The sequence below is a fragment of the Phascolarctos cinereus genome, unplaced genomic scaffold, assembly GCF_003287225.1.
Source record: "Phascolarctos cinereus isolate Bilbo 61053 unplaced genomic scaffold, phaCin_HiC Scaffold_726;HRSCAF=1367, whole genome shotgun sequence".
NCBI lineage: Eukaryota > Metazoa > Chordata > Mammalia > Diprotodontia > Phascolarctidae > Phascolarctos > Phascolarctos cinereus.
This window is the reverse complement of record NW_027556098.1, coordinates 418,366,725-418,437,789: the sequence shown is the minus strand read 5'-3', so window position 1 is coordinate 418,437,789 and position 71,065 is coordinate 418,366,725. Positions and strand designations below refer to the sequence as shown.

The window sequence follows — 71,065 nt, the reverse complement described above, 5'->3', positions numbered from 1 at the left end:
TGTTTAAAGAGCAACTGCAACCAGCAAAGTTTCTCCATTTCATTAATAACTGGTGTCTAATGAACTAGATTACAGTCTTGAGATAATTAACGAGAAATTTATTAATAAGTAATAGTCATAGCATATCCCTAGATTACAGAACTCAACAGGATAAAATTAAATATACAGCAGAGTCAAGTAGCAAGCCGAGGCCGGCTGACTCCAGACCCCATTGACTTTGATGCACACACGTTCTTCATACCAGTTACATTTATTTTCTACAGTATAGAAAGCATTTGTAGATGTCATCAGAATACTAATATGTAAACTGGGAATACAGCTAATCATTACAAGGAGGAAATTGGTTAATTTTAGATACAACACTATAACACTAATAAACTGGCAACATTCAGGAAACTAACATCTAGACACTCATTTGTGAACCATTAGAGAAGAAAGTATGGATCCCTAACACCCAACATGGATCCAGTAAGAAAACATTCACAATAAACACATCATTTCTTTTAGTGGTGAGGTTCTAGAGTTAAGGATGGGAAAATACTGTAAGGAATCGGAAAGCCAACTACTGCTTTGCAGATTTAAAGTGATACCAAATTTCAAAATAGTATCTTTCTAGAATTGGAGAAATTATGAACAAAATTCATTTGGAGGAACCAAAGTGAAGAATCTCAAGGTGAAGAATAAAAAGAATGAAGGTTTAGGTTTACCAGATTTGAAATTATACTAAAAAAGATTTCTTTTTTTTTTTTTTAAAGAAGTTTGGTATCAGTTAAAATCAACAGAACAAACCTAGTGATAAAAACACAGCAGGCACACAAAAATTGGTGGTTTTCTACTAACCTGAGAATTGGTTATTGAGATTAGAGGTAAAAGAAACTTAGTCAATAAGAGCTTCTGGAAAAGCTAAAAAGCAATTTGGCAAGAATGAAGCTTGGATTTTGTGCAATATACCCAAAGTAGATATGTGACATAAAGGTTACATCATTAAAAAAGGTCACCTTTCATGATGATAGGTAAATGACTTTCAAAGAATAGAGGCGATTATAAAAGCTAAAGTGGGCAAATTAAATTAATATGAAGTTGATACAAATACGTAAGAACAAAAGCTATTCTCAAATACTTAAGCGGTTAGAGGAAATGAACACTCTTCAAAATAGGAACTGCAAACTTATCAACTATATGAAAATATTCCCAATTACTAATAAATGAAGAAATCCATATTAAAACACTCCAGTTTCATTTCATACCATCACTTGTACAAAGCTGAGGATGACATAACCAGATCACATTATGACAATGACTATTTTGACAGCAGTTTGACATACATAGAGAAGGGGAGAGGAGAATTACAAAGAGATCTAAGGTGAGCAGACAGACAAGGAGGCCACTGCACTCTTTTAGATCAGGTAGGTAACACGGGCCTGAACTGGGGTGAGTTCAAGAGACCAAGGAAGATACAAAAGCTATACAAGAGATGCTATGGAGATACAATCTAGGGGATCTGCCAACTGATTCTCTTTACCCATTGTATCCAAAAAAGTTATGAATGCACTAAGTGGAGATGCCACAGACAAAAATAACACAGTTTTTATAAAGAGCCCTTTCGGGGAAGATGGAGTTTGATTTTAGACACGCTAAATCTGGATTGCTCAGGGACCCCTGAAGAGGGAGGTCTCCAAGACAGTTGGGGATGGGGTTCTGGATCAAGAATGGTAACACTGTAGAAATACACTTGAGAACCAGATGCACAGGACTGGTCACTACAGAAGCTGTCTATAGGAGATAAATGAAACTGTCCAAAGAAGAAATACAGATAGAAATGGTGAGGGCCCAGGAAATGCCCTTGGGGAAGCCCCATTTTGAAAAGTGTGTGAAAGAATGAGGCACCATCAAAGAAAGAGCAACTAAAGAGATGAGAACAGAATTAGAATACTGTGGCATGTTTTATGTTAAAAAGACAGAAGGGGCTGAAAACGTATAGAGCCAAAAATAATCATGTATAAGCCATTTCTCCCCTAACGTCTGGGTCCCCCTATGTCTCCCAGGTCTCAATAATGAGGGCACAGCTTTGGCCGCCCCATTTTTTCCAACCTGGTCCTGGCAGCCTGGGGGAACCTCCACTCCTAGGAGTTCACTGTACAGGTGCCAGACTTAGTGTGTAGATATGCATAACTTGCATTAGCCCTCACTACAGAAGCTCCTATTAACTCCCAGGGTCATGGCATCCACCAGGAATCCACACCACCATGCCTTCATAGACCACTTTTTCAATTAGTTTAGCAGCCCATGGTGGGGACAACTGGGGTATTTCGGTAGACCCTCTAGAAGACTTTTCAGGACTGGCAAAATCTGAATATATCTGCAGGCAGGTAAGAGTAAGCTTTGTGTTTCAGAGTGAGAGAAAGACGGGAAATACAAGAATATTACTGTTGTAAGTATAAATATGACAAAAACAGAAGCACAGACATTTATGGAAAGCAATGTAAAACGAAGCAGAACTAAGAAAACAATACATGTAGTAATTACAACAAAGCAAATAGGAAGCACAAAAGATACCGAAAGTGAATACTGCAAAATCATAATGGCTAAGTTTGTCCCAAAGAAGAGATCTAAGAAGACACTTCTGGGCAGGGGGAAGAATTAAAAGTTTGGAAAAGTGCATATAATGGTGGGCTTTTTTTGATGCACTGTAAGTTCTGTCAAACTATTTTTCTTCCTCTTTTCTTTTTTTATTGAAAGTTTTTTTGAAACAGATAATGTGAAAATATTTTAAAGAAGATAAAGAAAACTGTTGCTATTGTCCCGGATGATGGGAAGACACCTTTACTGAAGTCTTATCGTGACACATCATCGTGGTACCCAGGGAAGCCTGGGCTCTCCAAGGTCACGTTAGTGGGAGGCGAGCTGTGAGCCAATCCTACCATACTTGAAAGGGTTTCTGTACAAGGATGTCTTTCATATGAGATCCAGCCTAGCAAAATCTGGAGACTCATCATTCCCAAGTTGGCTAAAAGATGATGTAAAATGTCAAATGATGATCAGATACATAATCAAATGAGAGAATGTGTGCCAAGTGCTTTGGAAACCTTAACACACCACATAACTGCTAGCTATGGTGAAGCATTCAGCTGCAGCAAATCACAAAAACGATGCACTGCAAAAGAAGTCACAATTGTTTCCAGAGGGAGTACTCACATTGAAGAAATCACACATCCTCTGAGTATTAAAGAAAGTGGGAACGAAAATCAGACTGCTATCATTTTCAGAAAGAAAATGAAACAGAGATAATCCAGAGGACACATTTGTCAAGAAAGACAGTAAGATAACCTCAAAGGTAGGCAAAACCAAAAACATCATAAGTTTGTGTTTTTTTCTTTTAACATAGGCAGAAAAGCCTAAGAGAAAAAAAAAGGTATCTTTAAAGAGGTAGATACAGGGCAGCTAGGTGACGCATCTGATTGAGAAGCGGTGCTGGAGTCAGGAGGACCTAAGTTCAAATTTGGCCTCAGACACTTGACACTTACTAGTTCTATGACCCTGGGCAAGTCACTTAACCCCACTGCCTAGGGAAAAAAAAGAAAAAGAGAAAGATACATAAAGGACTAAAGAGGAGAAAATAAACACGGAGGGGTGAGGAGGGGAGGAAGGCTGAGATCCACAGTCCAGAAGGGTGAACATCAGATAAAAAGAATAAAAGGAAGACAAGAGGAGAAGTGTTACATATTTGTTCAAGCTCAAGAGGGCCTATAGGAGATCCCAGGGACAACAAATAATCAGTAATCAGACCAAATTCAACTGCCTCCTGGTGCTGGGGCCTTTGAGGAAGGTTCCCCGCCTACCATTTCAAAGGGACTCCAACGTTACTAACTTCTTGTTGGCAAGGACTGCCATCGGCCTGGTTTCACTCACTCACTCACTCACCCACCTTGACAAATGCCTCCCAGGGCTTCTCTCTCTGTTATCCATGGTGCTTCTCCTCTCTCCAACTGGGAAATCACATGAGGTTTGGGGGCTGGCAGTCCTCCTGGTAGGGAAAGAAATAGCAAAGTGCTGAGAACAGAAATCCATCTCAAAATTCACTGCAGCCCCTTTGTCTTTAACAAAAATGGGGCAGGCAGAGATTAACACCAAGGGTGCTCTTAGGCAATATGGAGGTCAGATCACCGAGTCCATGGGATCAGAGATTTCCAGCTGCAGGGGCCCATAGGAGGGGCCTGTAAGGGCCATGTGGTCTCACCCCTTCATTGTAGAAGCAAAAAAATCAGTTTATTTTGATCCTGCCAAGAGGAAGGGAAATCTTTCAAGCGTGCAGGGATCTGCACTGGGATTTCAGGAGAAAATATCTGCCCTGAGGGAACCCAACACAGGAAGTAACCCAAAGCTGGGATTTCTGCTTGCATAAATCTAAAACTGTTCCTTGGGGCCAGGAAAGAGCAACAATGAGATCCCCCATTACTAGAGGGGCAAAGAGGCAGCATGGTGCCACGGCCATCATGCCGCTCTTGGAACATAAGCTCCTCCAAGGCAGGAACTCTTTCACTGGTGAGTCTGTATTCTCAGCACCGAGCACAATGCCTTACATCTCAGACGTACTTAATCCATGCTTGGGAAAGTCGGGGAAGACCTGTATTCAAACAGTTGCTCAGACACTCCTAAAGTATGGGGCCAATGGAAAGACATCTAGTGTCTGTCTCTCATGCTTGGCACATGGAAGCCCTTTTATAAAGGACTGCTGATCTGCAGACTCGCTGGAACTGAGGTTTCCTCCTCTGGATGACTGCAGGGGATGATTACAGTACTGACCTCACAGGTTTGGGGTAGGATCAAATAAGGAACCAGAACTTAACCCCTGAAGTACAATACAAATGTCAGCCATGGTCCCCATTACCATCATCATTCACGACTATCCCTGAACACTAAGGTAAAACCCAGCTTGGCACTTCAGCCAGGCCACAAGGCTAGCCCAACAGACAGATGCCAGCTCACAGGGGCAAGCTGTCCTTACCAAGGGAGACAAAGTTCTGATAGTTCTCCAGCATCACCTCCCTGTACAGGTCCTTCTGGGCCGGCTCCAAGCGCCCCCACTCCTCCTGGGTGAAGTCCACAGCCACATCCTGGAACGTCACCGATTCCTGAAAGAGCCAACATTTCTGCTCACTCAGGAGCCATCCATGAGGCGGAACACGAGGGTGACAGGAAGCAGGCTGGTTCTAGGAGTTGTGCATGTGCCATCTCTAGAGTTTCTAGAGGCCTCATCTTGTGCAAAACTCTACTGTCACAGAGTCAGCAGTAACAGCAGCAGTCACTATCAAAACCCCTTTCTAAACAGACACACATGTTAAGCAAGGCCCACTCCCAACTGACACATTTTAGGCAGAATAAAGAGGATGGCCACAAAGAATGCATGAAGGTGTAAGCTCTTGTCAGCACTAATTAACAACAGCTCATTCTTTCTCTCATAAGGCATCATCCTCCTGGTCAAAAATGGTAAATTTATTTGGTAAAAATAAAAAAAGAATTATTTGGTAATTATTTGGTAAAAATAAAAAAAAATGGCAAACTAGGGGTGGGATGTGGGTGAGTCAGTGGTTGCCACAATGACTGGATTTTGGGGTGAAATGTCCAGTGACAAGGATGGGATTGGGCATAGCATGCTAACACATGGAAAACAGCAAGAGCCAAGCTATGGAGGGCAGCAATTCCAACCTGATGATCTCAGGACCCCTTTCTACTTTTAAAAACCACTGAAGATAACAGCACCCTAAAGGCTTTTGTTTATGTGGCTTAGATCTATCAACATTTGCCTTATCAAAGATTCAAATATGTTAATGTTTTCATGAAAGCAATTTTGACTTCAGGGACCCCAGACCACACTTTAAAGCCTGCCAACACTGAGCAGCAGTAATGTGTACACCAGGTTCACTGTGATTGTGTCCTGGGGCTCTTTGTCAGCATCTGGTAAAGCCTAGGCGACCCTTCTCAGAAGGTTTTTAAGTGCACAAAATAGAACACATAAGATTAGAAAGGAAGCTATATTAAAATAGTTATAAGATAGTAAAACAAGTGCATGAGCTCCCCTAAAACCTATCCGGGGAACCCCTGAGGGCCTATGAACCCTCATACCATATGTGGCTCCTGTGAAGAAACTGGGAATACTTGGCGTAGATAACAGAGATACCATAGCTGGCTTCAAATATCTGAACACCTGTCATGTGGAAGATAAGATGTCTCCCTGGGCTATAAAGGGCAGAGCCAGCATGATGGGTGGAACATGCAGTGGGAGATTTAGGTTTAAGACAGGGAAAAAACTTTCTATCAATCAAAGTAATCTCAAAGTGGAGCAGACACCTTTAGGAAGCAGTGAGCTTGTCTTTATGGCAGGCCATCAAAAAGAAGCAGATGACCACATCTGGTCTGTTAAGAGTGGGATTCCTTTTGGGGTGAAACAGGCTCTAAGTCCCTTCCAACTTAGATTTTGTGACCTCAAATTTAGAACAGCAACAACCACATTTACAGACAATCACAAACTGAAATTGTTAGCATACTCTACCTCCTTTTCCTTTTCATTCTGCCACACTCTGCAGGAGGAAAGGGGGGCTGCTATACAAGGATGAAAACCTTACTTCTGTCTTGGGTCCTAATAGGTAGAGGTTAAATACGACAGAAAAACAAATATGGAGAGAAATGGGAGAACCAAGAAATATGTACTTTTAAAGTACACAAGAACCTTTCACAACAGAAGCCCTTGGTAAACTGGAAAAAGGCAGAAATTATGAAAACTCTCTTTTCAAACCACAAAGTAGTAATCTAGAAATAAATCACGCTGACTGGTCCTTTACTGAACTCCTAAAATTTCCTCTCTTGACATCTTTGGATGGATGACTTGGATATGGGTACAGTGCTGGATTTGGAAAACAGGAAGAACTCAGGGCAAGAGTAGCCTCTTACACACATCAGCGGAGTGACCACAGGTAAGTCACTGACTTATCTGAGCTTCAGGAAATTCCCAGAGATGTATTTATTAATCAAGTGTTAAGCTGGTTGGGAGTCTCCACGGTGCCGAGCAAGGTGCCAAAACCAACCAGATCACAGCTCCTAAGGCACTTGGTCGTGTTTCCTTATGATTAAAAATAGATCTAACTTTCCATCTGTAATAACACAAGTATTTACTCTTTTCTGCAGTTTATTTCACAGCACTTGGAAAAGAACATTATAGAACTGGTTCAATGAACAAGCAAAAGTTCTCCAGGACAGAACAGAACTAAGAAAACGGGGAACGGTCCTGATGTACTGCGGCCTAATGGAAAGAACACACAGGCAGCTAAATGGCTCAATGAATAGAGCGCTGGGCCTCTAGTAAGGAAGACTCGGTTCAAATCTGGCCTCAGACACTTATGAGCTGTGTGACCCTGGGTAAGTCACTTAACCTATTTGCCTTAATCCACTGGAGATGGAAATGGCAAACCACTCCAGTTAGCTCTCCCAAGAAAACCCCATAACAGGGTCATGAAGAGTCAGACAAGACTGAATGGCTAAATAATGATAATAACAATGGAAACAACACATGGCAGAGAGTCCTGAGACCTCAGATCTTGTACTCTCTGCAACAGGTGACTTTAGTGGATGACAGCTTGAGAGAAACCTGAGAAGACCCGTACAAACATCCGTACAAACAGATGCAGAGGGCGATGAGCAGAACAAGGAGAATTTTTATAACAACAATGTTGTAAAAACAAACAACTGTGAAAGACTTGGGAACTCTGGTCAACAACGATCCCACTATAATTCCAGAGGATCCATACTGAAATGTTACCCCTCTCCTAATAGATAGTGATGGATTGAGACACATGTTTTTTGGACATGGCCAATTTGGGAACTTGTTTTCTGTGACAACATATGTTTGTAACAGGAGTTTTGTTTTTCTTGCCTTTTTCTCAACTGGAGGGAAAAGAATGAGAAGGAGAGTGAAAGAAAGAAAATGGATCTTCATATGAAAAGAAAAATTTAATTAAAAAAAAAAGATGATCTTGAATGAGACCCTCTACTTTCCTGAGCCTCACCTTATCATGCCAGATAAAGAGGGTTGGTCTATCTAATCTCTTCCAGCTCCAATGATCTATGAACTCTATAAAGTCTGAGTAGCCAGTCATCAGAGGGAGAATATTCAAGGCTCGGGTCATCCCTGGATGGGACTTCATAGAGTGGAGAGGCTGGAGCACGAGGGAAAGAAATATATCCACATATTTCAGGAGAAAGAAACCATAACTCACCATTGACCCGGCTGTCAGAAGCCCAGAAGTCATTCTTTATTCCTCTTGTCTGAGGAAAGGCGAAATCTGGAAAACCTAGCCTGAAGGCAAAAAAAGAATTCAGGAGGGAAACAAAATTGACCTAGTAAAACAACACACTCTAGCCTAGGTGTGTGAGGCCCAAGACCCTTGAAGAGTAAGATCAAAAGGGGACCCACCTCCTTCTACAATCATAAGGAAGGGCCATGGACATCAGTCCCAGTGACCCCTTTGCCCATTGAACATGTTCCAAGGAACAAAACTGGCTATAGAACTGGGACACAGAGGTTGAATTTCAGTACTTCACCAGTGTCCAGCACTGAGAATTCAAGTTAGCTCTTCTGTGCCTCTGTTGCCTCCTTAATGAAAAACTGTCCAATATTTTCCACAAAGGACACAATGTGTGGCAAAAGGATTTGCTGAATTCCTTGGAGAAAACTACGGTACCTATGAGCAGATGTCTGGACCACAGAAACAGCAAGCATATGCCTGATAAAAAATAAAACTTTGGGGGTCAGCTAGACGGTGAGGTGTATAGAGTCAAGAGGACTTCAGTTCAAATCCAGCCTCAGACATTTACTAGCTGTGTGACCCCGGGCAAGTCACTTAACCCCCACTGCCTCAAAAAAAAAAATAAAAGAACTCATTCTACTTGATTCTGGGAGCACTGATGGTCATAAAAGTCATCTTTAAGATTCCCAATCACTTTGAGCAGGAGAGTAAACTAAATAAATCACAAATTGCTAGGGGGCACAGTAGATAAGAGTGCTGGGCCTGAGTCAGGAAGACTGGAGTTCAAATTGTGCCTTGGACACCTGGTAGCTGTGTGACATTAGACAAGTCTTCACCACTTTGCCTCAGTTCCCTCATCTGTAAAATGAGACCCTACCCCCCCCAGGGTCGTGAGATACGTATTGAGTGCTAAGGAGAGCACTTGGCACGTAGTAGGAGCCTCGTAACAGACCGGGGCTCTCCGCACTGAAGCAGGCTCTCGGGAGCTGGCTGGACCTTCTTCCCTAAGTACACCCTTCGCTAACTACGAGACCCAGGCGATCTGACAGCCCCCGCCGTGGGCTTGGGGGGTGGGAGGGGAGGGTCAACGAGATGCTATCTGCAAAGCCCCTCGCGGTGCCCCACGGGGCTCTTGCAGGCTCGCGCCCGCATCTCCCGGGAGCCACGAGCTCCGCCCCCCCCAGCCAGCTTCGGGCCCATTAGCCTCCGGGGGGGCGGGGCACAAACTGACCAATTTTGCGGATGGCCCAAGGGGAGGCTCAGCCCCCGATATCTTCAGAACGGACGCGGTGCCCCAAGCCTCACCCGCGGACGGAGGCGGGGCCAGCCCCGCACGCCACCGAAGCAGGAGGGCGGGGGTCGCGGCCCGGGGCGCTCGGCTACTCCCGCCCCTCCCCCGCGGGGGTCACATGACCCTCCTCCCCGCCCCCACCTCCCGGGCCTTACCCGCTCCTCGCGCCTCAGGCTCGGCTCCTCTGCAGTCCCGAACGCGCCTCGACCGAGGCCGCTCCCCCCGCACCTGCCCCAGCCACTGGCCCACCTCCTGCCCGACCGCAGCAGCCTCCGGATCCGCCCGACTCCGGCCACCGCGACGCCGAGTCGCCGGGGCCGCGCACGCACGCGAGCACGCACGCGCTCACGCAGCAGCACGCGTGCGCGTGCACGCAACGTGACTGGAGCTAAGCCTGGGATGGGCTGGGCGGACCCCGCCTTCCCCGTCCTCCTTACCCTTCTGCACGCACTCACGCGCTCCGCTCGCACGGAGGAATGGGCTCTGGGGCGGCTCCTCCCTCCCTGCCCGAGTATGTGGAGCCAGGACCCAGCCGCGTTGGGAAGAGCAGCGCCGCAGAAGACGGCGGGTTCGTGACCCTACGTGTCCTCACAGAGGCATCCTGGGAAATGAAGTCAGCCCTCAAAAGGAAGGAAGGAGCTGGAGGGGGCGGGGGAAGAGGGCCGTAAGGAGTCTGGGAAATGTAGGCGCGAGGCTCCTTCTGCGCAGACGCAGTGCAGTCTGCCACGTGGCGACTTCAAGACTGCCTCCGGTCCCTCCTCCCTTACCGTGGCAGCGCGGGACCGCTCCTGCTCCTGCAGCTCACCGCCACTGCCCCAACAAATACTCCTTAGTCTAGTTGGGTGGGACCCCCGCCCTCCTTCCAGAGTGGTCCTGGGTGCTGGTCGTATGTATCAGGAAGGAGGATTCGGTTACCCTCTAATGCCCATGGTGCACAGGACCCTGATCCAGTCACTGGAGTCCGTTAAGATACATTTCTGGCACACACCCACCTAACACACTCACGCACGTGGATAGGATGCCCAGAGGGGTGGCTGCTCCCTCACATTATAGAGGGTAACCCAGCAGCTCCTACAAGTAGTTTAGGGTCCATTTGTTGAGTTTTAGAGTTGGGAGAGCTGACTGGGGTGTCAAAGAATTCCGTTAGACCTTCACTGTGGCCACTAGTGATGGTGGACCCCAACAATGTTGGGGTGCTGCCTGAAATGATGAGGAATAGACCTGCGGGTCTTAGTATCCCAAAATAATTTACTCAGTTTCTGGTGCTGTTTAGGGGCTCGGGGTCCTGGGACCCCCAAATCATGTGCCTGAAAGAATTCGACCCAAGCCTTCTTTCAGCCAAAGACAGGGTTTATTAGAACATCCGACATATTGGGCAAACTTAAGAGTTTGAACACTAGTAAACTATTGGCTAGAGTATAAGAATCCCAGCAACTTAATGGAGACAAGATGGACCTTATATACAGAAAGAGTGTGGGAGGGATCTAGGAGTGGCTCTGAATGGGAGTGGTCAGTAAGCTGTGGTGAACAGAACTCCCGGAACCTGGACAATGGAGCCTACCTAGGATTAAGTGTGGGAAATGGTGGGGGCCATTGGGAGGTAAGACAAAGGAGGGGAGATTGGGTGTAGTAGCAGTGAAAGGCCAGTTGTTGGGATTATAGCCTAAGGTGAATGCCAGAGATTTGGCCAAGTGGGAAAGTCCAGGGTTTTTCCTTTCTGGGGTCTCAATCCCAACCCCAACAGTCTCCAAGTTAAAGAAAGGCATTTATTGGGGTGATGCACCCAAGCCGGGCCTGCTTCCTATAAGGCGGAGCCCCCATGGGCTTTACTCCACAGGGGAGGCAGAGCGTAAGCTGAAGGCCCCTGCTTCCTGTAGAAGGCAAAGGCAGTTAGCCAGGTCGAAGGTATGGTTTAAATACAATTTTATGGAATAGGGGGAAGGGGAGGAGAGAAGGGGAGGAGCAAGCATGGCTCCAAAATGCCTGGGATATCAGGTAGTAGGGGGTGGGGACTCGATAAGCAAAGGACAGGAAAGGGAGAGGAAGAGTTGCTCTGGAATTGGGGTGTTTGTGAAAGCACACAGTTAAGTCCCTGGTAGGGGCTTCAGTGCCTAATCTTTGGTCACTTTTCTGGCTGTTCCTGCATCTTATCTCCTCACTAGCTCCATCTGCCTCAAGCACTCTTTTCTCCCTCATCACATGGACAATCATTCTGAAGAATTAAGTAACTGTTTGTAAAAGCATTTGCTAATATGGTAAAAATAAGAACAAAAGTTATAAAACTCCAACCTCCCCCCCCAAAAAAAAAACCCGGGACTCACTACAAATATCAACATCCAAGAGAAAGTGGATCTGACTGGTTAGGGTTAGACAGGAATGGCAGATAGGCACACACTCCGTTGGGTTTACTTGATTGACATACTGACTGAGAAAGTATACTACTTATAACCACTTCTACCATAGAACATAGGGGATCCTTCCTCTTGTTTCCTGAGAGACCTTAGGTTTTTCTGATAATACTCACTCCTGCTTCTACTTGTCTAACTGTACTTCTGTCTCCTTTGTCAAGATTTTCTACTGGGTCATGCCCACCAACCCATCAGTGCTTCCCAAAGCTCTGTCCTGGGACCTCTTCTCTTACACTATCCCACTGAGGTTTGGAACTTACTGTCTAGCCTAGGATATCATATAGGTGCTGCAAGGATGACTGACACACACAGTGATACATTGATGCATTAGAGAGGGGACCAAAAAAATGTGCTGTGTGACATTTAAGAGAAGACTCAAGACGTGAGAGTTGTGTTGAAATATTTCGAATAGAGGAGGGATTTATGTGTCCTCTTGGGCAGAATCAGGAGTAATCTGAGGGGGCGGGGCAATGCATGTTACAAAAAAGCAAACTGGGCTGGATGTCAGAGTCGATCTAATGATTGGAGCTGTCTCCAGATGGAATGAGCTGCCGCAGGAGTCAGTGGGTTCCCCCCTCATTGGAGGTCTTCAAGCAGAGAGGCCAGATGACAACTTGTTATAGAGGACATGAAAGGCCATGCTTTTTCAAGGCATCCTGGCGGAGGTTTTGACATGAGGTCAAGCTAGCCCATGAGTAAATCAAACTCTGCCTACTCTCCATCTCTCATAGCTTTCTACTCATTATCTGCCCTAGTTATGGTTCCAGATGCAGGCACAAGACACCTGGGAACAGAAGCTTCGTTGGATGTTCCCATCATTGTTTGATCCAGAAAGAGAAACATTTAACACAGAGCAATAATTAAGCCGACATAAAGAAGGAAAAGATGACGTGTACCAAATTCATTATTTCTGGGCTTTGTGGGGTGGGCTGTCCTTTCTGAGCTTTGAAGAAGGGAGCGTTATACTAGAATTGATACTGGGGGGAAAGATTTCCGTGCTGTTGGCAATTCAGCAAATTGGCCGTTTCCCCAAGAACCATAAGCTAGGCCTTCTTTGGATGGGCTAAGTTCTTCCCTAGCCTCAGGTTAGAGGGGAAAGCAGGGTTGAGTTGGACAGTAGAAAAGCAGTCCTAGCTTGACATCAGGGACCATGAGTGGGATAAGACTTGAACTAGGGTGTAGCCCAGTGGTGGGGAACCTGCAGCCTCGAGGCCACATGTAGCATTGCAGCCCTTTGACTGGAGCCAAACTTCCTAGAACAAATCCCCTTAATAAAATCATTTGTTAATAAAATCCCCTTAATAAAAGGAGATTTGGTGCTTTCTCCAGAGTCAGGTTATACCCACCGGTTGCTTTGGGGTCATGGTTACCATTCCATCTGTGTTGTTTGGGCTGTGTTCACTCTCCCAAACTCTCACCCCACTTAGCAGGTAGAATCTCCAGAATGCAGAGTGAGAGAAGAAACCCTGCAGGTTTGAGGTTCTCTAATACTATCTCTCCCCATACCTCATCTGGTGCATTTTCCCCATTGGCAATTAATCCAGTTACCGTGTCCTTACTGTCATCCAGCCAGTGCTAAATGTCCCAATAAAGTTTTACACAGTTGGACTCTCCTCAGTATTAATTAACTGATAAAAGATGAATTACCTTTGCAAAGGGATATTTACTGAGAAGATATAACAAGAACAGAAGCCTCAAAAAAGCAAGAACCCATTCACCTTCACTTCCCTGGTCTCTGGGGAGAGTAAATGCAATGTAGTGACTGAAAACATTCACTCCATATTTACTTCTGAGTTCTGTGGAGCTGTTGAACAACTTGCTCCCTTACTTATAAAACATGGTGTCTCTGCTTACGGGTCAATCCACAGCTAAAGATGGGCCAAGTAAATCATTCCTAAGACCCATCTCCTCATCAGACTCAGCTGTGTGGCTACCAGCCCACACTGTCAGGGTCCAGTTGCTGGATCTCTGGTGGCTCTTCAAGATATGTCAAAACTCACAAGGGTATAACCTAGTCTGTTCCATCTTCGGGGTCTAAAAATTGTCCAATCTGCAATAAAAGATACTGAGGCAGAGCTCCAAGCTAGTAACCATTTATTAAAGGAACCAGACCCTCTTCACTGAATGGGACCTCAGATCTTCTTCCCAATCTGAGATGTCCCCTTACTTCAGGGCCTTAGTTTTATACTGCTTAATAGCCACAAAATACGAAAGAAGCAAAGTAAAATTGACTCTCATTGGTTGATAGACCTTGATTTTGACCCTCCAGGAGAGCAAGAGATGATGCATCAGCATGGGTGGTCACAAGATAGACAAGGCAAGGGTCATCTCCACTGTCTAAGTGGTCATAATATGGGGTGCCTCTTCACATTGGACAAGAGAGGGTGGTCTGGAGGTACAAAAAGAAGTTGGAAGACCTATATCATTAGGTCTTCTCTGCCACATAGGTCTTGGTCACAATGATTAGGCAAAAAGGGTGGGGGTCCAAGGTCCTTTCACCCACACTGGCCTTGGTCACTTACTCATCAGGCCTAAAGGGTAGAGGTCCTCCAGTCAGCATTTTGTAGTTAGGCACTGTAGTTTAAAGTTTGGGGCCTAATATAAGAAAGAATCTCTCTAACCATATCTAATTATCCCTAAATATAAGATACATAAAATATATATTAATATTACTTGGTTAAACTGTATATTAATAGGTAAGACAGAGATAACTATTACCCTTATGAAATCACACTAAACTGAATAATACTGATTGGAAATAAACCAGGGACAAATAAATACAGGTCTAAATTAATCATCTATTGTTGCGCTGTAAGAGATTGTGACCCCTCAAAGACTAAAGTACATGATGGCTCATCTGGAATGAATTCACAGACTCAAGCATTCTTTAAGTCAAGGTGGCAAAAAGCTTATTCTTATGCTTTTCAGCGGGCAAGGATTCTTAAGGATCCTGGAGTCTTAGAGTGGTACAGTTAAAGTTTACATAGGATAAAATACAATGAAACAAGTGCCAAATATGCTAACTAGGTAATTGAGGGTGGGATTAGGGAGTAGTTAAGGAGTGGTCCATTCTTAAAAGAACATGCACTTCTTGTACCTACTGCAAAGGCGTTTTACCCAGAGTTCACTGGGAAAAGCCCACAAGGGGGGCCACATGGAGGTGTGGTTTTAGGCCTGCTATGTCACTAAGTTAACTAGAGTTCAGGGTAACTGAGAGTTGTCCAGTCTGCCACCAATCAATGTCTTGTTTGACAAGGTAGATGTAGGTAGTATACATGTGTCTTTAAGTCTAGAATATAAATAATGTGGAGTCCAGGATGTAGATAATGAGGTATGGTGGTAGTATAGATGGTCCAGTGGATAAGAATATCTTTATGACCCAGTGCAAAGCCAGTTTAATAATTTCTTCAGGTGCTGTTTGTAACTGCACCAAGGAGAGAGATAAGGGTCTTGCTGGGGCCCACTCATGAGTAATTGCTAGGCATAGTGTCCTTGAGCTGGGGAGAAACTGTCAGGCATAGTGTTTCTGAGGCTAGGGACAAATTGGGGTCCAAGTACAAGCACCCAAGCACCCCATCACTATCACACATCTCTGATACTCATTCACCTAAGATCAGGAAAGTATAAACACTTCAGAGACAAGACACATTTGCCCCACTCACCCACCTTCCTCTCAGATTGTCACTACAGCAGTAGGGTCACTTGCTCCAGAAATCTTCTTCTATAATAGTGTGCTATACTTTACAAACAAGTTGTCAGTGATTTAATTTCCTAAGTCTCCAGCATCAAGTAGGACTTGTATCATTTGGTTTGTCTCATCCAACCACACACACACTGCCACAATGGCTCAAGAAAATGCAATGGGTATCTCCCCCATTCAAATGTGAACTTTTTGTGGGCAGGAATTATCTTACCTTTCTATTTGTATCCCCAGTACTTAGGATAGTGTTTTGCACATAGTGCCTAATAAATGCTTCATTCATTCATTCATTCATTTATTCATTCATGTGTTTATGTATTTTCTATTCTGCTGCTTTACTTATCCATATCCATAAGCTATTTCCACTGGGCCAATGGGCTTTGAAAACCTTAAAGGGCTATATGTGTCAGTTATCATCATCATTCTTATTTCATCTTCTTATCTTTCTGTTGAGGTTCAGATAGAAATAGTCTGAGGACAAGTCACTATCCTGCTGCTATGATTTCATACTTAATGTTCTGTAGGACATTCTGTGGGACACCTGTAATCCAGGTGGATGAAATGGCTTTTTGTAATTGAGTAAGCTCCCTTGAACAGCCTTAGTCTGACTATGCAAGCTGCTTCTGCTAGCTGAGGTGCTCTACCAATGCTAAAGCACACTATAAAATGCCACCTATTATTATCACTGTTATATAATTGTGCTGAAAGGAGCGCCCTTGATTCACACAAATCAAGTCTGAGGGAAAGGTAGTTACTGAAGAAGTGAACAAGAAGGTGTGTGTGGAGGGAACAAGAGGGATAATAAAGGGGCCCAGAGAAGCTAAGACTGGCAAGCTGAAATGGTCAGATAGGGATATGGGTATTGGATAAGGAAGAGAAATAGAGAAGAGTTTAAAAGCAAAGAGAATATGGCAAGGAAAATGGTGGATAGTCACAAGGATGGGGATATTACTTTGCAGGCAGACAGAGAAACATGGTTAGCCAAAATTGGTGAGGACAATCTACTACAGGCATGGATGAGGGGCTATATAAAGAATAAGGTTATAGGAAAGACGGTTGAAAGAATGGCTCTGAAGGAGCTATGCCTCTCCCAAGTTGGTTAGAACATGTTAAGTAAAGCTGGCTGAGGTATGTCATAAAGAAATAGGGTTATAGGTCAACACCACACTTGGTTTCACAGGCCTACAGTTAAGTCATGAAAACTGCTGAAGGTCAATAATAAACTTCTGAACATGTCTACCAATTACATACCAAATACATCCTCTACCAATTTGAAAAAATGGATCAGCCACAAGGGATAACTACCTGGTACCTTAATAAAAGTACCATTTTAGGTTAGCACTTCCTATGGGTTAGTTCCTCTTATATTACAGGGTAGACCAAAGGGATGAGCATCTCTCTTCCTATAAGCCTCATTGTCAATCAATCAATCAATCAACATTTATTTAGCACCTACTACAGGCACTGTGCTAAGTGCTGGGGGTTCAAAAACAGACAAAAGACTGTCCCTGCCCTTGAGGAGCTTACAATCTAATGGTGGAGACAACATGCAAACAAATATGTAGAAACCAAATTATATACAGGATAGACAGGAAATAATTAGCAGAGGGAAGGCTAGAATTAAGAGGGGTTGGGGAAGGCTTCCAGTAAAGGATGGGATTTTAGTTGGGACCTAAAGGAAGCTAAGGAGGTCAGTAGGTGGAGTTGAGGAGGGAGAGTGCTCTAGGCATGGGGGGAAGCCAGAGAGAATGCCCAGAGCCAAGAGATGGGGTGCCTTATTTGTGGAACAGCCAGGAGGCCAGTGTTATTGGATTAAAGGGTACATGTTGGGGAGTAAAGGGTAAGAAGACTGGAAAGGTAGGAGGGGGCAGGTTATAAAGGGCTTTGAATGCCAAACAGAGCATTTTGTATTTGATTCTGGAAGTGACAGGGAAGTACTAGAGTCTGACTAGTTGGGTGACGCGATCAGACCTTTAGGAAAATCATGTCAGTGGCTGAATGGATGGTTTGGAGAGGAGAAGAGACCATGAGGTGATGAGGGTCTGTGGTAGGGTGGGGGCAGTGTCAGAGGAGAAAAGGGGCCTTATTTGAGAGATATTACAAAGGTGAAATCAACAGGCTTGGCCACAGATTGGATGCAGGGAGTGAGAGAGGAATCCAGGAGGACTCCTAGGTTGTGGTATTAGAAGGATTACTGCCCTCAGCAGTAATAAAGGAAGGAGGTAGACATAGGACTGGAAGAGAGCTTCAGAACTACTGTTGATGATGAAGCAATTTGAAAATAATATATCAAGACTCACAACTAGGCCCTAAGGACCTAGAGTACTGTCATAGAATCTTAGGGCATGGAAGGATCTCAGGGGCTATCTAGGGTAAGCCATGCCTGAACAAGAATGCCTTCTACAACCTTCTGAACATCTCTATCTGTTCAAATGTTCATCCAACCTTATCTTACCCCATGCATCTGGCTTGCTGGCATGTAGGTTGCTTACCCAATGGGAAGACTATAATAGCAGGCTGGACCAATCACAGTTTGATTACGGCTTTAATGGATACCTATTGCTATTGCTTGGGTTGGGCAATAACAAGAAAATGCAAATTGGATCAAAAGGCTTATTTGGGTATGAATACTAAATAAGAGAAGACTTTTTGGTGTGTTATAGGACAGAATAAAATGTGTAGGTGTGAACAGCATAAATGAGCCAAGGCAGGGACTTGATAAGAAAATGAAGAAAGGACAAGTGGGTTACATAAGGCTTGACTTGAGCTTCTTGTACATGTTTCTGTTGGGGACTTGTAAGCAGAATAATACTGATTGCTGGGACCAAGAAAGCTGTGAGCCCACAGCTCTTTATTCTTCAATTAATTGTTAGGATGTTCTCAACAATGCTGTCAATCAATGGTCATTTATCACCTTTTATTTCTTTCTTCAGCAGTTAAGGTGTAACCATTATTTAGTAGTACAATAATTCTCTGGAATTTCTGTATAGGTACTATTAAAGATCCTATACTTCTGCAACTCTATTGCTACTTGACAGCAGCCAATATGTATTCCAGGGAAAGGGGACATCAAAGATGATCTTGACATTTTTCTCTCTCAAAGCACCAAATAATATAATAGATCATGAAAAAAAATCAGACATCTGGACTCAGTGTTTAACAAATGACAAGATTATATGAAGCACTGTCCATACTATTACATCCCCAAAGTTAATGTTCTGTATAAAGTCTCTGAGGGATAAAATACACACCCTATAGTTGTTTCACAGTAACCTCATAGGTTTTCTTCAGCGTGAATTCTCTGGTGCCTCCAATAAGCTGGTGCTGAAGGCTTTCCTACATTTGTTGTACCTTTGGAGAATCTCACTGGTATTAATTTCTGATGTTTGTTCTATAAGGTGCAATTTCCAGTTGAAGCTTTCTCATATAATTTATGTTTAAAGGATTTCTCTCTTGTGTGAATTTTCTTATGTGCATTATAAGTTTGCTTCTGCCTAAAGGCTCTTCCACATTCATTACATTTAAAGGGTTTCTCTCCGGTATGAATTCTTTCATGTTCAGTAAGGTAGTCTCTCTGAGTGAAAGCTTTGCCACATTCATTACATGCAAAGGGTTTCTCTCCAGTATGAGTTCTCAGATGTCTACTGTGGGATGTATTGTAACTGAAAGCTTTCCCACATATATTACATTTATAGGGCTTCTCTCCAGTGTGAATTCTCTGATGAATAATATAGGAGGCCCTTAGGCTGAAGTCCTTCCCACATTCTTTGCATTGATAGCATTTCTCTTGAGTATGAGTTCTCTGATGAATACTAAAATATCCCTTGTATCTGAAGGTTTTCCCACATTCATCACATTTATAAAGTTTCTCTTCGGCATGCTTTTCTTGATGTGCACTAAGGCTTCCCCTCTCTCGGAATGCTTTTCCACATTCACTGCATTCAAAGGGTTTCTCTCCTGTATGAATTCTCTTATGTACACTAAGGCTTCCCCTCTCTCGGAAGGCTTTTCCACATTCATTACATTCAAAAGGCTTCTCTCCAGTATGAATCATTTTATGTTTTTTAAGGTTTGCTTTTTGGCTAAAAGTTTTTCCACATTCAATACATTCATAAAGTTTCTCTCCAGTATGAATTCTCAGATGATAAATAAAGGATGCTTTGTCAGTGAACTCTTTTCCACATTCATTACATTTATAAGGTATCTCTCCAGTATGAATTCTCTTGTGTTTTTTAAGGTATGTCCCTCGACTGAAGGCTTTTCCACAGTCATTACATACATATGGCTTTTCACCTGTATGAATTCTTTCATGTTGAATAAGGAGGTAATTATTGTTAAAAGCTTTCCCACACTGGTTACATTTATATGGTTTTTCTCCAGTATGAACTCTCTGATGCTGATTAAGGTTTCCCAACTGCCTAAAAACTTTTCCACATTCATTACATTCAAAGGGTTTTTCTTCAGTGTGGGTTCTTTGATGTTGATTGAGGTGACCCCATTGACTAAAGGCTTTCCCACACTCATGACATTTATAGGGTTTTTCTCCAGTATGAATTCTCTGGTGTTGATTAAGGTTTCCCAATTGCCTGAAAGCTTTTCCACAATCATTACATTTATAGGGTTTCTCTCCAGTGTGAATTCTCTGGTGTTTGATAAGGTATGAGTCAACACTGAAGGCTTTTCCACATTCATAACATTTATAAGGTTTCTCTCCAGTATGAATTCTCTGATGTTGAATAAGATGTGCTCTACGCCTGAAGGCTCTTCCACATTCAGTACAGTCAAAGGGCTTCTCTCCAGTATGAATTTTTAAATGCACAGTAAGGCATGAGTTGTTGCTGAAGGTTTTCCCACATTCATCACATTTATGAGTTTTCTCTCCACTATGTATCTTACGGTATTGAAAAAGGTCTGAGTGGTAACTGAAGGGTTTCTTACATTTGTTATACTTATAACACTTCTTCCCTGAAGGGGTTCTATTATGTCTAAATATATGTGACAAATATTTAAAGTTCTTTCCAAGAGAATCATATTTATGGAGACATTTTCCCATGGTAGCTTTCTGTTTGGGAGTAAGAAGTGATCCCAGCTTGAACTTTCTCCCCAAAGTAACACATTCACGAAGACTCAATTCATCTGAAGTTGTTCTTTGACTGATTATAACTTGCCTGGCCCATCTCTTCTGATTGCCCTTCTGTCTCTTCAACCTTGCATCCAAATCCCAGGATTCCTTTAACTCAGAATTCCAGGAGCCATTCTTTGAGAGTCTCCTCTTAGATAAATTTCTCACAGAAGTACTCTTATTTGTAGCTGACTCCTTGGTTTTACATCTTGTCTTCTGAATAAAGAAATCTAGAAGAAACAAAAAGTATACAAATATTCATTTTTCTCAGTGTTGAGAAAGAGAAAATTACTTTATGGTATGTTTTAGATTTTCTTACATCAAGAAGCATGATTAAGCAGGAAAAGGCAGAACAGTTGTTTCTGTTTATTTCTTTTTTAATGTTTTATTAATACTCTTTTTTTTACATTTACTGTAACTTCCAAATACCTTCTCTGTCCCCAAAAAAGCATTCCCTTGTAAGAAATATAGTCAAGCAAAACAAATCAGCTAACATCCCACCTTCTACAAGAAGCTTTTCTCAGTTCTCCTTAATCTTAATGCTTTCCCTCTGACACTACACCCAATTTATCCTATATGTAGCTTATTTGTATACAGTTGGTTGTGAGTTGTTTCCTTACTAGACTGTGATCTCCTTGAAAGTGGAGACTGGGCTGGACACACAGTGCCCGGCACATATAAGCACTTAATGAAGGTTTACAGGCTGATTACCTGGTTTTTTTTTTAGCCAGTGATAGATTTGATAATTATTGTTTTCAATATAATCTGACATTTAGTAATGCCGTCCTCCCTTCTTTTCTCCTTTTTTCTTTGCTTTATATTTTTGGTCTTTTTTCTCAATACTGTTGTCTAATTCTAGAAAGTATCTCCTTCACGTTTTTAATGGTATACCATTAAATCTGTAGACAGGAGCAGAAATGCCATCTTTATTATCGTTATCAATTACATTTAGATATGAACGTTGAACACCTCCAAAATTATTTAGATCTTTTTTTTATTTCTGTAAAAATTACACTTCCTGAGGATGATTTAATTATGGAGAATTCAATGAAACAGGGATAGACTGGTATGAAGTGATGGAGACTAAAGAAAGCCGATCCAAAAGACCAATACACAAGTGAATTACACACTAGATACAGAGATGTAAATGATGGCATTATGGGGCAACAGAATTGTATAAAAACAATGGACGATACTGACATTACCTTGCAAAGCGCATGGCCTTCTTTCCTTAAAGGAATTAATAAGTTAGGAAAGGGCACAATAGGCAATCAAGATTTTTGCTAGTTTCATTAACCGTTTTTGGAGAATACGCGCTGGTTTGTATTCCTGTCTATATTGATCTCATGTGTTAAAGCTACATTTGTCATCTTTAAAAATGTATAAGGAAAATAATGAAAGGAGAATGGGTGATGGGATAGCCATGTGTATTCATTAGCAGTCAAATAACATGGCCACTAGTGCTCCTGAATAATAAATTATTATTTATCTGGAGGAAATTCTCGAGTGCTATACCAAAGCGCTCAGTGCTTTGGCCCTCATTTGTACAAAATTTTTTATCAATGACATTTGTGAAAATGTAGAGCCCCCTGCTAATCAGTTTTGTTTTGAATTTTCTGAGTTTTGCATTGCATTATCTTTACATTTTTAAACGTCACATTTTCCTTTGATACATTACACACACCCTGAGGATACTCGTAACAGTGTACAATTCCCCCAGACAGTTAAGTAAAACAACATAAAAGTGATTGCAACTGATCACAGATGCAACTTCATACTTTAGCAGTTTCCCATTGTTAAAAGAAACTGCTTTTATACAGCAGTATGACTGTTCTTAATGGTTTTATGTGAATTTTGCTGCCCTTTAAAGGTGACTCTTAATTTTTTTTTTAATGTATTAGGCCAGACTGACAATTTCATTGGTATAAGGGAACTCTCAGTGAGGAAATCCTCTCTACTAATGCAAGTCAGCACCTATTCTTGGAGTCTGGAAGAGTTGAATGGATCACTGGGAGGTTAATTGGACTTGCTGAGGGTCCCACAGGCACTCTGGGTCAGAGGCAGAATCTGGACAATGACTACAGCAATGGTGACAGAAGAACAATCATGTAAAATTTCCCCCTGTGTAATTGTAATGACCAATCTCTTCCCCAAAGGAGAAATGAAGAAATGGAGTTATTCCCAACCTGTTACTGGGGGGATGTGGGACTCTGAGTATGAAATGTTATATGGCTCATCAGATGCAGTTGATGCGTGGCTTAATTTTGCTTAAATGATTCTTTTTGTCTTTATTACAAGAGAAAGCTCCCTAGGTAGGACAAGAGAAAAGATTATATTCAGAAATTACTGTAATATATTTAAAACTTACAATAAAAGAGTTTGGAAGAACTTCTGTGGGAAAGGAAGGGTGTGGCTAAGGTTATGTACCATAAATTTGTATAGAGTAAAATGGGCTTCATTTTGTAACTTTTATCTTATGTTCATCAGCTCTGAAGTCAGAGGAGCAAAATCACATGGTAGAGTTAAGCAGTGATGGAGATTCAGTAGTAGAGAGTGGTAGGAGGTCAGTGGGACCTGAGGTTCTACTGATTAAAAAGCATTTTTGTTAAGTGCCTCCTATGAGCCTAGCACTGTGCTAGGCACTGGGGATACAAACTCCAAGAATGAAACCAATTCTATTCTCAAAGAGTGGACATTCTATTGGGGGAGACAAAAGATGTGGCTGTAGGTGGGGAGACATTAAAATGGCAAACCGTGGGGTTGGCCTGGCTAGTTATGGAGGCAAGCAAAGCCAGAGGGGGAGAGCTGGATTGGGATACTATGAAAGTTAACATTGAAGGTTGGTAGACTGAAGATGATCAGAGCTAAAGTGGGGCCTAGTAGGACTGAGAGAGAGAGGAGAGGAAAATGTGATTGAGGGTGGAAGTACAGCTGAGGAAGTGGAAAGACCAAGAGTGGAATTAACAAGAGGAGTCATCAACATAAATACGGACCCCAAGGAAGATGCCAAAGTGGATGGGAAGACTTTGAACCAGCTACTAACTCCTCTAACTTTACTAATTCCTAGAAAAAGTCTGCAGACTATCTGCAGGCTGGTAAATGAGGGAGACAAGGATGAGGAGACTGAACAGGAGGAGATAAACAGACTGAATGGACCTCACAAGAAAAAAAATGTCACTGAGAGCTGAGAGTAGAAGGGAAGAAGTTGGTAAAATCTGCATGACTGGGAGTCTGTGGCAAATAGGGTGATGGATCCAAAAGGCATGATGGGATGGACAAAGTGGTCATTAAACAACACTGGACTGGAGCTGGGGAGGAGACGGACAAAGAAAACACTTATCAAGCCCTTACTATGTGCCACTTGCTGGACAAAAACCCAGTGGACACAAATGTAAGCAAACAGGTACCGTTCCTACCCTTGAAGAGCTTTGCTGCCTATTTCAGGAAGGAGACTGATGACCAGGAGATGGGGGGCCAGGCCAGTGAAGGGCTTGATGATCGGCCCTCACAGGCAGAAGCTAAATAAAACAGGCATGTTAAGTGTGGGGAAAAGAACAGAGCTATGACACATGACGGTTCTCGTCATATTTTCAAAAGTCTGGCCCATAGGAGAAGGATTACACATGCTGGACTTGGCCCCAGAAGGAAAGCCTTGGGGCAGTGGATGAAAGCAAAGGGACAAATTTTAGTTTGTTGTTAGGGGGGACACCCCAAATATTAGAGCTACCCCCAAAGTGAAATGGGCTTAGGAAGCAATGGCTTGCCCTTCACTAACCAGCTTTAAGCCCATTCTTCAATATGCCACGGAGGAGATTCTTGTTGAGGTAGAGATTAGATTAGGTGGCCTCAAGGATCCCTTTTAACTCTGGGCTTCAAGGAAAGACAAAGAAATGTAGCCATTTTAGAAGGAAGAGGAGAAACCAGAGCATGAAGTAAAGCTAGAAAGCACTTTCACAAAGGGCTGGGAAACGCCATCTGATGCTACCAATAGAGCGAGTCCCTAAAGACTGAGATTGGAGAAAAACTCCATGGAATTAGGTAGAAGGAAGAGAGGGTGGTATAGAGGGGAACGTGTTGTGCTGGAGGGAGAAAATCTGGGTGTGAGACCCTGATTTATAAAGTCACATGACCATGCACAGCGGGACCAGGCTAACTAAAGGCATAGCATGATGCTTCATTGTGGCAGGGCAGTCTCCAAGTTTATGCTATTGTACGCTAAGTGTAAGCTGGGGTTGATTCTACCAAGCTAGAAGGACTTCAGTTTGGGGGGAGCAAGTGTTTATTAAGCACCTACTGTGAGCCAGGTGCCATGCTGAACACTTTCCAGATATCTCATACGATGCCCACAACTCTAGCACATAAGTGCTATTATCATCCCCGTTTTATTACAGCTGAGGAAACTGAGGCAGACAGAGGTGAAATGATTTGCTCAGTGTCACATGGCTAGAAAGTGTCTGAGGCCAGATCTGAACCAACTCCAGGCCCGAACTCTGTGCTTTAGGGTGCCATGTAGCTGCAATGGACAATATGTCTTTCACCTAAGGTCTAGCCCAGCTAACTTTGGAGACCCAGCCTCAGGTTGGCTAGAGGGTGATGATGACTTGAGTTCACCCACTATGACAGAGGCTGAAATCTACATTAGCACAGGGAGTCCTCACACCGTGAAAATTATAGATCCCTGAAGGATCTTCTGCATGAAGCGTTTCCTGATCACCCCAAGGACTCAAGCTCTCCCTTCTAAATGACCTCATATTTATCTCCTTTCCATGCATTTGTATTCTTTCATTTTATATGTATGTTATTCATATTTATTTATGTATCTGTTCTCTCTCTCACTTGATTGCAAACTCACTGCAAGGACAGACTGTTTCTGTCTTTGTACTTGTATCCCCAAGGCCCAGCCCAGTTCCTGGCACACAGCAAGGCACATAATATAAGCTTTTTGGATGGTTGGTTGTTTAAAGTACTGAAGGAAGGGCATAATTTTCAGAAAGGATGGGGACCAGAGGCAAATCATGATGGGGAAAGATAAGTTTACTGGGAATGGCTGTGAAAGGAATGAGACAACAGGAATGTACATAAAATAGGAGAGAGGCCAACGTTTTACAACACTTGTAAAAACATTGGTCACACCTGTGTTATATCTGAAAAGAGAAAGGAAAGTGATATACCGAATGCCAGAAGAAGAGAGAACAATTATGGGAGAGAGCAGCAAAGGATGGATGGAGGCCAGAGAATAAGGAAAAGACAGGAGGATCAGGAAAGGGAGAGAGAACCAGTCCCTAAATGGGGAAGCTCATCCTAGACCACCTCATACCTTCTCCATAGTCTTGGGGGCTGGTGGGGAGCGTTCCCACCCAACAGAGCAAAGCTATTAATTAATTCCATGCTTGCATGCTGACCAGCTGAACTGTAGCTGGCACTGCCTGCCATTGGCTCACCTTGACAAGAAACTCTTGGGACATCTCTCTCTGTTATCCATGGTGCTTCTCCTCTCTCCAACTGGGAGATCACATGTGGTTTGGAAAATGGAAGCCCTGCTCATAGAGAAAAATGGAAAGTGCTCAGAACAGAAATCTATCTCATAATTCAATTCTAGCCCCTTTCATTCTCATTTTAATTTTTATTGATTTCCTTTGTCTTTACATGATATTCATTTCCAAATGTGCTCTTCCACTCTCCCCAATTTAAGCAAAGAGTCACTAATAACAAAGACTAAAAAGGAAAAAAAAAACTTCCATAAAACCAACCAAAATGCTAACCATGTTTGAGAATATATACAAGATCTCTCACCCAGAGTCCCTCTTGTCTTCAATAAAGGGAGGCAGAGTACATTTCCTCAGTACCTGGCCAGGTTAAGCTTTGACATTTTGATTTCAACTTTCAGTTTGGCTTAGCTGTTCTTTATATAAAGAGATGACCCTGGTCTGGGACACAGGTTTGCTTCTGAGTGAGGCAGGCCATGAATTAAGTCTACCTTGACACGTTCCATTCTTGGGGGCTCGGATATGCCTCACAGAAGCAGTTTATTAAGTAAGTCTGACTCAGAGTTCTGAGATGACACTTGCTCATTTGCACAGCTGTAGAACACTGGAGCAAACTGGAGAAAACAGCTGGCTTCAGTGATAGGCTGGAGAAATATGGACAGCACAACTGTCCTTGGTTTATGGGCCAGACGTTGATTTACCTCATGTATAGACAGAAAGTGAGAATTTAGTTACTAACCCTAGGCTAAGAGGATATTCTTTACAGAGAGACTCAGCTGCTGAATTAAGATGGCTTAGAAGGAGAGAAGAGGAGAGAGAGGCAAGAACAGATTTCAGAACTGGGTCAAAGACAAACCAGAACTCTCTAGCTGAACTATCACTTGTTGCCAGGCAGAGTAGTCAGCCAATGAGAGTCTGGAGTGCTCTCTACTGCCACTGCTACTGAGAAGAATAAGAAGCAAAGAAGAGATTATATCCTGCTCCCATGGGTGAGTTCTACCCAGAACTTCCATTTTGGGGGAGGGCCCGGAGCAGCCACCCCTCCTTCTTGATGCTTAGCCGCCATGTCCCTGTGCAAGTAGCTCCCCCACCCTCTGCTTTTCACCTCCCCTTTTTTGTGTTATCTTCTCCTGTTAGAATGTAAGCCCCTTGAGGGTGAGAACTGTCTTCTTGCTTGTTTTCTTATCCCCCTGGTTAGCACAGTGCCTGGTATACAGTAAGAGCTTACTAAATGCTTGTTGGCCAATTGCTTACCATTATGACTGGTCACCAAAATATTTAAGACTAGTCCAAGCCAAACTGTGTCCTGCTTTATTTTCACAAAGTCATGGTAATTCGAGCAGGACGTGGGCTACCCTGGGCAACCTTATACAACTTTCAAACTCTGCTACTCCATGGACTTCCAAAACATAAAAGTCACTATAAACCCAAGGAGGAGTCTTCGTTTCATACTTTAAACAAGGAAAGTTTAGAGTGAAGGGTGGCCGTTTTCACATTGTGCTTCTGTTGCTCGACTTTTCACAAGTCTATAGAAGGAATATACTATACTATCATTTATGACTTATTACTAACAAGAGAGGACAGAAAAATATTTTTCTACACTGCCTCCTGTTGTTTCTGAGACACAGAGAAGAAGAAGAATCCTTCAAAGAAGCAGAGTTGGAGAGGCTTTTGCAACATTGGGATAAATATTGTTGTTGGGTTTTTTTTAAAAGCCCGACACAATTTCAGCAGAAATCATCAGCTAAGCCTGTAGCTTGAAGTGATGGACACTACGGTTGCCATTAAGGAATAATCCTGGCTGCACAGAAGAACAGCTTAGTATCAGAGAAGTAGCCTGGTGGCTCAACTAGTCATGTCCAGTGAGTTCAAGTGCAGTGTGGATCAGCTTAGCTTAGCACTGGAAACTTCTTTTCAACAAAGATGGTACGCTCATCAGGGAACTTTTATGGACAGTTCTGGAGATAGAGAATAGAATACCGAAGTCTGTGTCTCCAGAGCTGCATTGCCCCAGCTCCGTGTTTTCCCTACATGTATGCCTTATCACCTGGGACTTTAAGCGTATGCTTATTCTCTCCACAGACATTATGGGCATTGGTAGGAGTATGATTAAGGTTTATGGGTGGAATATTGTATAAATATTATGTCTTTGCTTGTATTTTTAGTAAATGTTTTGGTTAAGGTGAATTGAGTATTAGTGGCTCATTTACTAATGGGAGAAAAGCACCAATGGGAGCCCATGAGGTATAATGTTGGTAGGGATAATGACCGAAAAGGTTACCCCCAGGATCCCGAGAGCATGGAGCAGCAGTAGCATGGGTGCTCTTTTTTTTTAAATTTATTTTATTTTTTAAAATTTTTTAATTTTTTGCTTTTTTTAGGCAATTGGGGTTAAGTGACTTGCCCAGGGTCACACAGCTAGTAAGTGTCAAGTGTTTGGACTGAGGCTGGATTTGAACTCAGGTCCTCCTGACTTCAGGGCCGGTGCTCTATTCACTGCGCCACCTAGCTGCCCCCATGGGTGCCCTTCTAAGGAACCACTGTGACTTGCTAAAGTGAGTTCAGGTAGGGTGGATGAATCAACCCCAGATCAGGGAGAGAGAACCTAGGGAGAATTGGGGTGTGCCATGCCCAGGATACCTAACATTTCCACTGAAGCATTATGAGGCCACAGAGTTTGGTGACTGGAGAGCAGGCCTAGAAGCCAGGAAGATCTCAGTTTAAGCCCCACCATTAACACACATAGGCTGTGTGACCTTGGGCAAGTAACCAAGCCTCTCAGCCCTCTAGGCTGCACTCTAAAATTACAAGGTGTGGAAGATGCTGGCCAGCATGGGTCTAGGGAGATGTCTCATCTGGCAGCTCTCTTCACTAACAAAATCATAGGTTGGTCCCTGTCCTCTGCTTGTATCATCACAGACACTTGGAATGCATCGCATGGCTGATTGTACTGACTTCACTCAGCATTGGTTCGTGTACATCTTCCTACTTTTCTCTGAATTTTTCAAATCTGCTATTCTTTTGTTGCTCAGTCATTTTTCAGTCATGTCTGACTGTTTGTGACCCCATTTGGGGTTTTCTTGGCAAAGATACTGGAGGGGGTTGCCATTTCCTTCTCCAGCTCATTTTATAGACGAGGAAGCTGAAGCAAATGGGGTTAAGTGACTTGCCCAGGGTCACACAGCTGGTAAGTGTCTGAGACTGGATTTAAACCCATGAAGAGTCTTCCTGACTCCAGGCCTGGAATTTGATGCACTATGGCACCACCTACCTGACCAAAAACTATTCTTTACAATCTAGCAATATTCCTCTATTCAGGTACCACAATTCATTTAACTCTTCCTCAAATGACGGCACCAGTTTTGTTTCAATTTATTTACTACCACAAAAGGTAATGCTATGAATATTTTGGAACACATGGGGCTTTTCTGACTTTCACCTCCTTGGAATGTATGCCTACCTATGGGAGCCCTGGGTGAGAAGGTCTGGATATTTCAGTCCCTTGATTAGGATAATTCCAAATTGCTTTCCAGAATGGTTGGACCAAGGATATATTAGTGAGGTTCTATTCCCACAGCCCTTCTACCATTCCCTATTTTCAGCTTTGGTCATCTTTCCCGGTTTTCTGGCCGTGGTGTAAAACTTCAGAGCTGTTTTTATTCCCATTTCTGTTTTAATTAGTGATCTGGTGTGATCTTTCACATGGTTCTTAATAGTCTGAAGTCTTATTTTGAAAATTGTTGGCTCGTATCCTTTGATGTATCCCTTCTCTAGGGAAAAGAGAGTATGCAGAGGGCAGTAAGAAAAAAAAAAGACCTCTGAGAGATGTATTATGTGGTGTTTCCAAGAAACGTGAGGGAAAGATCATAGAATTGACATACGATCAAAGAAAATTAGCTTGTTTTAATCCTGCCAAGAGGAAAGGAACATTTCACATATTTAGGCATCTGTACTGAGATTTTAATGGAGAATTTGTGGTCTGGATCAATGGTTATTTAATTTTTTGGTCTCAAGGACCCCCTACACTCTTAAATTTATCAAGGACCACAAAGTAATTTTGTTTGTATGGCTTATCTACTGATAATAGAGATTAAAATGTATACAATTTAAAAATATTTATTAATATAAAATAGCAATAAACCCATTACACTTGAACACAACAGTTTTTATGGAAAATAACTTTTTTAAACAAAAAATTTAGTCAGAAAAGTGGCACTGGTTTACATTTTTGAAAATCTATTTAATGTCTGGCTTCATGGAAGACAGCTGGATTCTCATATCTGCTTCTGGGGCTCACACAGATATGTAGCTGGAAAAAAGAGTATTTTAATAGGCAAGTTATGTTTTGACCTGATGGACTCCCTGAAAGGATTTTGGGCACCCCAAGGGCCACTGGAGCAATTTTGGGAACCACTGATCTGAACAAATAGATGATAGGGAAGTTAAATCCTTAGGGAGCACCGCAATATAAAGGTATAAAAGACAAAGACTTTTCACTTGGGAACAGGAATCAACATTTTGAAAGCTTTTCATTGTATGTAACTTGATTGTCAATATTTGGTATGGCCAAATCTACTGAAAACATTATTTTGAAACTTATATGGATCAATGTTATATCCTGACGATTACAGGCAACAGCTCTAGTAGTTTAATGATTAATATCAAGAACATTTTGACATTATTATCATTATTATTCATCTCTTTTTTTTATTCTGTGAGTTCTCTATAATTAATTAGGCAGTACGTATAATTATGAAATGCACTAACCAAAACTTCTGTCTTCATTTTGGCTAATTTTGTGACATTTGGCTTACTGTCACCCGTGACCAACAGAATGATAGCTACACTAACTAGCCCGGCCCCATTGCAAGCCAGTTCACCTACTTCATGTGGTCAAAGGGTATATAGCTTGGGAAGGAATTTTCACAGGCCCTAAGAGTAAGGAACATAAAGTACAAATGGTCTCTCCAATTTGCTGTCTAATGTAGCAATTTACAGCTGCCTCACTGAGCTAATCTGTGTTCCAGTGTACCTATAAGCATTTCTCATTTGAAAAGCAATCACTGATATTTCTGTCATTTCCTCTTTTTCATGAGGTTCCAAGAGAAACAGCCGAAGGACAAGTCGCTATCCTGTTTTATATTGTTATTTTATATATTATTAACATTACTTTTATTTTAAACTTATTTTAATTTATAAATTAATGCATTTAATAATAAATTAATATTATCATATTTTGTATCTGTAGACTATTGTGCAGGTGGATAGAAGGACCTTTTTTGTAGCTGACTAAAAGTAAAGCTCATCCCCTGCAGACTTTCTGAAAGAACCTGAGGGCAAGTCCAGGAGCAGAGAGGAGGACGGGGATACAGACCACATCCTGTTCTCACACGATTTTCACTTCTGCCAAGTCAATATGTTGAAAGTTCTTCGTTCTGTGTGGTTTGGCAATTCGGAATCTTCATCACAACAACACCCACTATGAAAGTCTCACATCTTTATGGCTCCACATTGTGCCCAGACAGTTGTGGGTGACAGTTCTGGCTGAAATAGATGCTCTACTTCCAGTCCATTTATTTGCTGAATTCTTATGGACAGTTAAGGATTTGTGTTTATCTCATGGAGATCTGTTACCTGTTTGTTTATGAAGGATGGAAAGCTTCTAGTGTATTATTCCAGGCACCTGGTCATGTCTTTCTAGGCTTTTATGGCACACAACTTCCAGATTACATAATCGGCATCTTTAGTAAGTCTAGCTTGCCTAAAGACATCTTTTCTGTATGGTGGCGATGACCTGGTCCTGAACTGTTGCTACTGTTGTTGTTATTATTATTATCGTTATTATATGCATTTCAGAATAGCTCTGCATATCAAGTAAAAATTCAGCTTAGCACTATATTAATAACCATATCAATTTTAATAATAGCTGACGTATCTATAGCACCTATTGAGTGCCAAGCACTGTGCTAAGCACGTTCCAAATATTATCTCATTTGATCCTCACAACTTCCCTGGGAGGCAGATGCTATTATTATCATCCCCGTTTTACAGATGAGGAAAATGAGGCAAACAGGTTAAGGAACTTGCCCAGGGTCACACAATTACCATGTGTCTCAGGCCAAATTTGAACTCGGATCTTCCTGACTCCAGACCTGGGGCACTCTATCCATTGGACCACCTAGCTGCCTCCATTTTAGGCATACCACAGCCTTCAAGGAAGAAAAATGATAAGATAGCCCCATGGTCAGATGCCATCTCATTGAAGAAAGTTGTCCTTACCAAGGGAGACAAAGTTCTGGTAGTTCTCCAGCATCACCTCCCTGTACAGGTCCTTCTGGGCCGGCTCCAAATGCCCCCACTCCTCCTGGGTGAAGTTCACAGCCACATCCTGGAACGTCACTGATTCCTGAGATAGCAAACACATTTTGACATTTTGTTCAACATGTAACATGAAGGAGACACGAAGTTAACAGGTGTTCAGTGCATTATAAGTTTATTAGCTTCCATTTCAAATACTTTTTAAAAATTATATATATTTTAAAACTGAAATTTGCATCTCTCCTTCCCACCTTTCCATCCCTTTCCACTGGAAAGTAAGGAGGAAAAAAACAGCCTGTTACAAACATATATAGTCATGCAAAACGAATCTCTGCACTGGCCATGTTCAAAAACCAAATACTTTTCATTCTACACTGAATTCTTCCCCTTTCTATCAGGAGGTGGGTAGCATGTTCCATCATTGCTCTTCTGGAATCATAGTTTGTTATTACACTGATCAGAGTTCCTAATTCTTTCAAAGTTGTTTGTCTTTACCATATTTTGTCACTGTATACACTGTTTTCCTTGTTCTGTTCACTTCACTCTGCATCAGTTCATGTAAGTCTTCCCAGGTTTCTCTGAAATCATCTCCATTTTCTTATAGTACAATAGGATCTCATCATATTCATATGCCATTACTTGTTCATCCATTCTCCAATTTATGGGCACTCCATATTCCCATTCTTTGCCACCCCAAAGAGCTAAAAAATATTTTTATATCCCTAGTTGGAGTTTGGTTTGCTTAGGACTATTCTCTTCCCTAATATCTAACCCTAAGGGCAGCTAAGTGGAGCAGTGGATAGAATTTGGAGCCTAACATCAAGAAAATTCATCTTCCTGAGTTCAAATTTGACCGCAGACCCTTAATAGCTGTGTGACCCTGGGCAAGTCACCTTACCCTGTTTGCCTCAGTTTCCTCATCTATAAAATGGGGTGGAGGAGGAAATGGCAAACCTCTCCATGATCTCTGCCAAGAAAACTCCAAATGGGGTCACAAAGAGTCGGACATGATTGAAACAACACAACATCTACCCTTTTTCTCCAGTTGTCCCTTCCTTCCTGTTTCCCTGTTGAGTGACATGTATTTCGGCCCCCAGCTCTGCGTGGGCATAAGCATTCTCCCCTCCATCTACCAGTTCAGAGGACAGCATCTCAGTCTTCAGGATCTTCCTTCCTACTGCACTCCATAAACGATTGTGTGGTCACACAGGCCATCTTGTTTACTGCTCAAACTCAGTCACACAAATCAAAGAATGACGCATGGCCAACTGACGTCTTAGGCTTAGGTAATAATGGGGAGGCATCAAGACGGGGCACTGGTTAAGAGTGCAGGTCTTGTGCTCAGGAAGACCTGAGTTCAAGTGCTGCCTCAGACACTCATTTAGCAGTGTGAACCCCCCTCAGCTTCAGTGCCCTTATCTGTAAATGGGGAATAATGGCAGCTAGCAACAGGTGAAGGCTAAACAATGTAGCTTAAAGCACTGTATAAATGCTAGGAATGACAACAACAACTGATATTTATATAGCTCTTTAAGGTTCAAAAAGCACTTTACAAATTGTCGTCACAACAGCTCTGGGAGGTACGTGCTAGTATTATTCCCATTTCACAGGAGAGAAAATTGAGGCTCAAAGAGAATAAATTAATTTTTTTTAATTTTTAATTAATTTATTTTGAATTATCAACAATCACTTCCATAAGCTTTTGAGTTTTAAATTTTTCTCCCCCTCCCTCCCAAGAGAATAAATTATTTTTCGAGGATCACACAGCTAATAGGTGTCTGAGGTAGGATTTGAACTCAGGTCTTTTTGACTCCAAGGCTGGTGCTCTTAACCCCTGTGCTACATAGAGCTGGGGATCCTAATCTTTTGGTAGTCTGGTGAAGTTTATGGACCCCTTCTCAGGATAATGTGTAAACACATCAGATTACAAAGGAAGCCAGTTATACTGAAATACTGTTACAAAGTTATTTTGGGGAGAAAAAACCCAAGTTAACAGAGCTGGTTCAGAACCTCTGCAGTGGTGGGTCACCCTCTCTCGCAAGATCAGCAGTCACATAACAAATACTCAAATGGGTCTGTTACCTGGCCAATCTGGAAGCTCCCTTCAGCAACACAGACCACAAACCATCTGTTCATCCTGTTTCCTATGTCCTTCCATGAATGCATCACAGAGAGTCCAAAGAAGGCACTGGAGGCCTTCTTTGACTTCTCCAGACTTCATGAGAGTAGCTATGGAGCCCCCGTCAGCCCTCGTCCTCACCACACAACCAGCCCAACACTTTTCCTTTCATATTTCCTTGGTGACTTCATTTAATCTTACTGTTCTTCCTCTGAGTTCTTCATGGGTTGCATGCAATAGCCATCTTACACCTATCATGTGCCTCCCTATGACCTTTGGGGGAGGGGATGTCCATTTAAATTCTTTATTGTATTTTTTTTTTGAGGCAACTGGGTTTAAGTGATTTGCGCAGGGTCATACAGCTAGTAAGTGTATGAAACCGAATTTGAACTCAGATGCTCCTGACTTCAGGGCCAGTGCTCTATCCACTTTGCTACCTAGCTGCTCCATATTCTTCATTGTATCACACATCTCACAGCAAATACTTCTAAATAGACATCACTTGTTATAAAATGACACGTTAGGCAGAATGACAGAAAAGCAAGGTTACACATGGGTATATTAAAGTGTGAGTTCTCCATTAAATATAAGTAGCTCTAGCTACTGATGAATGTGACCCTATTCTTACTTCCAAAACACTGCTTCCTTGACTCTAGCTATGCAAAATACAAAATCTTCTCTTGAGCCTAGAAGGTCTAGAAGAATCAAGTTTCCAGGAGATGGTATTTGTGCTAAACCTTGAAAGACAAGGAGTTTTCAAGAGAAGCTGGAAGCAGGAAGAGCATTATAGGTCTAGGGAAGACCATGAGCAAAGACACGGAAGAACATCAGAGTGGGTGCTTTTCAGCAGATGGTATGAAGTCTGCTTTGGTGTGCAGGCTGACCAGATAAGAAAGGTCACGCCAGGTCATGGGGTGAATATCAGGCTTAGTATGAACTTGATTAGGCAGGCAACATGGTGCCATTGAAGGACTTTGGGCAGAAGACTACACACTCAGATCACCACATTGGGAAGATGCTGTTAGCAGCTCTATGAAGGATGGGTTGGCCAGCAAAAGAAAGGAGAAAAGGCGAATGCCTAGTACACCTAGGCTATATCCTTTTTACTTGTCAATACCTGAATACAGTTCTTATTTACCCACTAAATCTCCTCCTCTTTAGGCTACTTGGTTCACCCAGTCTTAATGTGTCTCCGTAGGCACACATCTGCCTACAGGGCCGAAGGTCTTGGTCTTTATAGCTCCAGAAAAATGCTGTATTTGGGCTGTCCATCTGTGACCCCTCACTCTTGTGACCAGCCCACCTCCTTTCCTGATTATATCTGTGATATCGCTCCTTGAATCCAGACCACTGTTAGAAACAAGACGAATGGTGGGCAGCAGGGAGCTGCATCTCTCCCATTGGGTTCTGCAACTCTGATCGTCCAGAGATTGGGGGGACGCAAGATTCACGTTCACGCACCACGCCAAGCGAGCCCTTGTGTTAAAAGGGGGTTTCACATTAGGAAGCAGCTGGAGGATGTTAAAAGGGCTAAATAATTTCCTAAATGCAATTTGTTCTGTTCTTTTCTTACTATTCAGTTCTGTGCTGAGCTCACTGCCTATTTGTTGTGCCTGTCTTGGGTATGTGAACACGTCCCAATTCCGTGGAATAGACAGCTAGCTGCATGTATACCACAGTCTGAATTTACACTATGCATTTTTCATCCATTTGGTATTTTGTTATGGATTACATTTAGATTATGTAATCATGGGAGCTCCTTGTTATGATTCTAGGGCTTAATACAGTCAGCATGATGTTGGCCCCAAAGAGGAGAAACCAGAGGAGGCTGCCCACTGGCTTCCCTCTCCACCCATTTCTTTCCTACAATGACTAGTTCTCCAGGCAGCCAGGAGCAGGGTCCCTGCATTACTAGGAGAGCTGCTACTCCTCCTTCCACTTTGACTTGCTATCAGAGGGACCTGCCTGAAATGCTGAACTGTATATCACTGACATGAAAACATACTTAATAGGAAAAGAAGCACACTTAACCCCAATTGCCTTGCCAAAAAAAAAGAAAAGAAAAGAAGAAATAAACAAAGACTAAATTTAAGAGAATAGTTTTAAAATTTTTTTTCCTGAAACTGCAAGTTTCATAAAAGTAGAAGTAACACTACTAACATTGAATTTGAACAAAAAATATAAAAAAGGACAACAAAAATATCACATAATGGGGAAGGAATATAAACTGGCTTTTTATTTATAGACACCAAAATAGTTGGCAGCTACTCATTTTTTAAAAAGTTAACAGACCCCAGCAAGGCTAACTCTGAATGAAAAAAAAAAAAGGACTTTTAGTGAACTGTCAGACTTTCAGGACTTTGTTAAAAAAAAAAAAAAAAAACCTGAACTTAATAGAAGATTTGACACACAAGAGCCAAGAGAATATAAGATATATACCAAAGACTAATTACAAGAGACTCACTAAGGACAGACTGTTTACCTTTTATGTACATAAAATGTAAAACATACGTCTAAGAGTGTTCTTAGTATTTGGGTAGTTTGTAAGAAAGATTGGGGTAGACCTGAGTATGATATGATTTTAAAAAGTAAAACCATTCAAGAACAGCTAAAGGAGTAAGTATCTTATACAAATGAAGTGTGAGAAGAAGAACTGACCCAGAGGAATTAGATGGAGGAGGAGGGCTGGTAGTTTTGGAAACCTGTGCTCATTGGGAATGGGTTCAAGAGGGAACAATACACATATATCTAGAAGAGTATAAAAGTCTTCTAAATTCTGAAAGGAATAAAACGCTAAAAGGATAGGGAGTGGGGAGAAGATAAGGGAGAGATCTTTAGAGGGAGGGTGAGGGAATAGGTTAAAGGGGGATGTAGAAGGGGGCTTAAATGAATGGGAATGGGAGGATAAGCGAGGGATTCTTAGAGGGGAAGTAGGTTAAGTACTAGGAGGATGAGTTAGAGGGTAGAAGGAAAGTAGAGGAGTCAGGAGGGATAAAATAAGAGATATACACAAACATAAAAACAAAGACCATAAGTAGAATCTGTTAGGGAAAGTATATGTCTATATCTGTATGTATGTATGGATATACATATATGTATATCTATATATCTATACATAAATATATTCATGCTTAATTATAGCCTTTTGGGGGTGGGGAGGGAGAAAGAGGGAAAAAAGAAGGAAGTAAAAAGTTCACAGCAGAGAACAAAAGAAAACTTACAAGGAAGTAAAAAAAGATGGACAGCTCTCAACACAACATGTAGTATTTATTACACAGGCTTTCTTGAAATGGAAATTTATTGCTATATATTTTGAATCCTCTCTTATGTTGTGCTGTGCACATGACATGCTTTTTTTTTCTTTTTTATTTAAGCCTACAATGTATTTAAGTTTCAGTAATAAAAAAAGAAAAAAAAGATACACTCAAAAAAAGTTAACAGAAATATGAGGAATAGTCAACATATAAAAACAGGGATGACTACAGAACTGTATGATGAGAACAGGTCAAATCTAGTAAAAATGCAGGGTGTCCCAAAAGGCTTAGTGCAGTCTTAAAATCTGATCACTTAAAAATGCACCAAGACTTTTGGGAAAAGCGGTCAGTCCCCATAAAGAATCCAGATAAGGCCTATTTATTGAACATTCTGAGAAATCTGTGGCCTTGGCATTTCATTCCGCAAGGCCCTTGTCCACGTCTTCCCTTGAATCCCATATAGGCAGTCCCCTAACATATGTAATGTCTTCCTCTACACCTCTTTACATTGCCTGGACAGCAGGGGAGACTCAGGCTGTCCCTCAGTTATCCTTCCTTCCCACCACATGACCAGCCCCTCTCCTTGACTGGCCATGCATTTCTCTAAGGCCTTTTATTAGGTCCCGTCTCCCAGGCAATTTCTGTTATGATTTTACAAACACCTTTCGACCCCTTTAAACTAACGTTAGCCATCACTCTCTAGTTAGCATGGAGACCCCCATCTGTTGGCTGAAGCCCTTTTGGTCTCTTCTGGCTGGATGTGATTTCCATCAGTTAAACTTACTTAAGAAGCAATGAGAGTCTGACTTCTGATTAGTTTGAGCTTTCCCATTTCTCTACAGTAACAGCTTTTAAAAACAGAACACATTGGAGTCACCTTAATTTCATGTTGTATCTTCTCATTTTTCTTCATTTAATTTAGTACAGATTCTGAACTTTGCTCTAACAAGCCAATGGTCTGACTCATCAGAAAGGCAATTCTGAAGTAACCCCCCAAATCCATAACCAGCTGTTTCCTATTTATGGATATTAATCTTTCCATCTGTCACAGTGTTATTTGGCACAAGCCATGTCTGGAGCCTCCCGATGCTCTGCTTAAAGAAAACAGTCACAAAGCAAAGGCCTGAGGCCTCTGTGGTCTATAAGCTTTTGGCCTTTCTAGTTTATTGCTGTAGAATGGGGGTGAGGAACCTGTAGCCTCCAGGCCACAGTGGCCTTCTAGGTCCTCAAATGTGGCCTTCTGACTGAATCCAAACTTCACAGAACAAATCCCCTTCATAAAAGGATTTGTTCTGTAAAACTTGGACTCAGTCAAAAGGAAGCACCCGAGGACCTAGAGGGCTACATAGGGCCTAGAGGCTACAGGTTCCCCGCCCCTGTTCTAGAAATCCACTTTACAACATATTTCTTCAACATCTTCTCCCATGCCCACTTTGGCACTGAGCATTAAAATACACATCAATTTAATTTGGAGGGTCGCACTGAATTTTTCCTACAGAGAATCAAGACCAAGTACACTGTTGCCCTGACATGCAGGTTTTCGGTTCTGATCGTGAACTTTCGTAAAGAGCACTTCACGGAACTCATTAGTCACCAGAGCCGCACCTCTGCACACAGTGCTGCACAGTGGACAGAGCGATGGACTCAGAAAACCCAGTTCTACCGTGCTGCCTCTGACACATATTAACCGTGGCCGCAGGCAAATCTCTGGCTCCTCCAGCCCCAGGAATCTGACACCTCCTCTAAGCTAGGACAGATGGATTTACAGTCAGCTTGCGAAGGGAGGTCTTACAGCAACAAATCATGTTATCTGATATCCTGACCCTTCCACTTGGCATTTAATCATGTATTTCTCATGCTCCCTAACTACCTAGAACGATGGCATTTTTAAGGCATGCCTCCTCTCCTGGATCATTCTCCTGACCCCCTTCCTACAGGACCCTGGACTCTGCCCAGGGACTGGGGGTGGATGGGTGAGATTTTGCCTTGTTCACTCAGACCAGACTTCCACTCCACTTCCTGGCTGCCTCTAACTCCTCGTGTCATGCTAATACTGCCCTCTTCCCCATTCAAGCCCCATTCTATATGGGTCCTTCCCCTTCCCCATTTGATTCATTCTCGTAATAATAAATCTCTCAGGAATAGATATTTTGCCTCCCCAGTAGGACGATTTCCGGATGGAGATTACTTCATTCAATACATGTAAGATTTAGTCTTCTACTTCTGAAGAAATATTTGTGAAAGTGCTTAGCCTGGGGCAGCTAGGTGGTACCGTGAGTAGAGCACCAGCCCTGAAGTCAGGAGGACCTGAGTTCAAATCCAACCTCAGACCAAACACTTGATATTTACTAGCTGTGTGACCCTGGGCAAGTCACTTAATCCCAACTGCCTAAAAAAAAAAAAGAAAATGCTTCACCTGGTGCCTGGCACATAGTATGCATTTAATAAATGTTTATTCCATTCCTCTTTCCCCCTTCCTTCCACATGACTTGTCTTATATTATTTGGCTCAGTACAGCCTAATGTTGTTTAAAAAAATCAATGAACCCTGAATGTAGCATAGTGGATTGGAGGGAGAGAAGGTCACCTAGGGATGGCACAAAGCCAATGGGGAATAGTCATGATGGAAAGAGCACTGGGTTGAGCAGGAGGAAACCTAGGATCTCATGTCTCTAAGCCTGGGTAAGGCTTTTTAGCTGGTCTTCAGTTACTGCAGAGGCTTCACCAAGGGCTTGGAGTACAGGACTCCTGGCTCTCATAATCTCCACGAGAACAGCCAGTTTTCTGAGGGAGTTCATTTAAGGCTCAGGTCCCTGGACAAGACAATGGAGAGGAAAGATGGCGGACAAAGGGAAGGAATGTGCCCACAGCTTGAAAAATGAGATGATATTTCAGGAGACAGAAGAAAACAACTCACCAGGGACCTGGCTCTAAGGAGATCAGAAGTGATTCCATCCTTCTGCTTTACCCTCTTTTCTTGGGAAAGGACAGAATCTTGAGAAGCCCTTGCTGAGGGAAGAAAAAGACATTTATGAGGAAAGCAATACTTACCTTATGGCACCACAGTTCACCAGGGGAATGAGACCCATGATCCCTAGAGATTAAGAGGTCAGAGGGAGCCCAGGAGCAGCTTGACTTCTTTCTTGAATTAGAGGTTACAACCATGGCCCCCAACTCTGTCCATGTGCCCACACAGAAGGTTATAAGCATGAGAACCCTGGTCAGGAAATATGGACACGTAGCTTGAATTCTGGGCAGGTAGGTGGTGCAGTAGATAGAGCACTGAGCTTGGAATCAGGAAGACTCCTCTTCATGAGTTCAGATCTGGCCTCACAGACTACTTACCAGGTACGTGCCCTGGACAAGTCACTTAACCCCATTTGCCTCAATTTCTTCATCTATAAAATGAGCTGGAGAAGGAAATAGCAAAATACTTCAGTATCTTTGCCAAGAGAACCCCAGTGGGGTCGTGAAGAAGAGTCAGACACGACTATATGACAGTCTGAATTCTCAGCACATTCTCTATGTTCTGAAAGACAACGGTGTACCTGGTGCCCTTTTTATGTTTCCCTTGTCTGTTCTGAATTATCATTTTACCCTAGGGCCCAAGGCAAGGATAATGTGAGAAAAGAGAAAGAGAATGGACTGATGATAAAACCTGTCAAGTGGTATACTGGCAACTAGGTGGGGCACTGGATGGAGTGCTGGACCTGAAATCAGGCAGACCTGAGTTCAAATCCTGCCTAGGACATATTTAGTTATGGTCATGACCATGGGAAAGTCATCATTCTCCCTCTGCCTCAGTTTTCTTTTCTGTAAAATGGGAATAATAATAGCACCAAAGTCCCAAGGTGACCATGAAGGTCAAATGAGATGTACACAAAGTGCTTGGCTAACTGTCAAGCACTATATAAATGCTAATTTTTATGACTGGATGCTTCTTTCTTCCTGGTGCCTTGAGATTCAGACTTAGTGGCTGCTGGAGGAAGCCGAGGATAATTGGTCGCTACACAAGTCAGCAGCATGCGACGCTGGGGACTGGTGGATCGGAAGGCAGTGACCACTGTAGTCTCAGCCTAAGACACATTGCCTGCCAGCCAACGTTCCTCAGGGTGCACTGGGCCAAGGGCATCTCGGAGAGAAACTGATCTGAGGTCAGAACAGAGAACAGACAGACACAAGACCTCTCCCCGCCCCGCCACTGGAACTGCCAGGGCTACCACCTACACCTTCTCCTGTTTCTCCCTGGCTTGCAGAATCATCTTGTGCTTTGATCTTGGGGGTGGGGATGGGGGTGGGATAAGTGCTTCAGAATTGTTCCTCTTCCTGCCCCTCCTGGAGACATAATGCCAGGAATAGCTTGGGAGGGTAGGGATTTGGGGCAATGATTGGGCAAAGTTCTCTAAGGAGGGGGTATGAGATTTCTGTGCCATTTTGTAACATTTAATAAACTACAGAAAGTTGATCACAAGTGTGATACAGGTACAGAGGTTCTGCCTCTGGTGGGGGGATGGAGGCTGTAAAGCAAACACCCAAACCCCTTATCTGTGTCCTGGAGCCCTTGGATGTCTGGGGAAGCTGATGGATCCCTTCTTGGAACAATGTGCTTAAATTCACAAAATAAAATGTGTAAAATTACAAAGGAAATAAGTTATATTGCAATGGTTATCAAATACTCTTAAAAACAAGTTCATAGACCCCAAACTAGGACCCCCTGCTTGTAAAGCTCCAGATTGTAGGGTTTTTTAAATCCCAAGCATTAATTCTGTACCAGCCCCAATCTGGAGTTCAGAACTTGATTCCAAAGATTTTTTTTCCCTTGCTACCCTTTTTGGCAGGCAGGCGGATGCCTGAATCTAGAAAGAATCTTCTGTGCATGTGTCAGAAAGACCTTAACGGGACCCTATATGGGAGGGCAGGAGGAGAGCAGCTTTTAGAGGACAAATTATTACCCTACATTGCTGGCTAATGAACTTTACAGCGAAGCCCCTCTTTCTTGGGAGTTAAAGGAGGGCAGGACACAGAAAGGGCAGAGCTGGGTGGGGCTGCACCACCTGGAATGTCCCAGAAGAAACCAACAAAGAGCTGTCAGGCAACCTGCAACACCATTCCCCCGAGCATGAAGCCAGCTCCCATGTGCTCATTTACCGCTTCATTGAATGGGGGCTGAAATATCCATTCTGATCAGGTTGCAAGTATGGAAGGGTTCAATCTGCTGAATTCTTTGGAGAAAGCTATGAGCTTACAAACACGTCCAGCCCACTGAGCTGGGATGCACAGTTCACAGAAAATCACATGAACAAAGGAGGAATTTGCCAAACAACAAGACCAGAACGTTTGGGGTTTCTGGCCCAGCAATGATCAGAAAGAGGATGGGGAGGTTCAGAGCCCTGAAAACTGAAAAGATTACACTATGAATCTATGGAGAACACATGACAAAAAAGTCTCAGGTCTAGAAAGTGAAATGAGAATAATTAGCTTGAGTATTTCGGAAACGGCTAGGTATAAGGGTTAGAGAGCCCGTCTCCAAGTCAGGACGACCTGGGTTCAAGGTCCTCCTCTGACAGATCCTGGCTGTGACCCCAAGGGAGTCCTGGAAGCTCCCAGTGCCCGCGGGCTAGGCTGCTCCCCAAGGCATTCAGCTGGGGACAAGGGGCTGGCCTGCACTGGGAAAGGGCATTTCCTCATTGGCTCTTTACTCTCCCCATGAAATCACAAGTCTAATTCCAGACCCAGGAACCTTCCTATGTCACAGGGCTATGAGAACCCCGGAAAGAAGCTTCCCCAACTTTATGGCTCAATAGAGATATCAGCTGTCATTCTGCTCTGTGGCCCGGGATGGATGTGTGACTACGTAACAACACTTCATGCCGAGTAGCTGCTGGAGCTAAGGCCGCTTTTCATGAGCAATCCTTTGCATGCTTGTCTGAGAGCTAAAACTCCCCTGCAACAGCAGGGAATATTTTTAATTCTGTGTGCTTCCTAAATCACTCCCTCCTTTTTGAAGGAAGGTGCCAGAAAGGACAAGTGGGTGGGGAGCAAGCCCAGAGGATACCCTGCAGCCAAGCCCAGCCCTCCCAAGTTCTGGAGGCTGGTGTGAGACCTCATACAGGAAGGAGGCATCGGCCCATGAGAGGAGCTCCACTCAGGGCTGCTCAAGGTCACCCAAGCAGGGCTGGAGATGACCCTGAGGAGAAGGGCCAGGTTTGCTTACCTGTTTCAGAGGGGGATGGCACGGCAACTTGGGCAGGGTGGTGGAAGAGGGATGAGGACAGCAGAGGAGACAAAGAAGGCAGAATTATTCAGCTTTGCTTTGGATTGCTTGCCGCCAATAAGCGAGCAACCAGCTGCCCTCAAAGGGGTCAAGATGACAGGTCAAGATGCTGGGTGTCACGAGGCACCTTGGGTCCTGGGGCCCCCTCAGGACCTCCCGTGGGACAAAGCAGAGCCACAGGCTGAGGCAAGAGGCTAAGGAGGCTCCTCAGGGAGCAGCTGAAGGTCTGGGACGCTCAGCCTGCAAACGCAGGTGCCCCGGGGGTTGGGAGGACACACCACGGGAGCCACCAGTCCTCAGAGACTCCAAAGGCTGTGCCAGGGAGGAGAGGCTGGTCTGCTGGCCCCAGAAGGCAGAAGGAAAACAACACCCACCTGGAAGGGGCACAGAGGCCAAAGTGGACTCCATGTCCAGAACAAGAGGTGGCCCTCAGAGACACCACAACTGAAATAGGGTGGACTCATCACTTCTCAGCAGTATCCTGGAAGGGATCACCATCTAAAGAGGGGGTCAGGCTGGCTTCCTTCTAACCCTGAGATGGGGCTGTCAGGCCAGAGTAACTTTTACTCCCTTTCTATGGGATTACTCAACAGATAGAGAAGGGTAACGCTGCAAACACAGAACTGTCTCACAGTAAGGCACCTGACAAAATCTCTCCAGTTCACCAGCGTGGACATCACGTGGGCCTGACAATACAGTCTGACAAATTCAGAACTGGGTGAATGAGCAGGCACCAAGCGTGGAGCTGAATGGATCAACGTCAGCCAGACCAGGGCTTCCCGACCCTTTGTGTGTCACAGATCAGGTCCCCAACCCCCTCGTCGGGGGAGGTTTACAGACCCCTTCTCAGAAAAGTGTTCTCAAGAACAAAGGATGGCAAAGGAAAGTAGTGATGTCATCAAAGGATGGGGGTGCCGCTGATGACACGTCCACAGAGCACTTTCAGGTCTGCAAAGTGCTTTACAGATCCACTGAGGCAGATGGGGTTGAAGAGACTGGCCCAGAAGGGGCCACATAGCCACTAAGTGTCTGAGGCCAGATGGGAGCTCAGGTCTGACCCAGGTCAGACCTCTAGCCATGGACCACCTATATATGATACCGAGATCCAGTTATGAAATAATTTCCAAAAGACAAGTTCGCTGACCCCAGGCTGAGAACCCCAGTCCCAGAGGGAGGTCTCTAGTGCAGCACCCCAGGCTCAAGAGCTTCCGGCACAGCCGTCATGCATACAGGCCTTGATGCTCAGCAACTCTTTGGGAGACCCAAAGCTGGGAGAGGACAAACCTTGGCACAAGAGGACCCAGACTGACCAAAGCTTCAGCAGCCCAGCACAACAGGCCAGAGCAAGTCAGATGAAAGTAAATCAGAAGAAACGTAAAGTTGTAAAACCAAAGCTGGTTTGCTGCTTTCGTTGTCGTTGTTTGAAGGACCACTTGAGGGAGAGCAGCAACTCGTGAAAAAAGGCTGGGGGTGTCAGTGGACCACAAGCCCAACACTGGCTCATGACAGCCAGAAAAAAGCTGTTCTGCCCATCCATTCTTGGGTTTCAGCCGGTGTTCTGTTTGCTCTGAGTTTCCTAGAAAAGTTATTCTAGAAGAACTAACTTTGTGTGGAGCACATCATGGCACGTGAGGCTGGCAGGGGCCTCAGGGGTCATCTGGTCCATCCCACCCATGAAAAGGATCCCTCCTCTAACATTCCCAGCAAGGCACCATCAGACCCTCCCTGAGGACCCAGAAGGGAGGGAGAAGCCGTCCCCCTGAAGCCAGCTCCTGCCCCTTTGGAGCAGTCCCCATTTTTAGGAAGTGTTGCCTAACAAGGAAGCCTCAGCTGGCCTCTCTGCAGCGCTCCCCCTCTCCATGGCCTTCCTAAAGTATGGTGCCCAAAACACAACCCAAGATAGGGTTTGCCAAGGGCAGAGGACAGTGACAGGCACCTCCTTATTCCTAGAAGCTCTGCACCTCTGAATTTAAAGGGTGCCTCTGGGGGTGGGTAGCGAAGAGATCCATGGATCCCTAGAGATCACCAGACCCACCTGACTCTGAAGGAGGACCCCCACCCCAACTTCCATGGCCAGTGGTCATCCAGCCTCTATATAAAGGTCTTACAGGAGGGGGACCCAATCAGAAGGCCTGTAGGTCAGGGAAGTGCATGCACGTGATGGGGGCTGAGGCACAGAGGAGATCAGGGTCAAGATGGACTGCTGACCTGCTGGACCATGGCCCCTCCCACCAGCCTACCCCTGAGCCCTCAGGGCCTGCTGCCCTGGGCAGCTCCCAGCCCTAACCCTCTGTCCTCCTCACCTCTCTCCTCCAGCATGAGGTCCAAGGCCTCCATGGTCCCCTGGGCTCAGGGCTTCCTTGCTGATGTCCTGGCTTCCCTGTCCAGTGGGCTTGGCATCACTGGAGCATCAGCATCCCCAGACTTCCTGCTTCTCATCCCCCCGGGCCCTGGAGCTGCAGGGGAAAGTGTCAGGGCAGGTCAGTGCACCAGGGGCAGGGCATCCATGCAGGACAGGGGCACGTGACATTGGGGCAACTCCCCCAGCGGCGTCCCAGCTTCAGCTTGCAAAGAGGAGGGGCCGTGGCTGGAGATTAGTGGGTCTGGGGACAGGGCATGCCTGGGGCACTGCGTGGGGTGACCCACAAGAGGGGGTGCAGGAGGTTGGAGGGCAGGATGGGGATTCAGCCAGCACACACACACACACACACACACACACACACACACACACACACACACACACACACACACACACCCTGACCTCTCAGCGCGCCCCACCCCAACCCCTTGCCTCTCACTCGCGTGAGCAAACACACGGACACACAACAATACACACAAATAAAAATGCACACATGCGTGCGTGCAGTCCAATGCAGGGGGCTCCCCGATTTTTCTTTCTCCCACCCTCACGCGCGCGCGCGCACGCATGGGTCCCCCCAGTCTGTTCTGTCAGGCCATAACCTGCGCGTGTTCGTGGCTGTAGTAGGTTCTTTCTTCCCCGCCCCTCCCCCACGCGTACTCCCCCATTCACCAGCCTCGCCCCCCCTCCCCCGCTCCACAATCAATTAAGGACCGAAAAGTCCTGGGCTCCACGGAGAACTGCGCCTGCGCACAGGGTGCCCGAACTACAGTTCCCACAGTCCTTCGGGCCCCCAAAACAGGAAGAGCTTGGCGAACCACGTGATCTGGTAACCGTGTGTGTGTGTGTGTGTGTGTGTGTGTGTGTGTGTGTGTGTGTGTGTGTGTGTGTGTGTGTGTGTGTGTGTGTGTGTGTGTGTGTGTCTTCCCTTGCATGGCATTCTGGGAAATGGAGTCCCTGGGGTGTTCGGAGTCTCTCCTCTCACCTCCTCCCAGAGTGTTTCCCTGGCAGCTGTGGGGCAGCGGCCGGACGCCTCGGGCTCCGCTGGGGCTCTCCTGCGCTCTGCTCCTCCAGCGCTGTCCGGCCCAGACTCGGTTTCCAGGGCCGTGCTCCCGGACGACCGGCACCTCCGGCCTTGTGTGCCCCGGGGCATCCCGCCCAGGCCCTGCAGAGAAGGGCAGCGGCGTCCCCTGGAGCCGACTCTCGGTCGGGATGCCTGCTTTGCTTTGGGTGGCTCGAAGGGAAAACACCTTCAGTCTGCGCGCTGTTTTTAGGTACAGGCCTTCCCCCTGGCATTTCATGTAAGCATCAATAGCAGAGACCTTTCTGCTTTACCACGTCCTAACCGACCGTGTCCCCGCGCCCCCGGACTTCTTTCTCTACCCCAAATTAAAGTAACATTTATAGGAATCTTGAACAGGGGAAAGATCCCAATATGTTAAATATGAGTGGAGGTTGTCATTCCAATACAACACTTCCTACGCAGTCCCTTCCTCGACCACTCTTCTCAAGTTTTCTCCTGCCCTAAAGGCAGGGGACTTCTTCCTACTAGAACCAAGACGTTTATCCTTTCTTAATTCAGAACGGAGACCCTTCTGAGGATGAACGAAGAGGACACTACTTTTGATGGGTCAATATCACAACCACTTACAAGAATGATGATTTAAAGACAAGAGAACAAGAACTAAGAATTCTCGGTTGTAAATTTTACTTACTAATCTCGATCCATTTCTCTATAAAAGGCCTTTTGTCTTTCAACAAACCCACCTTCCTACAAGAAAGTCTGGAAAGTGTTTATAGATCAGAAAAAAATAGTGTTTATTAACGTTTTCAGTTTTACTAAAAAAAAATTTAAAATATGCTTCCACACTAATATAAAATTCCCAGATACACCTTGCTACTGTCAACATTTCAGACGTATCTTCATAGTCAAAATTTCCAGGTAGGACTAGAAAAACTTCCCCAGTTTTCTCATCTGCCTGAACATTAGCAGGCTCAGGACTCTGTGTAACTTGGTTTCACTTAAAGCCAATTCACTCTCCAAGCCAGACATCTCCAGTGGTGTCCTTGGTCCTCTTGGAAAAGGAAGGAAGAACTACAACTGCCTTAATTATACATACTCCCATGCTTTTCACACATGTTTAATTTCCTTTAATGTCCTTATTCTTAAGGTCTAGATCTATTCCTATTAGGAGGGCTCTGTTCATAATAACAGGACTCAAGTGCTGTAGTTCCCATCTTTTTAACATTGAACCACATGTGACAGCAATCAACAATCAATGTCAATGCTGTGCACCACTACAGTCAACAAGGCTGCATTTAATTAACATACCCTACCTGATAGATGGCAGCTATGTATAGCACTTTAAAGCTAATGCCTTTCTTCTTTCGATCACCTCTAATTTATCCTGTTTATATGATTTTTGCACGTCTTCTCCGTTAGACTGGGAGCTCCCCCAGAGTCGGGAATGTTTTTGCCCTTTCTTTTCCCAGCACTTAGCACAGTGCCTGCAACAGGGTAAATGCTTAATAGACACTTTATTTCTTTTACTGACTGGCATGTGATCTCATTTATCCTTACAACATCCCTGGCAGATAGATGCTATTATCCTCCTTTTACAATTGGGGAAATTGAGGCAAGCACAGGTTAAGGGACTTTCCAAGGTTCACATAGCTACTGTATGAGGTCACATTTAAACTTAGGTCTTCCTGACTTCAGGTTCACTGCGCTACCTAGTTGTCTGGTTACAACCATTTTTTAAAAATGGCTAATTTCAGAATAAAGACGGCTTCCCAGGAATTTTCCCTAGAAAAACTGTCATTTGCAAAACAAATAAAAGGACCAGGGTCTCAGATTAAAGTTAAAAATGGGCAAGCCAGAGAGCCAATCAGGAGCGAGCGTCCCCGTACGTGGCAGGAAGGTCCAAAGGCAACCCAGCCAATCAGGAGCCATCGAGAGGAGGCGGGGGTCGGGGTGAGGTGGGTTGTGTGTGTGTGTGTGTGTGTGTGTGTGTGTGGCTCTCCCGTGCTGGGCTGTGCTTCAGAGGAGAAGGCGACAGTGATAGCGTAAAAACGTCTCCCTGGCGGGGACAGCAAGCAGGCAGGCCCACGCCTCCTCCGTTAGCCGGCCTGCAACCATCGACCATCGGCCCCAAGGCCGCGCTGAAAACATTGGGATGAGGTGAGGCTAGTGACTCGTCACGCCCCAGGGACTCCATTTCCCAGAATCCCTCCCGAAGGCCAGCCCATTGTTCCTTCGTCACGTAGTGCGTGTAGACCTTCCTGCCCCTGAGTAGGTGGGGGAGGGGGGGAGCTGTAATTCCCCCAGAAGCCTTGTGCGCAGGCGCAGTTCCTCAGTGAACCACGGCTTTTTTGGTCCCCGATTGCTTCTGCAGCCTGGGGAAGCAGGACTGGGTGAGTGCGGGAGTGGGAGAGCCTCTTACAGCCACCGGCATGCATGGGATACAGCCTGACACAACGGAGTGCGGGGAGTCACGTGCGCGCGTGGGGGTGGGAAAAAGAAAAGGCGGGGAGCGCCCCGAACTGAATATCACGCACGCACACATGCGTGCGTTTTTGTGTGTATTGTTGTGGGTCCCTGTGTTTGCTCACGCGAGTGAGAGGCAAGAGGTTGGGGTGGGGCGCGCTGAGAGGTCGGGAGTGTGTGTGTGTGTGTGTGTGTGTGTGTGTGTGCTGGCTGAATCCCCATCCTGCCCTCCAACCTCCTGCACCCCCTCTTGTGGGTCACCCCACGCAGTGCCCCAGGCATGCCCTGTCCCCAGACCCACTAATCTCCAGCCACGGCCCCTCCTCTTTGCAAGCTGAAGCTGGGACGCCGCTGGGGGAGTTGCCCCAATGTCACGTGCCCCTGTCCTGCATGGATGCCCTGCCCCTGGTGCACTGACCTGCCCTGACACTTTCCCCTGCAGCTCCAGGGCCCGGGGGGATGAGAAGCAGGAAGTCTGGGGATGCTGATGCTCCAGTGATGCCAAGCCCACTGGACAGGGAAGCCAGGACATCAGCAAGGAAGCCCTGAGCCCAGGGGACCATGGAGGCCTTGGACCTCATGCTGGAGGAGAGAGGTGAGGAGGACAGAGGGTTAGGGCTGGGAGCTGCCCAGGGCAGCAGGCCCTGAGGGCTCAGGGGTAGGCTGGTGGGAGGGGCCATGGTCCAGCAGGTCAGCAGTCCATCTTGACCCTGATCTCCTCTGTGCCTCAGCCCCCATCACGTGCATGCACTTCCCTGACCTACAGGCCTTCTGATTGGGTCCCCCTCCTGTAAGACCTTTATATAGAGGCTGGATGACCACTGGCCATGGAAGTTGGGGTGGGGGTCCTCCTTCAGAGTCAGGTGGGTCTGGTGATCTCTAGGGATCCATGGATCTCTTCGCTACCCACCCCCAGAGGCACCCTTTAAATTCAGAGGTGCAGAGCTTCTAGGAATAAGGAGGTGCCTGTCACTGTCCTCTGCCCTTGGCAAACCCTATCTTGGGTTGTGTTTTGGGCACCATACTTTAGGAAGGCCATGGAGAGGGGAGCGCTGCAGAGAGGCCAGCTGAGGCTTCCTTGTTAGGCAACACTTCCTAAAAATGGGGACTGCTCCAAAGGGGCAGGAGCTGGCTTCAGGGGGACGGCTTCTCCCTCCCTTCTGGGTCCTCAGGGAGGGTCTGATGGTGCCTTGCTGGGAATGTTAGAGGAGGGATCCTTTTCATGGGTGGGATGGACCAGATGACCCCTGAGGCCCCTGCCAGCCTCACGTGCCATGATGTGCTCCACACAAAGTTAGTTCTTCTAGAATAACTTTTCTAGGAAACTCAGAGCAAACAGAACACCGGCTGAAACCCAAGAATGGATGGGCAGAACAGCTTTTTTCTGGCTGTCATGAGCCAGTGTTGGGCTTGTGGTCCACTGACACCCCCAGCCTTTTTTCACGAGTTGCTGCTCTCCCTCAAGTGGTCCTTCAAACAACGACAACGAAAGCAGCAAACCAGCTTTGGTTTTACAACTTTACGTTTCTTCTGATTTACTTTCATCTGACTTGCTCTGGCCTGTTGTGCTGGGCTGCTGAAGCTTTGGTCAGTCTGGGTCCTCTTGTGCCAAGGTTTGTCCTCTCCCAGCTTTGGGTCTCCCAAAGAGTTGCTGAGCATCAAGGCCTGTATGCATGACGGCTGTGCCGGAAGCTCTTGAGCCTGGGGTGCTGCACTAGAGACCTCCCTCTGGGACTGGGGTTCTCAGCCTGGGGTCAGCGAACTTGTCTTTTGGAAATTATTTCATAACTGGATCTCGGTATCATATATAGGTGGTCCATGGCTAGAGGTCTGACCTGGGTCAGACCTGAGCTCCCATCTGGCCTCAGACACTTAGTGGCTATGTGGCCCCTTCTGGGCCAGTCTCTTCAACCCCATCTGCCTCAGTGGATCTGTAAAGCACTTTGCAGACCTGAAAGTGCTCTGTGGACGTGTCATCAGCGGCACCCCCACCCTTTGATGACATCACTACTTTCCTTTGCCATCCTTTGTTCTTGAGAACACTTTTCTGAGAAGGGGTCTGTAAACCTCCCCCGACGAGGGGGTTGGGGACCTGATCTGTGACACACAAAGGGTCGGGAAGCCCTGGTCTGGCTGACGTTGATCCATTCAGCTCCACGCTTGGTGCCTGCTCATTCACCCAGTTCTGAATTTGTCAGACTGTATTGTCAGGCCCACGTGATGTCCACGCTGGTGAACTGGAGAGATTTTGTCAGGTGCCTTACTGTGAGACAGTTCTCCCATGTTTGCATCCTGTCCAAAGGGAATGCAAGTTACCTGACAGCCTCTTCCTGCCCCTTTGTTTTTGTATTTGTTAATTTATTTTTAGTTTTCAACATTCACTTCCACAAGATTGTGAGTTCCAAATTTTCTCCCCATTTCATCCCCCCACCCCACCCCAAGATGGCATGCATTCTGTATACCCCTTCCCCTAATCTGCCCTCCCTTCTATCTTCCCCACTTCTGTCATCCCCTTCCTCTTCTATTTTCCTGTAGGGCCAGATAGATTTGTGTACCTCATTGCCTGTGTATCTTATTTCCCACTTGCATGTGAAAACAATTTTTAACATTTGTTTTTAAAACTTTGAGTTCCAGATTTTCTCCCTTCCCACCCACCCTCATTGAGAAGGCAAGCAACTTGATACGGGTTATACGTGTGTAGTCATGCAAAACATTTCTGTAGTAGTCATATTGTAGAAAACTAACTGTATTTCCTTTTATCCTATTCTGCCCCCCCCATTTATTCTATTCTCTCTTTTGACTCTGTTCCTCCTTAGAAGTGTTTGCTTCTAATTACCCTTTCCCCCAGTCTGCCCTCCGCTCTGTCATCCTCCTGCTCTCTTATCCCCTTCCCACCCTATTTTCCTATAGGATAAGATAGATTTCCATACCGAATTGAGTGTGTATGTTATGTCCTCCTTAAACCAAATCCAATGAGAATAAGATTTACTCATTCCTTCTCACCTTCCTCCACTTCTCCTCCAGTGTAAAAACCTCTTCTTGTCTGTTTTTGGTCTCATGAGTTACAAATATCATCTTTCCATGCAGGAATCATAAACAGTTCAACCTTAATAAGTCCCTTATGATTTGTCTGTCCTGTTTACCTCTTCATGTTTCTCTTGAGTCTTGTATTTTAAAGTTGAATTTTCTATTCAGCTCTGGTCTTTTCATCAAGAATGCTTGAGTGGCAGCTAGGTGGCGCAGTGGATAGAGCACTGGCCTTGGAGTCGCGAGGACCTGAGCTCAAACACTTGACACTTACTAGCTGTGTGACCCTAGGCAAGTCGCTTAATCTCAGTTGTCTTAAAATGAAAAAAAAAAAAGAATGTTTGAAAGTCCTCTATTTCACTGAATGACCATTTTTTTCCCCTGAAGGATTATACTCAGTTTTGCTGGGTGGGTGATTCTTGATTGTAATCCTGTCTCTTTGGATCTCCAGATTATTATATTCCAAGCACTCTGGTCCCTTAATGTAGAAGCTGTTAAATCTTGTGTTACCCTGATTGTGTTTCCACAATGCTTGAAATGTTTCTTTCTGGGTTCTTGTAATATTTTCTGCTTGACTTGGGAACTCTGGAATTTGGCTACAATATTCCTAGGAGTTTTTCTTTGGGAATCTCAGGAGGAGATCTGTGGTTTCTTTCCATTTTTATTTTGCCCTCTGGTTCTAAAATATCAGGGCAGTTTTCCTTGATGATTTCTTGAAAGATGATGTCTGGGGCTCTTTTTTTGATCATGGCTTTCAGATAGTCCAGTAATTTTTAAATTACCTCTCCTGGATCTGTTTTCCAGCTCAGTTGTTTTTCTAGTGAGTTATTTGGAAATGTTTTCTATTTTTTCAGTCTTTTGGTTTTGTTTTAAAGCATCTTGATTTCTCATAAAGTCACTAGCTTCCATTTGCTCCATTCTAATTTTTAAGGGAGTATTTTTTTTCAGTGAGCTGATGGACTTCCTTTTCCATTTGGCCAGTTCTGCTTTTTAAGGCATTCTTCTCTTCATTGGCTTTTTGGACCTCTTTTGCCATTTGGGTTAGGCTATTTATTTTCTTCAGTATTTTTGGGGGTCTGCTTTAGCAAGCTGTTGACTTGTTTTTCGTGATTTTCTTGCATCACTCTCATTTCTCTTCCCAGTTTTTCCTCTACTTCTCTTACTTGCTTCTCAAAATCCTTTTTGAGCTCTTCCATGGCCTGGAATTGATTCATATTTTTCTTGGAGGCTTTGGATGTAGGAGCTTTGACTTTGTCGTTTTCTTCTGGTTGTATATTTTAATCTTCTTTGTCACCAAAGTAAGATAATATAGTCTGACTCTTTTTGCACTGCTTGCTCATGATCCCGGCCAATTACTTGAGTTTTAAACTCTTTGTTAAGATAAGAGTCTGCTTCCAGTGTGGAGAATGTAATGTCCCATGCTTCGGGGGTTTTGTGCAGCTGTTTTCGGAGATACTTCTAGGGACCTGTAAGTTTTCCGTTCTTCTAAGGTGGTATGATAAGGGGTGAGGTGTTTACTCCTTTCCTGGCCTGTGCTCTGGTCTATGAGTGACGACAAGCACTCCTTTCTGTCCTGGAACTGTAAGGAGGGTTTTTTTTTCACAGCCACTACAAGCTACACCACGCCAGTGCTCCTCCTTGCCCCCAGGACAACCACCCTGAGCTGTGACGCAGATCCAAACATGGGCAAAGCAAGAGAATCCTGCCTCAATACCAGCAAAGAGATCCCTGCAATCCCGCTCTGATCAGCCACTTGATTTCCCCTCAGTCTGTGGGCCAGAAGCTCTCACTGAGGTCACAGACTTTTCCTACTGACCTTCTAAGTTGTCTTTGGCATTTGTGGGTTGAGAAATCTGGAAACTGCCACAGCTGCCTGTGATTCAGTCCTCTGAGGCCTGCTCCAGGTTTGCTGAGGCCTGGTCTTTGCCTCCACACCCATGCTAGACTGTGTTCCTCTCTCAGCATGGTGCAATATACCTTTCCAATCAACCATCCAGGTTGTCTTGGGCTGGAAATTTGTTTCACTCTGTCTTTTTGTGGGTTCTGCTGCTCTAGAATTTGTTTAGAGCCATTATTTACAGGCATTTGGAGGGGTTTGGGGGAGAGCTGAAGCAAGTCACTGCTTTTTACTCTGCCATCTTTGTTCCACCCTTCTTGGTATCTTACATTAAAAAGATTTTCCTCTTTTTCCTTTCTGTTTTCTTTGCAAAACAAAACCTCATATAGGCCAAGTTGAGCCATTACAGTATGCTTTTGGCTGGGAGCATTTTGGCAGCTCCTTAGCCTCTTCCCTCAGCCTGTGGCTCTGCTTTGTCCCATGGGAGGTCCTGTCTGGAACATTGGGTTGTCCCCTTAGCAAGGGGTGCTCCTGAGCTGCTTGTATCTCCAGATTGGTGGGGTTTTTTCTGTCCCGTTGACTCATACATTTGTTTCCACGCACCTCCAGCCCTGTGACCACATTCTCTGCCCACCATGTTATCAGCCAAGATCCTGAAAGCACACCCTGAACATGAGCTGTTGTGATGGTTCCCGCTGCAACTACCTCCTAGCCACGGGGATTCACTCGGAAGGGACTCAGTGATTGAAAGTCTTTGGAATCTTTCTATGGGCCTTGAGTGCGGGTGTCTCTGTGGGGTCTGTAGATCATAGTAGGTGTTTAGGGCACAAATATAGGGTCTTTTGATGGGCCAAAAGTGTAAGGAATCTTCCTGGGGCTGCAGGGAGTCTTCTCTACGCAATGGAAGTAGTAGTGTTCTATGAGCCACACATGTAGGATTCTTTCTACAGATTTCAGGTGTAGGGATAGGGATCTTTCTCTGGATTACAGGCGTAGCAGTCTCTCAGCTGCAGGAATAGGAGTCTCTCTCTGGACTACAAATATACAAGTCTTTCTACATGCTACAAAAACAAGGGCTATAGGAGAGAGAAGAGGTCTCTTTCTGGGGTACAGGTGCAGGGATTTTTCTACTGGCCATAGGTGTAGGGATCTTTCTGCAGGCCACAGATGTATCCTATCTAGCCTTGTTCCAACTCTGCTTTGTACAGAATCATTCCCTTGGGAATCAAGATAGCCAGACAATTCATCGGCTGTACCTTTCTTGGGGAGTGCTGGATATCCTAGTTTTTTCCCTATCTCTGCTCCCGTGCATTGTGCCCTTTATGTTTCAGCATGAGATTATGCCATTGATTTTTCACCTATCAAAATGCATCCAAAGTTTTAATGTAATTTTCTCCTCATAAGAACGTGTGAGAGAAATTATACTGGGAAATATTGCCATGTTTCAGAGTTGGAATTTGAGGTTTAGACAAACTGAGTGACATATTTAGGGCCTCATACTTACTTAGTATGAGAACTACATTTGAGGTCTTCTTATTCTTAATTCTGTGTCCTTTTCCATAAACCATGCTGCTGCTTTGTTCACGAGCTTTTAAAAAACTCATTTAGATAATCCTATCTATATACCATAACTTGTTCACCTTTTCCCAAGTTTGTGGGCACCCGCACAGATTCCCAATTCTTACCAACTCAGAAAGGGTTCTAAATATTTTTCATATCCCTGGTTTGTTTTCCTTAGTACTAATTCCCCCTACCTTAATCTACCCTTCCTCTAATGCCCCCTCTTCCCTTCGTTTCCTTTACCTCCTATTTCCCTGTTGACTAAAATGTATTTCTGTACCTTGTTATGTATGTGTGTGTATTCTTTCTTCTGATCAATTCAGATGGAGTGAAGTTCAAGTGTCAGCTGCTCCTCCTACCCACTCTTCCTCATTTGTATAGATGTTTACTTATATACCCTGATTAGATAATTTTCCTCATGTTCTTTTCCTCCCCTTTTCCCAGTGTATTCCTTTTCATCTCTGTCCTTTTATTAAAAACATCAAGACCTAATGGAGCCACTCCCAGGCCTGGCCTAATTGGACTCCCTCTATGAACCCTGATAATGATACTGTTCAGAAAGGTGACACACATTTTTTCTCCCCATATTTAATTATAATCGGTTCATCCTTTCTTAATCCTTTACCATTATTCATTCAGTACCTTTGTACATTTCTCTTCATTTTCTTCACTCCCAAGTTTGAACTTCTCATTTTCTCCATAGCTTTGGTCCTTCCAAAGGCTTGGAAATCTTCTATTTCTTTAAAGGTCCATTCCTCCCCCTGCCGCCCCCCCCATGGCTTTATAGTAAGTATTGCTAGGTAAGTTATTCTTGGCTATAAGCCCATATCCTTTGCCATCTGAAGTATCATATTCCAAGTTCTCTGCTCCTTTTTAGTGATGGCTGCTAAAATGTGTGATTTTCACTCTGGTTCCTTGGTACTTGAATTCTTTCACTCTGGCTACTTGTGTTTTTTTTTTCTTTGATTTAGAGGCTCTGAATTTTGGCTGTGATGTTCCTGGGAGCTTTTTTTTGGAGGGGGGTTCTTTCAGGAGGTGACAAACAGATTTCTTTCTTTACCCTCTAGTTCTAAGAGATCTGGGCAGTTTTCTTTCAAAATTTCTTGAAATATGATGTCTAGACATTTTTTGGTCATGGAGCTTAGATAGTCTAATGATTCTTAAATTTTTTTATGTTTGATCTGTTTTTTAGGTGTGTTGTTTTTATAGTGAGATACTTATACTTTCTTGTATTTTATTCAGTTTTTTGACTGTTTTAATGTTTCTTGTTGAATCATGAAGTCATTGTCTTGTATTTGGTCTGGTTTTATTTTCAGGGAGTTTGTTGCTTGGGCAAGTTTTTGTACCTCTTGTACCAAGCTGTTAATTCCTTTTCCAATTCCTGCTTCTGTTAGTTTCATCATACCAGTTGATAATACTTCAAATATTTTAAAACAACAAGCACATCTTATTTGAAGTTTTCTCCGTGATAAACATTCTCAGGGCTTTTACCCAATCTTCAAGTTTTGGTATCCTGATTATTGACCATCTTTCTACTTCCTCCTCCACTCTACCCCCCCATTTCAAAATAATAATAATAATAAAGCAAATTTATCTAGTGTTGCATGTTGTGCTTTTTATTATATCAGACCACCAGATATTTATTCACTTGAGCTGTCTTCCAACAGGTTTTACCCCGACTTGAAATGGTGTGAATGAATCTTTGAACATTAAATAACTGTGGTCTTTAAGATTGATCCCTGTTAAATTTCATATCCTGCTTCTTGGGTTTCTCCACTGAAGTCGTATACCAATACTTGTTCAGGATATGAAAGTGGTCTTTGGCCCCCTTAGCCTATGCCAGGGGAGGGTAAGTTGTGGTGGGTCCTGCTAAGCTTGAAGATCTTCTGGTGTCTAGTCTTGACCATTGTTGATATGGCTTTCCTAGCAACTTCGATAAGCATCTGCACCAGGTTATCCATGGAGTGAATGAATTTTGGGGCCACAGAAATCCTAGAAGGTGAAATACCAAACAGTAGAGGGGTTGTAATCTATGTCCATGGAGCAAGTACACACACATCCTTGAAGCACTTGAAGATATTTGGCAAATAATTCCATCTCCTTTAGGTTCTTAAATCTGAATTATGTCATTATTAGCTGTCCTTCATAGCTTTGTGTTGGCAATAGATATGATTAACACATCTTCCTTGTTTTGAAATTCAGTAAAATTATGGAAGAGAGTGAAGTATATAACCTATTGTATATGTGGCAATAGCTACTTCTTTGCAGGTTAATATCTATCTAGTAATTTGATTCTGTTATACGTGGTATTTCAGTCAGTCAGAGATCTCATAACTGAAATGTATTTTATGACCACTCTTTGCATCAACAAGGATAACCTAAAAGATTTTTGTCAGATATGTCATTAAAATCTAATTCCATGATGACTTCTAATCATCCTTCTAATAGAGTAGGATGAATTCTCATCAGTAAAGAAAGGAGGGATAGTTGGCATGGTTTGAATTTTTTGCCTTTTGATTACTTACAAAATATGTGCTCTGATTTGATCAGACATTAACATCAAAAGGGTAAGTGACTTCTATATAGCTCTTTGGGTTCTACAAAGCAGTCTAAGTACTTTATCTTATTTAATCTTTACAACATCCCTACAGCTGTTGGCATCCCTATTTGGTAGATTAGAAAACTGCACCTAGAGTTTAGTGACTTGTCCTGATTTCAAATTCAGTGCTACCTCTTGCCAGTTGTAGTTTTCAGAATCTACCTCTTTCTCCATTTAAAAAGGTATGGCATCTGTCACAGTTCTTCTAGGAACATACTTTTTCTTCATGATTTCTCAGAGATTAACATATTTTTGCAGGTTGTTTGAGTACCCTGTGATATAATCTGGATACTGGAACTTACTCACTTTGAATACCTGTTCTTATGATATCTCTCAGCATTGACTTCTGATCCTTATATAATGTTTGAGAAGCACTTAAGTGGTATAGAAGGAGCCATGGACTAAGCTAGTCAGAAGATCTGCGATGGAGGCCTGTAGTCAACCCTCATTAGCAGTTTGGTCATTCACAAAGTTAAGTTTGCTCTGAGCCTTCCAATGTAACAGTGTGTGTTGCAGCTTGCTTCATAGGGTTGTTGAAAAGATTAAATGAGGTAATATATGTGAAAGCATTTTATAAACTGTCATCACTAAAAACATTTAAATGCTGGTATTTAATTTATTCATTTCAGAATGGAAAACTGAGCCTGAAACAAAGGAATCTGTTTCAGATGACATTGTTATGGACAAATCATCCCAGGAACAATACTCAAAAGATGATTACCAGTGTGCCAAGTTGGGAGAAGAATGGAATTATGATCCTGAGAAACCTTCTGTGCACAATGAATGTGGGGAATCATTCAAGTGTAATTCAAACCTTTTTCAGGATCATATAATATATAATGTAAATCAAACTCGTGATTATAATGAGTTTGGAAAAGACTTAATGCAGGGTAAACACCATACCGAGCATCAGAAAATCCATCCTAGAGAGAAACTTCATGTGTGTAAAGACTGTGGCAAAACTTTTAGCTTCAGCTCATCCCTTATGTACCATCAGAAAATTCATACTGGAGAGAAACCTCATAAATGTGATGAATGTGGAAAAGCTTTCATTCTTCGAACACAGCTTAATTCCCACCAGCGAATTCATACAGGAGGGAAACCTTACGAATGTAATGAATGTGGAAAAACTTTTAGATACAATTCATCCTTTACATACCACCAGAAAATTCATACTGGAGAGAAACCTTATGAATGTTATGAGTGTGGGAAAGTCTTCAGAGGGAACACACAGCTTAATTCCCATCAAAGAATTCACACAGGAGAGAAACCTTATGAATGTGATGAATGTGGGAAAACCTTCAATCAGAGCACACAGCTTACTTTCCATAAGAGAATTCATACTGGTGAAAAACCTTATGAATGTAATGAATGTGGGAAGGCCTTCATGCAGAGTGCACATCTTGTTTCCCACCAAAAAATTCATACTGGAGAGAAACCTTATGAATGTAATGAATGTGGAAAAGCTTTCAGTTCTAGTACATCCCTTACTTACCACCGGAGAATTCATACTGGAGAGAAACCTTATAAGTGTAATGAATGTGGAAAGGCTTTCATCCAGAGTGCACATCTTACTTCCCACCAGAAAATTCATACTGGAGAGAAACCTTATGAATGTAGAGATTGTGGGAAAGTTTTTAGCTCCAACTCATCTCTTATTTACCACCAGAGAATTCATACTGGAGAGAAACCTTATGTATGTAATGAATGTGGGCAGGCCTTCAGAGTGAACACACAGCTTACTTCCCATCAGAGAATTCATACTGGAGAAAAGCCTTATGAGTGTAATGAATGTGGGAAAGCCTTTGTCCACAGCACACATCTTACCTTCCACCAGAGGATCCATACTGGAGAGAAACCGTATGAATGTAACGAATGTGGGAAAGCTTTCAGCTCTGGTTCATCCCTTACCAACCACCAGAGAGTTCATACTGGGGAAAAGCCTTATGAATGTAATGAATGTGGGAAATCTTTTAGACATAATTCATCCTTTCTTTACCACCAGAGAATTCACACTGGAGAGAAACCTTATATATGTAGTGAATGTGGAAAGGGCTTCATTCTCCGAACACAGCTCACTTCCCACCAGAAAAAGCATACTGAAGAGAAACTTTATGACCATAATGAATATAGAAAAGCTTTTTAATACAGTGAATTGCTGATTTATTCCCCGGACACTTTGTAGCAGAAGGAAATGTTCGTGTAATAATGTTGGAAAGCCTTCAACTGGAGTATACACTTTGGCATCAAGATGTTTGTCCTGGAAAGACTTACAAAAGTAGTGGATGTGGGAAAGTATTCCTTTTAAGCTCAGAGAAACTTTATAAGGAATTATGGGAAGCTCTTCCAACAAAGTGTACACAATAGAGAATACCAGAAAAATACTGGAGAGAAGTCCTGTAATTGTAATCCATGTGGGAAGGGCTTTAAACATCGATCACCCTTTAATTACCATAAGAGAATTCTTGAAAGTGAATTTTTTGGAGAACATAACTGACTCCTTTTGTTCTGTGTTGGCCATTTTTCTATGTAGGAACCCTGCATGAACTGAAGGACCAGCTGCTATAGTTGGTTCTCTTCAACTTCTTCTTTCATCCTCTAATTGGTACAAAAAAGACTTGATTGCTGAAAAAGGAGGATTCAGCAGTCTCTGGAATGTCTTCCCTCCCTTATCTAGCCTGACAGGTAGTTCCCTTTGACTGAGTGAAATTAGCTGTGCTAAAAAGGGCACATCCCTTCTCAGTCTCCTGTAGCTAATCGTATACACTTTCTTTGAAAAGTCCATGTTTTTCTTTGTAACACCAGTTGCATTTTAATGAACAGCCATCTGTTTTCTTTTTTCCTTTGTTTCATGTAATGTATAAATAATGTGAAAGACATATTTGCACCAACTGCTGGTGGAGTGTGTTGCTCTCTGAGTGTATGATAAAACCTGTTTCTCTGATTCGTGCTGGCATATTGGCAAAGGCTATTCAAACTGATAAGAAAATTCATGCCACAATTTTGGCAACATGGTCTGATACTGGCTACTTCAATCTTTACAGATCCCCATCTCCAAGAACTTTCCAACCACATACCAGTGAGTTCACCAATTCAGGAACTTCTAGAGATGGGGAACTGGGAGGGCTGATAAAGGCACAGCCTAACACTTTTGTGCTCCAAATCATGAGATCTACAGAGACAAGTGAATGTTTTATGTATTTTTGTATCGTGTGGTCTGGTTTTGTGTCGTTCGTGCTCACTCAGTGTCTTGGCCAACCTTCCTATCTGAATTCTTTGTTAAATTTTTATTCTGATCTGGTATCTGGCACTAAGATACCAAGGAGCCTTTGGAAAAACTATACCTTGGTAGTGCAGAACCAGAGGAAATTCTGGTGGAGGTCAAATAGGTTGTCTAACCATAAACTCAAGTTGGGGGGGGGGAATCCCAAATATTAATGATATAAAGCTGATAAAAGCCTCAATTTGGCCTTGAGTAATCAGTCATCATATGGCATCTGCTTGGTATTTCTTTTCTAGAACAGAATCTTCAGATCCATTTTGATGAATTGGGAAAAAAATTCTAGGAAGGGCTAGTGTCTAAGTGAATTTGTCCTTTGTTAAACTAAATGACCATCCTATACTTAATCTTAATACATAAAGACCCTGGCCATTATGATCATGAAATGATTTTGATTATGATTTCATGAACATGATCATGAAACCTTATAAATTCTAGAGGAAAAAAATAGAGGTCCATTTCCCAAAACAAATGAGCTATTGATTTATTTGGGTAGATTTTGAAGTGCATAAATTTTGCCAAGCAAATTGTGAAGTTAATGAATCTTTCTCTTGGGGAAAGAGAGTGCTACCTCCTCATGAGGCTTTGCCAGACGATGGATGCTGGCATTCTTTGTCACATTTTCCAGCTAGTGCTCCACCACTTGTCTCAGATACTCCCTCTCTGGAGATACCAGCTACCCAGAGACAGTACCCTATTCTTTTAAGGGACAGTAACGTTGCCTTTTACAACCTTGCCCTTCAAAGGCAATAAAAACCTCTCTCTGAAATCCTCTTGCCGATAACTTTTATCTTCAGTGAATGGGATGAGAAGAGAGAAAGGTAAAGACCAAGATGCAGGAAGATCACCAAGTGCAACTTTTAGCCACCTTGCAGTAGAATTCTGGCCAAGACTGCTATCTTGTAGGATGTAAAGGGAACAATGTATTGTCTGTTACTACTGCCATCACCTCTGGCACTGGCAGAAGATATGCCCTTTTCATCCAAGATACCCAGCCAGTTACAGTGTTAAACTGTCCCATTCCCAGTAACCTTTCCGTAGAAAATAAGGTGTGGGAAGGAGGGAATGAGAACTTTATGCCACAAATTTCAAATCTTTCAAAAGATTAATTCTGTATTAATTCTAGCCAGGTTGGGAATGCACAGAAAGAGATTGATAAGAGGGATTAAAATCCTTTCCCCATTTACATAAATTTATGGTATTGAAAACTAATTAGAGACTAAATTTGTGACTGTAATTTCTTTACTGTGAATTTCCAGAATGTGTTTTGGATGTTTTTATAAAGGCTGAAATAACCTCATGAGTTTTGGGGGTTGATGCTCTCTATTAAAAAAAAAAAAAGAGAAAAAGAAAACTTTGTGAAAATCACATGCAAATAGCGCTTCACCTTTTTTACTACCCTCTCTCTTCCTTGAAGTGTGACATATTTATTGTTTTAAGGTAAGAGTAGAAGATGATTTCACTGACTAGAGAAAGCTAAGAAAGCCTTACACAGTAAAAAATAAAAGAAAATAGGTAAAGAAACATGGTTCTGAAGTCTGCAGTTTCTAAGTATCTGGTGTTTAAGAACCACATAGTGCAATTATTAACTCTTCTATACAAATTGGAAAGAAAGGTTTGTTTAAATCCTCAAAATTTCATCTTAAGGGAAAGTTTTCATTTTACCTCTGTGTTCTGTGAATGACTTAATAAAGTTTAATTGCCTAAGTAAATTAGAAGCAGAGTCAGCTTAAAAAGAAATTAGAATTGACTGCATTTGCAAGCCCTTAAAGAAGCAAATTGGAAATGTTTTACCTGAGAAAATAAGGAACTATCTGTAAACCTTAAAGCTTTAATTTTGATCAAAGAAAAAGTAAAAGTTTTGCAGTTAATTGGAATTGTATAACAAAACTTGGGCTAATTTAGAGAGATTTTGGTGGCATAAAGAAAACTAGTTTTGTGGATAGAGTGGGATGTGATTGGGAAATAAAAGATATGAGGAACTGAGAAAGTAGAGAAAGAAAGTGAAGGGTTGAATCAGTTTGGAAATGAAGGTTCAGTTTTGAAGGGAACAGAAAGTTAAAGGATGTTTGGAGACCATTTGCACTTAGACAGTGTGGATATAAAGCTTAATTAGAAGGCAATGAGAATTGAGAGTTAAGATTTCTCAAAGAGCAGGAATATAAAACTAGTGATTTTCTTTACCCAAGTTGGCAAAGTACAGAGTCCTTATCTTTGCCTGCTACCAAAATGTCCAGAAGAGTCAAAAGAAAAGCCAGGAAGGTAATAAAGTATTATAGAGAAGTTTAAGTTAAATCTTACAGCTCGTCTCAATTAGAGGAGAATAGGAAGATCTCAATGCCTGTAAAATGATTGTTACGTCTGGAGAAGTGCTTATTTCCTCTTAGAGAGTTAAAAGTTAATTTTGAGATTTCTTATGATTGCCAAGCTTTATTTCATCAATTTGTTCATGTAGAAAAGTAGCTAGAATCGTGGCAACATTTAAAATTGAGCACTTAAAAATTTTTATTTATATTACCTTTTGATAAATCCGGGGAAATTACTATTTTCAACATGAACTGTGTTCTGAATGGTAATTACTGATGCCATCTTTGTAATATAAGGGCAGTTCAGTTTTAATTACTCTATACTGATCTCTGAATGCAACTAACATAGAATGCCAAAATTGATAGATGAAATGGTTTTCTTTGTAAGATAAGATAATTCAGAATGCATTCAACTGAGTTGATGTCATCTGACTTGCAATGTTTTGTTTCATGTTTTTAAGTCCATAATATTTTTTAAAATTATGTTCCTAATTTTTTGCATTGTGATTTTAGGAAACCACATAAGAAATGCTGTTAATTTGAGCGTACTTACTTACACACTTGTATTATTAGGAGATTAGCTCCTCCTTTGATCTGAATGCCATGAAATGATGAATTTGAGCTATCACATATTATTATGGTAAAAACGCACAAACACACACAACAAAATCTTGTCTATTTCCTTGGTTATATTTTGCTTAAAAAATGAATAATGATGGTAATTATTTAGAATTTGGCAAAACCTAAAAACCTTGTAAATTCTTATCTATGAAATTCTTTAAGGACTTGCCAGGTCCTTTGGATCTTCTACTTAGGCAAGATCATAAAATTTTATCAGCTCCGTGGAAGAAGGAGCTGAAAGAACATACATGACAAATGAGAACTTTGCAAATTCTAAAATAGTAAATTGGATTACTAATTATGAAATTTATGAAAACAGTTAAACTAGATAAAATTATACCTGGAAAATATGCATTGAAGTTATGTGTTTGAGCCAACATAGTATAGATCCCAGTGAGAATATTTTTCTTTTTGCCTTAGAAGTTAATATATGATACCCTAAGATATCCAAACTGACAGAAGTCACTGTCTTTCTCAAATTTGAGTGAACTATATCAAACATCCAATTTTTGTATAAATCCCTAGAATATGATTATTTTCTTAATCTTTAACTACTTGGTTGTGACATCAGAATATCTGAATATATACATACACAGAAATGAATTAAAGTTTTTTTAAAAAAAATACCTTGTATGTACTTGGTGAATACTGAGGATCAATTTTTTAAATTATTTATTATAACCAAATATTGCAAGAACAAGAAAACAACTGTATCTTCCCTTAAATTGTGAATAGTGGAATTTTCTATGTTAAAGGAGTTAACTTCTTGGGAGTATAATTGGATTTGCTCTGAGTTTTGAATTCAGGTATAACTTTGAATTATTGCTAATTCAACTGAATTATTGTACCATTCAGAGGAAATGCCATGAACAGCTGAAAGGGTATGTGTTCTGAGAAATGCTACAGGTGGATGTAAGTGCCTGGGAAGACTGAGAAAAGACAGCCTTATGAAGGTAATGGCAGGATTTTCTAGACTCAGTTTCCCCACTGTGGCTCTTTTCTTTCTGAATAGCAAAATTTCCCACCTGGTCATGTGGGAGCCTGGCTATGATACCCTATGAATAATGTGAAACTTGCATGATTGGCTGTTCCAAAATGCTGCTATGAACCAAAAATCAGCAAAAAAACCCAAAAAACCCAAAAAAGTTTATCCTGTTATATTTATGATAGGTCAGTCTGTGCTTTAGGCTTAAACCTGAGGGAACAGTCTTCATATTGTTACAACCATGTCCTTCCTTTTTTCCCTTTCATAGCAAATGTCTATAACCATGGTAGGTGAACTACAAAGGTTTTCTAATGAATCTTAGTGTTACAGTCCTTGAGCTTCTCTGAGCTGCTGTATTGGGATGCAGGTAGGAAGGCCCCTATTGCTTTTATTTTTACTATTTGGAGTAGGTAACCACTACTCATTTCAACTTTCTGACCTAAGTTATTAGGACAAGTTAGTTCATAGGCTTGCCATCTCCTTGCTCATTTTAATACTTAAATATTTGTGTATAAGATTATGTCCTTAAAGAATCACATTCTTTCTGAATGATTTGAAGATAAAATATGTCCTTATGGGTTAATTATGTGATATGGGATAAAGATATAAACACTTTAATTTTAATGAAGTAGTAATCTTCATTTTGTAAAAAGCAACAAAATTAGACTGTTTCCATGTGAGAACTATGATATATATGATTGACTTTCAAGTGATTTCCATTGAGTAAAGGAATATAATTAAAGATTCACAATAATTGTAACTGTATTAGTAGCTTTAGGACTTCAACTGTTGTGCCAGTGAAAAACAGTGGAAAAGTCCAAGGAAAGATGGTGGTCCTAAATGCTGTATTTCAAATTTTATCCTGGAGATAATGAGGAACTACTGAACTTCCTTGATGTTTCTTTCAGGTCCATTAAAATATTCACAGATGCCTGTCCATACAAATGCCTAAATATACAGGCTTTGGATAGGTTTTAATAATTGTTTATAAGATCTCAAGTTGGATTGAGGCTTTCCTGTATTGAATTAGTTTAATTAGTTATCAAGAAACTTTTAAACCATTTTTAAAATATAAGGATAAAGAGGAAATAAATGTTATCCATCTCCTTCACAAAACAACTTCGACTACTGTACCTGGAGCTACATACATTATACATACATTGGGAGAAGAGAAGAGAAATACTTGTGGTCCTCGGCAAACCATGTAATATGTCAGGAAAGGTTCGATGAGATTTTGAAAGCATTAGCTTGAGACTGGAAAAACAAGGATGGCTAGATAAAATATACTGCCATTCTCTAGAAGCAATATGTTTTTGTGGTTTTACACGTCAAAACTAAAGCTCTAGTAGCTTAACCATCCAGGGAAATATGTGAACAGTAAATACAGAATTCAGTATTCTCTGTTACTCTGTAGAAATTGCTACTTGCCCTCAGCAAATGGCCAAAGATCACATCCCCTCCCCTTAGTATATGTGGCTATATATGATACAAAATAATTGGATATAGACGCATTAAACGTAACAAGTCTTTACAGTCACATAATTCTAAAGCACTTAGCTTTAGGAAAAGGTTTGTTTCAATTTGTTAAAGCTCATACATTAAATGGACTAATTCTCCAAAGCATTTTGTCACATGCAAGATGGTTAAATGAATGTTAAAACAAAACAAAACTTTTGGATCTTATTTTGGGAATGTTTAAATGGGAGATGGATTGTTTTAATTTCTGTTTGAGGTCTCACTCTGATAATATCAAGAGAAAGGAGGACTCATTTTACAAAGTCAGTTCTCAAGGATCCTTTTTAAGATTGTTCTTTAGCCCATAGATAGCATTGTCTAGAATGATGTCTATTTGTGCCATATGCAGGTTTCAGGTAAAGATCTAAAGAAAAAATAGTATGTAAATATTAAAAACTAAACTTTCAAATGAGTTACAGGTAACCTAATCTGATGTTCTTCCTATAGCCGTGATGTTCCTAAGTTTAACTCCATAAGACTTATACCAACTTTCACCATGTGAACTAATTGCTGGAAAACCAATGTAAATAGTTGTGTCAAGCCTTATTACTAAACTGTATCAAGTCTTATTACCAACAGGTTGAAGACAGAATTACTTTAAAGAATCTCCATAAGTGACCTGGAACCTGGAAAGTAGTCGAAAAAATACCTCTGCAAATCCACTCTGTAAACAAGGTGAAAAGGCCCATTCCATGTATTTTTGACAACTAACACCTCAGTTGAACACACAAAGATTTTGATTCAAGGATGCATGTCTCTGAGTTTAAGTAGATTAAGCTGGACATTTTGTGGACAGTGGTCAAGGACAGTCCCCCTTTAACACAGAATTTCCTAGGGAAAGTGTTTCCCAGAAGCAGACGACTTCATGAAGTAGACAGCTAACCCAAAATGATGGAAAAAGAAACCTGTTTTCTAAGTGCATGTTATGATGCATTCTCTGTTTTGTTTTTCCCCTCTGACAATACAGCTACGTTTATTGTCTGTTATCTCTTAGAAGTGCCCTGTTTTTGTCTTAATTTTCTTGTTCCTTCTTAGATTCACTGTAGTACAACTGGTTAATTTATTGATTCAAGTTTGAGGATCAGTTTTTAAGAGAATGTTCTGAATTTTGTATGATTTCTTACCCACATATTTTTGTTTCATAACCGCTATAACCCTCTTTGGACCAAGTTGCCTATTTTGCTATACAAGTTGACTTAATTTCATCCTCATATTAGGTGTCCCATAGAAAAAATGGTTTTATCTAGGGACAAGAGGAGAAATTGTTAAAAAAGAATATTTGGGAGAATATAACTAACTCCATCGTATTCTGTATTTGCAATTTTGCTGTGCATGATGCCTGCATGAAGTGAAAGACCAGCGGCGACAGCTGGCTCTCTTCACTATCTTCTTTCCTCCTGTAATTGATGCAAGAATGATTTTTTTTAACAAGAGGACTCAGTCATCTCTGGAATGTCTCCCCTTATCTAGCCTAATATGTAGTTCCCTTTGACTTAGTGAAATAACCATACCAACAAGGGCACATCCCTTCTCTGTCTCCTATAGTTAATGATACACATTTTCCTTAACAAACATACTTTTTTCTTTGTATAACCAGCTGCACTATAATGAGCAGCCATGGTTTTTTTTTTCTTTGTTTCATGTAATATAGAAATACTACTAGCTGAATTATGAATGACACACATTCCCATCAAATGCTGCTGTGGTGTGTCACTCTGTATAATAAAACCTGTTTCTCTGATTTGTGCTGGCTTATTAGCAAAAGCTAGTCAAACTGATAAATTCATGCAACAGAATGCATATTGTAATTAACTCTTATGAATGTAATTAAAATGGGAAGGCTTTCAATGAGATTGCACACCGTATTATTGATCTTCCAAAAATCTTTACTTGGATGTGAAGGCCTTTAGTCAGGAAATCTCTCACTAACTATAAGACATACTGGAAAGAAACCCTATTAATGCAGCAAATGCAGGTGTGTGGAGATAAAGGGGCCTTACTGTAGGCATGGAGATAAGGCCCTTATGTCTATTTCCCCTGGTTATTCACCAGCTAATACTTTCCAAATGGGTAGTTTTGTGATGTCTTGACACACAAGAAAGGTGAAAGAGCCTATGCTCAAAACCAAACTTGTTAAGGGTAGAGTTGCTTAGCTCTTGGTCCTGTGACAAGATGCAGTAATAGGACTACTAAAATAAGCCACCAGGGAGTGCATTCCATTAGGCCTGAGGAATTTTTGCTTTGAGACCCACAGCTGAACTCATTGATGGAAATGCAAACAGCTGGGAATGTAATTAGTTCAGGGACAAGTAATTTAAATCAATTAAAAGTCCTTGGCTAGAAGCCCACGATAGCTTTCCAGATTTGACAAGACACCCTGATTCATGCAAGCTGCTGGAAACTGCACAAAGCCACTTTGGACATGTCCACATCAGGGATATCTTTGCTTATTAATTATGTATCTTTGCTTGAATAAACCTTAGCATTAAAAAAGTAAAAGTGCCGTGTCTGCCTCATTATTTTGCTGTTTCCCACTCAGCTGCCCTCCTCTGGACTTCATCATGCCCTAGAAACCTCTTCAGCTTTCAGAACCACTTCAGTCCTGGAACTCATCAGTACCCCAGGGGCCCCTCCCCAAACCTCCATTTAAGGAAGGTGTCAGGCTAGCCATCTCTTTATTTCCCACCCCACTGAACTCTTCTGACTTCTTCATCATACCCCATACTGGATACCTCCCCCTTTCTACCTACCTGCTTTGCACCTTCCTTCAGGGTGCTGTCTTCTCCCATTAAAATGTAAGCTCCTTAAGGACAGAGGCTGCTGTCTTGTGCCTCTTTTTGGTGTCCCCAGTGCTTGGCATAGTACCTGATGCATAGCAAGTGTGTAATGCTTATTGACTGACTATAGGAAACAACACGACGGCCGGCTGGACACATGGAGTCATGGAGGGTGTGGCACAAAAGCTGGTAAAGGGTAGACCTTGACCATTTCCTCTTCTCTATCCCCATATTCATGAAAATTCAGCCTCGGTTTGAGTTGACGTGATGACTGCATTATGCATTCACAGTGTTGTCCTAGGAAAATATGAACTTCTGCCAGTTGTCATAATTCATTGTGAAGGAAGGGATTTAAATGAAATAACTACTAATAATATACTGGGGAATACCTAGGGCATGACATTCATTTGTTCAAAAGAGTTTAGATAGTGGATACTATGT

The 71,065-nt window shown here is 42.8% G+C and overlaps 3 protein-coding genes across 8 annotated transcripts in view; 1 reads left to right on the top strand and 2 right to left on the bottom strand.

Moving 5' to 3' along the window:
• LOC110219748 (uncharacterized) overlaps positions 1-10,157 on the bottom strand; it is a 16,328-nt gene extending 6,171 nt beyond the window's left edge. Inside the window, exons 1-4 of one of the 2 annotated variants that reach the window (XM_021003376.2) lie at positions 10,029-10,157; positions 8,271-8,350; positions 5,006-5,132; positions 3,926-4,024 (exon numbers count right to left, since the gene is read on the bottom strand). In XM_021003376.2, the coding sequence (XP_020859035.1) occupies positions 3,926-4,024; positions 5,006-5,132; positions 8,271-8,303 (259 nt within the window). In that variant the 5' untranslated portion in view covers positions 8,304-8,350; positions 10,029-10,157. Of the gene's footprint in view, positions 1-3,925; positions 4,025-5,005; positions 5,133-8,270; positions 8,351-9,746; positions 9,977-10,028 lie in introns of those variants that run through there. The other variant, XM_021003375.2, reaches the window with a different exon arrangement.
• An 8,691-nt stretch (positions 10,158-18,848) lies between these two features.
• LOC110219746 (uncharacterized) lies at positions 18,849-47,432 on the bottom strand. 3 transcript variants are annotated; one of them, XM_021003371.2, is made up of 6 exons: positions 47,345-47,432; positions 46,575-46,727; positions 40,915-41,006; positions 32,587-32,713; positions 26,263-26,358; positions 18,849-21,051 (listed from the first exon to the last, which is right to left on the bottom strand). In XM_021003371.2, exons 2-6 carry the CDS (start codon positions 46,606-46,608, stop codon positions 19,091-19,093), a joined length of 2,310 nt encoding a protein of 769 aa, XP_020859030.1. In that variant the 5' UTR covers positions 46,609-46,727; positions 47,345-47,432; the 3' UTR covers positions 18,849-19,090. The 3 variants fall into 3 exon arrangements, with proteins under 3 accessions (XP_020859030.1, XP_020859028.1, XP_020859029.1); XM_021003369.2 differs by lacking the exon at positions 47,345-47,432 and adding an exon at positions 47,233-47,296; XM_021003370.2 differs by lacking the exon at positions 47,345-47,432 and adding an exon at positions 47,124-47,226.
• A 2,165-nt stretch (positions 47,433-49,597) lies between these two features.
• Positions 49,598-68,833, top strand: LOC110219755 (uncharacterized). 3 transcript variants are annotated; one of them, XM_021003389.2, is made up of 3 exons: positions 49,598-49,811; positions 50,560-50,712; positions 59,770-68,833. In XM_021003389.2, the coding sequence occupies exons 2-3, from the start codon at positions 50,679-50,681 to the stop codon at positions 61,284-61,286; spliced, it is 1,551 nt and encodes a 516-aa protein (XP_020859048.1). In that variant the 5' UTR covers positions 49,598-49,811; positions 50,560-50,678; the 3' UTR covers positions 61,287-68,833. The 3 variants fall into 3 exon arrangements, 2 of the variants coding, with proteins under 2 accessions (XP_020859048.1, XP_020859047.1); XM_021003388.2 differs by lacking the exon at positions 49,598-49,811 and adding an exon at positions 49,902-50,044; XR_002327737.2 differs by lacking the exons at positions 49,598-49,811; positions 59,770-68,833 and adding exons at positions 49,913-50,044; positions 54,750-55,331.
• The last annotated feature ends 2,232 nt before the right edge of the window (positions 68,834-71,065 follow it).

What these genes read in the sequence shown, in the direction of transcription:
- LOC110219755 (XM_021003389.2), top strand. Translation starts at nt 50,679, where the DNA reads ATGGAGGCCTTGGACCTCATGCTGGAGGAGAGAG. An exon ending in CCTCATGCTGGAGGAGAGAG is followed by an intron (nt 50,713 to 59,769) that starts GTGAGGAGGACA and finishes TATTCATTTCAG; the next exon opens with AATGGAAAACTGAGCCTGAA.
- LOC110219746 (XM_021003371.2), bottom strand. Translation starts at nt 46,608, where the DNA reads ATGGAGGCCTTGGACCTCATGCTGGAGGAGAGAG. An exon ending in TCCTTAGAGCCAGGTCCCTG is followed by an intron (nt 32,714 to 40,914) that starts GTGAGTTGTTTT and finishes TTGCTATCTCAG; the next exon opens with GAATCAGTGACGTTCCAGGA. An exon ending in CCCAAGAGTTTCTTGTCAAG is followed by an intron (nt 21,052 to 26,262) that starts GTGAGCCAATGG and finishes TGTTTCTTCTAG; the next exon opens with ATTTCTTTATTCAGAAGACA.